The sequence below is a fragment of the Coenobita brevimanus genome, chromosome 108 (genome assembly GCF_032717465.1).
Source record: "Coenobita brevimanus isolate Jiangsu-jjx chromosome 108, ASM3271746v2, whole genome shotgun sequence".
In the NCBI taxonomy this organism is placed as follows: Eukaryota; Metazoa; Arthropoda; class Malacostraca; order Decapoda; family Coenobitidae; genus Coenobita; species Coenobita brevimanus.
In genome coordinates this window covers 5,185,778-5,257,866 of record NC_137061.1, presented here as the reverse complement: position 1 = coordinate 5,257,866, position 72,089 = coordinate 5,185,778, and the positions used below count along the sequence as shown (strand labels likewise).

At 46.1% G+C, this 72,089-nt stretch overlaps 1 protein-coding gene across 1 annotated transcript; it reads left to right on the top strand.

Annotated features, from left to right (window-relative positions):
• Positions 1 to 41,539: 41,539 nt before the first annotated feature.
• On the top strand, positions 41,540 to 54,038 carry LOC145416940 (uncharacterized). Its single transcript, XM_080285795.1, has 4 exons — positions 41,540 to 41,782; positions 43,099 to 43,692; positions 53,241 to 53,390; positions 54,027 to 54,038. Exons 1-4 carry the CDS (start codon positions 41,540 to 41,542, stop codon positions 54,036 to 54,038), a joined length of 999 nt encoding a protein of 332 aa, XP_080141921.1.
• Positions 54,039 to 72,089: the final 18,051 nt, after the last annotated feature.

Below are 72,089 nucleotides of genomic sequence, written 5' to 3'. Positions count from 1 at the left end.
TCACAGTATACAATATGAATATAAGTATCACACAGTACACTATTCAGTCTCAAAAACACTAGGCAGACTAGAGGGCTCCGACTGGATTGTTATATGCAGCATATAAAATGATTATAAATATCACACAGTATACTATTCAGTCCCAAGTACACAATATGAACACCAGTATCACATAGTATACTATGCAGTTAAGGGCACTAGACAGACACAGTACACAATATGAATGTAACACACAGTATACAGTATGAACACCAGTATCACACGAAACATTATTCAGTCACAGATACACTAGGCAGACTGGAGGGTTTTGACTGGGCTGCTGGAGTCTGGTGCCCTACAGGTGTTGGCCAGGTGTTGTAGGGGTCCTCTCAGGTGTTCCCTCTCGCAAAGGACACGGGACAACCCTCAGGGATGACGTCGTCTTTTGTGGGCTGCTGCTGGGCAGTGTGGTGAGAGACCCTCTGCTCGTGGGACCTTGCTGAGTGGTCTGGTCCTCGGGGCTCGGGCCAAACAGAGAGTAGGCACACTTGTCTGCGTCCACCTTGGGAAGGAGGTTGCTGTCATCTGGAGCTGGGGAGGTTGCACCCCGGGGTCACAGGGGCACCTCTAGGAGTCCGGCGTCTGTGGTCTCCCTACCGTCGGGGTTGAACTGTGGCGTCGCTGTTGGCAGGAGTCCGTCAGATGGTCATCTCGCCCAGGCACTGGCTGTACCGCGCACACTCCCGGGGTCACCACAGGGCACCGCCAAACCTCCTCCATACAGGAAAGTTCCTCCTGGGGGCTGCCTCTGTGGGGAGAAATGGAGAGGTGTCCCGCTCGGCTACAAGAGGGGTGTGCCAAGCAAGGGTTGTCTTCCACAGGGGAAGTCTCAGGGGATGAGAGTCATTTGGTGGGGTGTCTTTCCCTGGTGCAGCTGATGGCCGTCACCGAGGTCCCGTGGGCAACAGGAGGGAGGTGGCTGATGGCCATCCCTTCTCTGTCAGTGCAGCTGAAAGCTGTCACCAGGACCCGACTTCATGAGGTGCGGCTGAAGGCAGTCCCCTGTCCACAGGTGTGGCTGAAGGCCATCACCGGTGTCCTGTGTGGGGAGTGGAAAGCAGTTGAGGTGTGGCTGATGGCTGTCACCTGCCTGCAGGTGCAGCTGAAGGCCGTCACCAAGGTCCGACTTCCGGAGGCAGCTGCAGAAGGAGAGGGGGCATTAACGTCTCTCCCTGAGTGTGGCTGATGGTTGTCACCAGTTTTTGCAGGGAGGGGGGGATTGCAGTGGTTGACTGGCTGATGGCCGTCTCTGTGTTTGTGCAGCTGAAGGTTGTCACTTGCTTTGTGCAGCTGAAGGCCGTCACAGCTTCTCTGTGGCTGATGGCCATTACTTGGGTACTGCTTGGGACTGAGTATCCAGCCCCACCCCAAACATGGCGAGGGCTGGTCCAGCTGGAGGGTAGTGCACCCAGACTGCAATGTTCCTGCTGGGTCTTTTCCAAGGAATAAGGGCGCAAGGTAGTCGAGGACATAGGCCCGTGCTGCCTGACCAACGTGTGCCTCAGAACCCTTCTGTGGTCTCCTCCTGGGGGGGTGTCGCCATGTCCTGGTGGTGCTTGGTTGCCACGGTGGGTATTTCAATATATATGGCAATATTTGTTGTAAAAAATAGCATACACCCTTGATTATGCCCATAGGAAAAACATACATTTGGGGAAGTTACTGTGGCCAGAGAAAGAGGGAGTGGGTGGAGTGGGTATTCCCCTGAATGGGCATGGTAAATACCCGTTGGTGAAATAGGTGCAGTATCTCTCTCTCATTTATGTATATATATATATATATATATATATATTGAAATACAGCATAGTGTCCCTTGGAACGCCCAACCACCTCCACCAGGGATTCAGCATAGTGCCCCTGTAAACTCCCAGACACCCCCACAAGGACCCCACGGAGAAGCAGCAGCAGCGCACCGAGACTCAGCGCGACAACGCCACAAGTAAGCCCGGGCAGTACGCCCCTATGACTCGGAGCCCTCCCACTGTTGCCATAGCAGGAATCCTGCACTACCTTCCGTGCGAGTGCGAGTTTCCACCAACCCATCTCGGGGTGGAGCTGTCTGTCCAGCTCCTACCAGCACCCCTAAGGAGTTGGCCTGTAGCCACTCCTGCCTTCTTCAGGAGTCGGCCAGTAGCCTCTCCGAAGGTGTCTTCCTTTTTGGGATGGCCGGTAGCCGCCCGCCCCTCACTAAGGAATCAGCCAATAGCCGACCTGAGGGTAACAAGGAGACGGCCTGTAGTCGCTCCCGCCTTCATCAGAAAGTGTCCTTCCAGAGATGGCCTGTAATCGGTCCACACCCCGTCCTGAAGGAGTCTGCCTGTAGCCGCTCCCACCTTTGTCAGACGGCCGTTAGACGCTCCAAAGACATTGCCTCTGAGTCGTCCTGTAGCTGCTCCACACCCCTCTTGCAGGAGTCGGACTATAGCCGCTCCCCCCTTCATCAGATGGCTGGTAGCCGCTCTGAAGGCATTGCCCCTGAGTTGACCTGTAGCTACTCCTCGTTCCTGCTGAAAGAGTTGGCCTGCAGCCACTCCCAACTTCGTCAGAGGGCTGGTAGCCACTCCGAAGGTGTTGTCCTTGAGGCAGCCTGTAGCCGCTCCACACCCCTCCTGCAGGAGTCGGCCTGTAGCCGCTCCACACCCCTCCTGCAGGAGATGGCCGGTAGCCGCTCCGAAGGTGTGCCTGGGTTCGCTGGTAGTCATTCACCCTCTCGGGCTACAGCCAGTAGCCGGGCCTTGGCGCCTTGTGGTTGCACCCTTGGGAAGCCACGGCCAGTAGCTGGGCCCCATGGCTGGAAGCAGCAGAGAGCAGCCCCGCCACCCCAGCGTGAGACAAGTTTCCTGACCCCCAACACAGAGGACGTGGAGGAGTACTGGAGAGGCCCTATAGCCTCCCCTGGTCTCTGCTCCCTACGACTGGCCCTGAAGAAGACCCACCTGACGGACCCTGACGCAGACCAGTGCTGCAGCCCCTCCCTGACGGCGCCACCTAGCTCCGGGGGCCGCAGCCCTCGGGAACCCCAGGCCCTCCCCGGAACTCCCGGGCGGGACTTCTCCATGCCCCGACAGTGGAGGACCTCTACCTCCGCCAGGAACCTGAATGAGAGGTTCAGGCAATTGTTCAGCCCCAGTCCTGAGGGCCACATTCCTGTCCCCAGCCCAGAAAGTAAGGGTCCCACCGCCACCTGTAGCCCCAGACGAGAGAAGACGCCCCTGCGCATGATCCCGTGTCCTCTCGACACGGCCTGCCCTGGTGGTGCCCCTGCCCCGGCAGAGCTGTAGCTGGCTTGTCTCCCCGCTGCACCCACCGCCCAGTGACCCATGAGACTGACTGTGCCCCTTGTGTAGTATAACAGTGGCGAGGCGATAAAGTGCATTCGTAGTACCAGACCAAATGTTTAAGTGAAATTGGAATAATAATGGTCTAATATACGACAGGGCAGAACGGTGAATAACCCATGCAGAATCAAAGTGATAATGAATAAGATCCATGTGCAATACCCTTCATATTACAGTAAGAGAAACACCCAAGACGTGGAGTTTGTATTAATAATTAACTAAAAGTCCCTTGCCCTCAGAAAATAGTAAAGTGAACACGCTATCAACAAACTCCGCCTCATACTACCATAACATAAACGGCCTCCTATGCTAGTCATATGCATCTGTGTGACACAGACGATACCCTAGCTATCCTTATGCTACATGCACGTGACATGGGACGGGAGAATATAGTACAGTACTTACGATCTATTTGCGCAACAGGGCTGGGGGGGAGGGAGAGAGAGAGAGAATACTGTGGTGACAGACTTCCTTACGGGGCTGATTGCTGGGAGTATACCTTATATGACACCTCGATTTACCATGACATGGACAAGGGAGAGGGGTGCAGCACTGGTGCTGTCTGTTGAGTATAACACTGGGGAAGGATAGTCACACTTGGGGGCAACCCGTGGTCTGGCGCCACACACTCCACACGTGAGTTTCTCTGCGGGGAGTTCACTGTTCCACACGGGGAAGGTAACACGGGGGGGGAGGAGCACTGGGGAAGGAGGGGGGGGGGACTGGTGCACTGGGGTAGGGGCTCACAGACGCTAGTAGACAAATAACCTCAGAGTATTTAACTCACGGGGCAGGTGGGGAGGGGTGCTTGAGTCACTGGAGGCAGGAGGCTCTTACACTGGGAACCGCAGGTGATGTCTGGAGGTTGAGGGCGGGCCATCTGGAGTGTAGTCCAGAGATAGGTCACCTGTGGGGTCACCACAAGTTCTGTAGGAGTTGGTGGGTGGTGTGGTAGGTGGCCCTCTTTCTATAGAGGCCCTGGGTGATGCAGGGCTCTCTGGGCTAGGGCCGAAGAGGGCCAGGGGGCGCGCTGCATGGTGCTGGCCCTTAGACATAGTTGGGGTCCTGGGGGCAGACCTGGGGAGGCCCGGGCTGAGGGTCGGCTGCAGAGAGGGCGGCGCCCTGGCTGGGCCACGGCAGGAGAGGACTGCAGCCGCCTATACCGGGGGAGGTTTGGCAGCTGCAGCAGGCGTCGGGGGTGGCCCGCTGGCTCTGGGGGCTGCGGCCTCGCCTGCGGGGGGAGGCTGTCAGGGGTGGACTGCAGCCTCTCACTCCAGTGGAGTTTGACAGCATCTGGGGGTGGGGAAGAAGGGTTGCAGCAACAGGACACCTGGCCTTGGGGACGTCTCGCCCTGTCTTGTCTCTGGCGGGGTATCTGCGGGGGAGCAGATCCCACCCTCTTGGGGAGAGAGGCGGAGAGAGTGGCACCTTGCTCTGCCACAGGAAGGGCGAGCTGAGCAAGAGGCACTACCCCCAGTAGGAGCTCTGGGACTCACGGAGGGAGAGCGGCCAGAGGCCTGCTCCCCAGCTTGGCGGGTCTGACAAACACTGCCGAAACTCCCGTTCAGGGCATGAGCAGGAGGCCCAAGGGACACACCTTCGGCCAGGCAGTCCCGCTGGGCACTGCCTGAGCTCCTACGCAGGACAGGAGGAGGGGTCTGAGGGGACTCCTCCAGGTGCCACAGAGCCTGGTGACAGCAGAAAGAAAAGGCCCAGTGGGCACTCCTCACAACAGCTGCAGTTCTGGTGGAGCCTGCACTTCTGCCGTCGGGACTGGGGCGCCTGTCCCAGGGACGTCGGGAGGGGGAGGCCCAGTGGGCACTCCTGGGCAAAGCCACAGCTCCTGTGGAGTCTGTCCTCCATCCATCGGAGTTGGGGCAGCCTTGGAGGACGGTCGGTGGCCTGTCCCGAGTGGTATCTCTGGTGGAGTCTACCTCTGCACCCGCCTCTCTCTTGGGGAGCAATGGCGAAGGTCGTCCGTGGGACGTGCTGACTTGCTGGCTCCTGAAGGTGGGTGGCAGAGGATGGAGAACCGGTGGTCACTCCGTCCACAGTAGACCCGATGGGTGCTACTGTGCTGCTGCTTCTCTGGGGCGTAGCAAGTCTCAAGGCTCCTCCTGAGTCCTCTCTTTTTATGGAGGCCGATCCGGTGGATACAGCATCCGAGGGCTTGCTTGGGACCTTGCTTCTGCAAGTCCCACCCCGATTTTGGCGAGTGCTTCCTCCGTCAGACTGTAGTGCACTCGGACTGCGTACTGCCTGGTGGTCTGGCTGTGAGAAAGAAGGGCGTCGGGTCACGGGGGAGATGTGTCATTTACGCTCGGAAGGCTCGGCAGGTGAAAAAAAAGCCTCCCTGTCATCTTGTGGGTTGGGGGTCGCCTCCCTGTACCATCCTCCTAGGGTGGTGGTGTCTGGCTCGCTCCGCTTAGCAGGTGTTTCACTATATATATATATATATATATATATATATATATATATATATATATATATATATATATATATATATTGTCGTGTGTGTGTGTCCACGGTGGGTGGGTGCGTGGAGTGAATGGATATACTGACGTGGTGGGTCAGTGGGGAAGTGGGTGTGGTAGCTGAGCACTGTCTCTAAAGCAGGGTAAGTCTGGTGGTTAGTGAATGGACGGGCAGGGTGGGTAAAAAGCCTGTAAGTGTTATGCTAGGTGTTCAAGGGGCGGCTTCCCGTCCCTGGAACGCCTGAAATGTAGCAGAGTTCCCTTTCTAGACTGGAGCTTAGACACAATAAGAGAGGAACAGGGCATAAAAACACAGGGCGACAACCTTACATGTGTATTGACATATTCTCTACTGTGAAACAAGAAGACTCGTACACAATATACTGATCAAAATTAATATGTAGGCTGGTAGGTGGGTTTGGAGTACCACGCAGGATACTAGATAGACAGGAGTCTTAATTCGGGTCTAGGCAATACACAACTTTTACAGTCTTTGCACAAGAGGCTTTTTTCCACAAAGGAGACAAAACACAGGTGTTATGAATTCAGGGGAATTTGTTCTAGCACTGACTCTGGTTCTGGTTTTTACGATAGTAATGAGAGTTATGTTGCTGTTTTCTGTTTCTGGACTTACACAGGATGGCTTTTTTTTTTTTTTTTCCTATCGACCAGTGGGGCCCAAACCTTTGGTCATTAAGGCCTTTTGTATATATATATATATATATATATATATATATATATATATATATATATATATATATATATATATTGTTATTTAGTCCGACTCCTCGTCCTAAAAACGTCCGCGACTGAGCGGGGTCCTCTTTCCGGACCGGAAATAAAGCACCGACACAGGAACAGGGCTTAAAAGCTAGGCAGTACACCTTAACACATCTATTGTCTTAATTCAATACACTGTTACAATATAAAAAAGAGTTACAGGATAGGATGGAGACAGGTTTATAGAGTTAGCTTCTCAATACAATGTATCACACACAGCACAGGCAGAGAGTGGAGATCTTCAATTATACATCGATGGTGAGTTACAATTTCTCTATACCCGTATTATGTCCATAGGCAGAACTAGCATTTAATAGTCTAAACCAGATGCACTAGGGGTAAAGAGGGCCAGGGGTCGAGAGAGTGAATATTACTATAACTTGTTAGGGTGCGAGTCGCGACACTTGGGATAGTTACTTAGTCGTGGAGACACTGTTCACAGGTTTTTGGTTTTTCCTCACGCCCTACTGTTTCCGTATGTCTCTGTGCCCGTGTTTACTAGTCTTTTCTGTTCTGCCTGGGTATTTGTCTCACTGTGTGTCCCTTATATTATTCTGGCCTTACTCTTTCACTCTCACTGTTCACTCCCGTCTCTGTGGTTTTTCAAGACACATGAGATGCATTAAAGTCACTACTTGCCCTTGTTTCCTGGGCTTAACAGAGGAGGGTTGGGCGTGGGAGGGGGCTCTACTGGGGAGCCCTCCTGCAGGAGACAGTGGACCACCCACAGGGGTGTCACTCCCCGGGCCTTCTTTGTCAGGGGGGTGCAGGGAGGCTCTCCCATCTGGGGGCCTCGACCTGAGAGGCCCTCGTGCTGGAGCCTCGTCGGTGGGGTGCAGGGAGGCCCTCCTACCTGGGGGCCTCAACCTGAAGGGTGGCCCTCGGGGCTGGGGTCGAACAGCTGCAGGAGGCGGGCCTGTTGCCTCTTACTCCGGGCAGAGGGCCGTGGGGGAGTGGAGCCCAAGCAGCCTGGCTCTGGGGCCTGCCGGTCCAGTCTGGGAGCCCGGATACTGTGGCTGCCTGTATGGTGGGAAGCCGTCAGAGGCAGACTGCGGCCCCTCTTCCATCTGGCGTCCATCAGGGACCGAGACCGACCAGGGGTAGGTGGCAGGACCGACACAGGGCCACGCCACCACTCCGGCAGCACCTCTGGGGAACCACACCTGGAGGGAGTAAGTAAAGGGCGTCCCACGCAGCTGAGAGGTGAATGGCTGGCCGCACAAGGAACCTCCTTCTCCGGGAAGACCCCAGGAATCACGGATGAAGGGCGTACAGTGGCCACTCCTTCCCCCACATGTACAGTGGCCGTCGTGGCGGTTCTGCAGTTCCTAAGGTCCACAGCTGAAGGGTGTACAGTGGCCGCTCCTTCCCCCACACGTACAGTGGCCGTTGTGGCGGTGCTGCTCCTGAAGGAGGAAGAGGCAGATGAGAGGCTTACAGTGGCCGCTCCCTCCCTGGCACATACAGTGGCCGTTACTGTGGGTCTGCCTGCCCAACAGGAAGTAATTGAAGGGCGTACAGTGGCTGCTTCTTCCCTGGCACGTACAGTGGCCGTTACCGTGGTGTTACTCCTGTAGGAGGAGGAGGTAGTGGATGAGGGGCGTACAGTGGCCACTTCCTCCCCAACACGTACAGTGGCCATTATCGCAGTTCCACTCCTCCTTCCTTTGCCAGTCGGAGTGCGCTCAATAGCTAACACTCCGAGGCCGTCTGCAGATGTGGCTGTAGCTGAAGGCCGTACAGTGGCCGCTCCTTCCCCCACACGTACAGTGGCCGTTGTGGCGGCGCTACAGGGGGAAACAGCTGAAGGGCGTACAGTGGCCGGTCCCTCCCCAGCACGTACAGTGGCCATTACTGTGGTGTTGTCTAGGACTGACTCTGGCTCAGCCCCACCCCGAACCTGGTGAAGGCTGCCCCACCCACAGGGTCGTGTCTTTTTCCAGCGTAGCTTCTGTCGGACTGGTTGGGTGACAGAGGGCCTTAGGACAGAGGAGCACCGGCGCCCTTCTTGCCCCGGGTCGACCTCTCGGTGATCCGGCCCTCCGTGGTGTTCTCCTGGGGTGGTGGTGAGGTGGTGGCTCAGTGGTAGGGTGGGGGGTGGCTGGGTGGTTGATCCGGCAGCGGCAGGTAAAACGCCCGCGACTGAGCGGGGTCCTCTTTCTAGACCGGAAGTAGAACACTCACAAAGGAAGAGGGCATAAAAACTCGGCAGTATATCTTAACACATCTATTGTCTTAATCCAAACTCCTTACAATACATGAACAAAGATACACTGAATATGGAAGGGACAAGGTGACAGAGTTGTTACTATTGGTATAATGTGCCCACAAGCACAGTAATGATGTCGGGGGCAATATACAACTTGCTTTAATACACATAGATATGACAGGTCACTAGGGCACAATGTAGGTGTTAGAGTTAAGGCACAATTTCCATTTAATATACTCGTCAGGATACGCTACATATGGATGAAGTGAAGCTTCAGGTTAATCAGGGCTACCAGGCGCAATGTCTGTACCCAATTCGCGGCGCGCAGGAATCCGCGGCAACACTGTTTACAGGTTCTGTCTTTATGGACTGTTCTTAGTTAGTCTTGGGCCGCCACTGATACATTTCCCTGGTTCCGTAGGGCTTGGGTATAGGCACAGTACCTTGGGTCAGTTGGGATAGGAATCTTGGTATATCACTTTTGTCTGTCTATTCACGTTTCACTGACCATTATTTCCTGGTGTATAGTTTCTGTCTTACTGTTCATATTCACTGACCGTCCTTTCTAGTGCATTGTTTCTGCCTTACTGGTCGCATTCACCACTGTCACGTTTACTAAGTCTCTGACACGACTCGAGAGGTGGAAGGTGTTGTCACTGGACTGCTAATTCCTGGGGGGCGGGAGTGTGAGGGGGCTCTTCTGGAGAGCTCTCCTGTAGGAGGCAATGGACAGCTCTCGGGGACATCACTGCCCGGGCGTGTTTTGTAGCTGGGGTGCAGGGAGGCCCTTTCGTCTGGGGGCCTCGACCTGATAGGTGGCCCTCGGGACTGGGGCCAAACAGCGTCAGGAGTCGGGCCTGCCGCCTCTTACTCCGGGCAGAGGGCCGACGGGGAGTGGGGCCTGAGCGGTCCCACCTTGGGGTCCACAGGTTGGCCCTGGGAGGGCTGGTGCTGCAGTCGCCTACACAGTGGGGCGCCATCAGGGGCTGGCTGTGGCACCTCTTCTGCGGGGTGTCCGTCAGGGGCCGGCGTCATCCAGGGACCAGCTGCAGGGCAGGAACATGACCTCGCCACCACTCCTGGAATGGCAGCACCTCCAGGGAACCACACTTGGAGGGAAAGAGACAAGGGCATCCCGCGCAGCCGAGAAGAAGTGAGCCGGCCGCACAAGGGGCCTTGCCCTCCAGGAGAATCCTCAAGACTGCAACAAAGGGCGTACGGTAGCCGTCCCTTCCCCAACACGTATGGTGGCCGTTGTTGCGGTTCCACAGTCTCTAAGGGCAGCAGCAGAAGGACATACGGTGGCTGTTACCACAGAGCTGCTCCCGAAGGAGGAAGAGGCAGATGAGGGACGTACAGTGGCCATTCCCTCCCCAGCATGTATGGTGGCCGTTGCCGCAGGTCTGCCTGCCCAATGGGAAGTAGCTGAGGGACGTACGGTGGCCATTCCCTCCCTGACACGTACGGTGGCCGTTGTCGCGGTTCCACTCCTCCTGCCTTTGCCTGTCAGTGTGTGCTCAATAGCTAGCACACCGAGGCAGTCTCCAGATGTGGCTGTAGCCGAGGGGCATACGGTGGCCGCTCCCTCCCTGGTACATACGGTGGCTGTTACCGCGGAGCTACAGGGGGAAGCAACTGAGGGGTGTACGGTGGCCACTCCTTCCCCGGTATGTACGGTGGCTGTTACCGCGGTGTCGCTTGGGACTGTATCTGGAGCAGTCCCACCCCGATCCTGGTGAGGTCTGCTCCATCTGTGAAATAGTGTCGCATTCCTGCGACGTTGCAGTTGGGTAGGTTGAGGGGAAGAGGGACTCAAGGTAGGGGTGCCCCAGAGCCTGTCCTGCTCTGGGCCAGTCCAGCACTCACCTGGCCCGCCGTGGTGTCCTCCTGGAGTGGTGATAGGGCTGCGGCTCCGTAGCGGGGTGAGGGCTCCGGCGGTGGAGGCGCTATTTTATATATATATATATATAATTTTTATTTTACTTATTTTTTTGTATTTTTATTTTTTAAATTTTTTCTTGGTTTTATATTTTTTAGTCCTTATATGACTTATAAAGAAAAACCTAATCTAAAGACCCTGAAACTAATCACCTAACGGACAAATCACTAACCTATACTAAATCCTACAGAGACAAATAGCTAGACCTACACTAATGGTAAAAAAGGATGGCTGGACACTGACACTGAGTTATAGTAGTAACACTGAGTGTTCGCCTCTCGTCTCATACAAAATAGTTATGCACGGTTTCTGGTGTTTTCCTTATTTCACTGATTTACACTTTTCACTTATATCACAGTATTGGCCTCTCATTGTCACTCTGTAAGAGCTATATATCACTGTCACTATTGGGGAATGTCACTGATTGGGTGAGGGGGAAGGGGACGGCCTGGGGACTCACAGTCATCTGCCTGGGGTAGGAGGAGTCCCGTCAGGAGCCCCTCCATCCCGTGGCCACGGGACCACTCTCAGGCGCATCGTCTCTCATCGAGGTTTTGGGCTGGGCGAGGTGAAGGGCCCCTCACTGTCGGGGCTAGGGACTGAATGAATCTGGCCCTTGGGACTTGGGCCAAATAAGTCTTGGAAGCACTCCCTCAGGCACCTGGTGGAGGAAGGGGGTCGCCTTCATCGGGGAGGGGTGAGATCTCACCCTGGGGTCCTGGGGGTGCCCTCAGGGGCCAGTAGACTGTGGTCTCCTTCTCTTGGTGGCGCCATCGGGTTGGGGCTGCGGCATCACTTCCGGCTGGAGTCCGTCAGACGGTGGTCCCCCTCGGGGGCCAACTGGATGGAAAAAGAGTCCCAAGGATAACACCGGGCCTCTCCACCAGTCCTCGGAGCAGAAGCCCACCTCCCGGAGGTTGCCTCAGTTTGGGAGAACAGAGGGGAGGCCTGCACTCCTGCCGGTAGGCAGGGCTGACCACAGGTCACCCTCGTGTCAGTGAGTCACAGGGGGCGAGGGGCTTTGGTGTCCCTCCCTGGTGCAGCTATGGGCTGTTGCTGGGTTCCCTTGGGCAACAGACAGAGGGCGGCTATGGGCCATCCCTTCACTCTCGGTGCGGCTTTGGGCCATCACTGGGGCCCGACCCCCTGACGGGAATGCAGACGAAGTGCAGCTATGGGCTGTCACTTGCCTATCGGCGCAGCAGTGGGCCATTGCTGAAGTCCCGTTTTGATGGAGACGTGCAGGCGAGGAGCAGTTATGGGCCGTCTCCTGCCTATGGGTGCAGCTATGGGCTGTTGCCTGTGTTGTGCCCTCCAAGGCAACTGCAGAAGGAGAGGGGCATATCTGTCTCTACCCAGCGTGGCTATGGGCCGTCTCCTTGTTGGCGGCCTGGCTATAGGTCATGGCCTTTTTTTTGTGTGCAGCTTTTGGCCATCACTGGGGCCCGGGTATAGGCCATGGCCCTTTGGTCAGAGCAGCTATGGGCCTTCTCCTTATTTGCAGAGAGGCTATGAGCCGTCTCTTTATTTGCGCGGCTTTGTGTCGTTGCTGGGGTGCTGCCTGGAGCTGTAGGGTCAGCTCCACCCTGATCCTAGCAAGGGCTAGCTCGCCCGAGAGGTAGTGCACTTGGACAGGGTTGGTCTCGTTGAGCACCTTCCTGGGAATAGGGGCGCGCGGCCCAGGTGCACTTATGTCCGTATAGACTGGACATGCCATGCGCTCTGTCTACTCCTCCATTGTCTCCTCCAGGGGGTGTGGTTGCGACCTGGGTTGCCACGGCCAGTATTTCTGTAAGGATGGGTAGGGTGAGCGAGGTGGTGGGTTAGTGGGTAGAAAGGGTGGGTACGGTGTGCAGGGCTGTGGGTAGAGAGGGTGCGTAGGGTGAGCAGAGCCACGGGTGGCTGCGGTGGGTAGATAGGGTGATTTGAGTGTGCAGGGCCGTGCGTGGATGGGATGAATGGGTAGAGACGATGGGTGTTGTGAGCAGGGCGGCAGGTGAGTGGGTTGGCAAAAAGGTGAGTGTGTCAGGAGGGTGGGTATGTGGGTGAGGGCTTGGGAAGGCTGATTGGACAGGCTGGCCTGTGGGTGGGTGGGTGTGTCTGTGGGTGGGAAAGTGGGAGTGGTGGAGTGGGGATGGTTTAGGTTGGTAGGGTGCGTGGGTGGATATGGAGAGTGGAAGGGCAGCCAGGGTGGATGGGGGAACGGGTTGTGGGAAAATAAGTCAATGGGATGAGGAGGTCCGTGATAGGATGAGGTTTATGTGGCAAATAGGGCTATGGAGATTGGTCCGTTGGAGAAAACAGGTCCATTTGAACATTTAGTGTTGCCACATGGGGAGAACATTGGTCCATAAGGGAAAGTAGGTGTATGAGTTAAAAAGGTCCATGGGATAATAGATTCAGGATGGAAACCATAGCTTCATAGTGAAACATCCAACTGGGAAAAAGATGCATTTAGAGAAAAGAGGTAAAATATGTATGTAGAGGAAGATTGGTGCATACAGGAAATATGCCCATGATGAAAAGAAGTCCATTAATAAAACAGGTCTATGGTGAAAGTCGGTCTGTAGGAAAGCTAGGTTCATGTGGAAACTGTTTACAAATGAAAGTACGTCCATACGGATATTGGGTCCATGCGGGGAAAAATAAAATGTGAATCGATCTCTGGTGGAAATAAGTGGGTGGGAATTGACACATAGGGGTTTTTGCCAAAGACGGTTTTATGTGCTAGCTATTATGAAGCAATCGTCTCCCATGACCATTCTTTTCAAACAGTTATATAATCTACTCCACCAAAACAGTGTTGTCACATGGCACGCATATACAGATCCCATAGTGTCATCATGGTGAAGTAAAGTAATGGTCATAGGGAATGATATATATAAATGGTATATTGCAAACATTAAGATCAAGAAGACTGGATACTAGATTCACCTGGTGCGAAAACTTAATACACACCTCCGCTGCCGCCGGATCAACCACCCCGCACTGCCGAGCCGCAGCCCCACCACCACCCCAGGAGGACACCACGGCAGGCCAGGTCAGTTTGAAACTGACCCAGAGCGAGAAGGGCACCGGGGCACCCCTACCTTGAGTCCCTCTTCCTCTCAACTGACCTGACAACAACCACGCAGGAGTGAGAGACAACCTTACGAACGGAGCAGCCTTCACCAGGTTCGGGGTGGGACTACTCCAGATACAGTCCCAAACAACACCGCGGTCACAGCCACAGTATGTACCGGGGAGGGAGTGGCCACAGTACGCCCCTCAGTTGTTCCCCCTTGTAGCACCCCCACAACGGCCACAGTACGTGTGGGGGGAAGGAGCTGCCACAGTACGCTCTTCAGCTACAGCCACATCCGGGGACAGCCTCGGAGCATTAGCTGTTGAGCACGCACCGAGTGGCAAAGGCAGGAGGAGTGGAGCCACGACAATGGCCACAGTACATGTCGGGGGAGGGAGCGGCCACAGTACGTCCCTCATCCACCTCCTCCTCCCCCTACGGGAGTAACACCGAGGTCACAGCCACAGTACGTACCGGGGAGGGAGTGGCCACAGTATGCCCCTCAGTTACTTCCCGTTGGGCAGGCAGAGCCGCGACAGCGGCAACAGTACGTGTCAGGGAGGGAACGGTCACAGAATGCCCCTCATCTGCCTCTTCCTCCTTCGGGAGCAGCACCACGGTCATGGCAACAGTACGTACCAGGGAAGGAGCGGCCACAGTACGTCCTTCAGCTGCTATCCTTAGGGACTGCAGAACCACCACAACGGCCACAGTATGTGTGGGGGAAGGAGCGGCCACATTATGCCCTTCATCCTTAGTCTCTAGGGTTCTCCCGGAGGAGAAGGTCCCTTGCTCAGCTGGCTCACTACCTCTCAGCTGCATGGGACGCCCTTCCCTCTGTCCCTCCAGGTGTGGTTCCCCTGAGGTGCTGCCATTCCAAGAGTGGTGACGAGGTCCTGTCCCGGTCCTGCAGCCGACCCCTGGACGACACCGGCCCCTGACGGATGCCCGACAGAAGAGGTGCCGTAGTCTACTCCTGACGGCGCCCCGCTCTGTAGGCAACCGCAGCACCTGGTCTCCCAGGGCCAGCTAGCAGGCCCCAGAGCAGAGCCGCTCGAGCCCCACTCTCCGCCAGCCCTCTGCCCAGAGTAAGAGGCGGCAGGCCCGCCTCCTGAAGCTGTTTGGCCCCAGCCCCGAGGGCCACCTATCAGGTCGAGGCCTCCAGACAGGAGAGCCTCCCTGCACCCCACCGACGAGGCCCCAGAACGAGGGCCACCTATCAGGTTGAGGCCCCCAGACGGGAGGGCCTCCCTGCACTCCACTGACGAAGCAGGCCCAGACAATGATGCCCCTGCGGGTCGTGCATTGCCTCCTGCAGGAGGGCTCTCCAGAGGGGCCCCCTCCCACACCCGGCCATCACCTCACCCAGGAACCAGGGGCATAGTGGCGACTTCAACGCACCTCCTGAGTCGCACCTAAGTCTAAGCAGAAGAGACGAAAGTAAAAGTGACAGTGGAACCATGAGAACATAATATAAAATGACGAACAGTGTATACCAATACAAGGGGAGAAATCAAGGGTCAGTGAGCACGAATCGTAAGGCAATGGTGGTATATAGAAATGCCGTGTCTACCTGTATACTAGTGGCGTCCCGAAAAGACTGAGACCAGCCAGCAGAGACAAAACCAGTGAAATAGTGTCGCCACGGCTCAGTGACAATTCTGTGTGCCGCGGCTCACGCCATATCGAGTGTATAGTAATATCGACCAACCTGACCCTTTATTCCATTCATATATAGTGCATCCAGTTGAGTATATTAAATGACAGTTATGCCTAACAGCTGACACCTATGCCATGCCGTAGTGACTGACAATATCTGTATATGTTACTATCATTATATTCTGCCCTCGACATCACTGTTGTGTCTGTGTACACTTTGTATATGAAAACCAACTCTGTCACCCTATCCACTCTGTATCCAGTGTCTCTTTGTTTTTGTATTGTAAGGTGTGTTGAATTAAGACAATAGATGTGTTAAGGTATACTGCTGAGTTTTCATGTCCTGTTCCTTTGTTGGTGCTTTACTTCCAGTCCGGAAAGAGGACCCCGCTCAGTCGCGGGCGTTTTTAGGACGAGAGGTCGGACTAAAAACACCCCGCATAACACTTACCTAACTGTATCTTTACAGAAATGAGTCAAGCTTGAACTGTCCCGTGTTTTGAACAATTATTGTTATGCTAGGTGTTTTAAGGCCGACTTCTTGTCCCAAAAGCACGTGTCAAATGACATGGAGTCCTCTTTCCGAGACCGAAGCTAGAATATACAACGAGAAGAGCAGGACACAAAAACTCTAGGCAACAACCTTACTCATATATTAACCAAATCACAACCTCTACACAATACAATGTGGATTGCACACAGTACACTATTTATGATCACTTGGGCTGGATGGACTATAGGGTCCTGACTGGTAATGAGTATCACACAGGATACTGGACGGACACTGTATGGTACAGAATAGTAACACGCCAGTCTGAGTGCCTTATTAGTTATTACACAGTGATACAGGCACTAACACAACACTGTTTTACATCTGGACACAAGAATATGTTGGATGGTCTGTTAGGGTACAAGTACTGCACCACGTGTGAGTTCTATAGGCACGGTAATCACTTTTACCTGAGCAGTCACTATTGCACTTGGTTGGGTGAGGGGCTCCGGTTATATTATGGGGACCGGGTGAGCCCTAAGTGTCGGCCAGGTGTAGTAGGGTTCCTGTCAGGTGTCCCTTCTCTCAAGGGACACGGGACAACCCTCAGAGGTGATGTCGTCGGATGGGGGCTGTGGTCAGGTGTGGAAAGGGGCCCTTTGCTCGTGGGGCCTGCCTGGTTGGTCGGGTCCTCCGGGCTGGAACCAAACGGGCTGAGCAGGCGCTCTTGCTTGTGCCTACTCTAGGGAGAGGGTTGCCTGGAGCTGGAGATGGTGCACCCCGGGGGAGCACTGGTGCCTCAGGGAGTCTGGCATCTGCGGTCTCCCTCCCGCTGGGCTGCTGTTAGGGTAGGGCTGCGGCATTGCCTCGGGCAGGAGTCCGTCAGGTGGTTGCCTTCCACAGGCGCTGGCTGGATAACACACACTTACAGGGGTAGCACAGGGTCGTGCCACATTGTCTTCAGACTGAGGGTATCCTCTTGGAGGCTGCCTCGGGGAAGAAGAGCAGGGGGAGAGTGGCTGGAGCCATCCCTCTTCTGCAGGCGTGGCTGGGGGCCATAGCCGGTGCCCTGCAGGGGTAGTGGTGTGCGGTCGAGGTGTGGGCGGAGGCCATCACCTGTCTGCTGGCGTGGCTGGAGGCCGTCACCAATGTCACACTCCCGTGGGCAGCTACAGGAGGAGAGGGGACCTACCCTTCTCTCCCCAGATGCGGTTGGAGGCCGTCACTGGTTCCTGTAGGAGGGGAGGGGGAAGGAGCAGCACCTGAGTGGCTGGAGGCCATCTCTGTTTGGGAGCGGCTGAGGCCTTCACCGTTTATGAGCAGCTGCGGCTGTCTCTTTTTTTTGGTGAGTGGCGGAAGCCGTCTCCCTTCTGTGAGCAACTGAGGCCGTCTTCTTTTGTGTGTGGCTGGAGGCCTTCACAAGGGTGCTGCGTGGGACTAGAGCTTTAGTCCCATCCCGAATCTGTCGAGAGCTAGTCTGGTTGAGAGCTAATGCCCTCGGACTGAAATCTTCCTGCTGGGTCTGTTGCGGGCAATACGGGCGCGAGACTGTAGGGGACGTACGTCCCTCTAGCCGGGACGACCCGCGCTCCTTACCAACCCCTCCGTGGTTTCCTTCTGGGGTGGGGATCGCGACGTCTTGGTGGTGGTTCGCCACGGCGGGTATTTCATTCTCCCACCATGCTAAGCGATCTTTGTATGCGGCATGTGTCTGGGGCGTAAGGCTATATGGTAAATTTGATAATGAGACCTGGGCAGTAAAGGAAGAGGATATGCACAGGCTCAAACCTTCAGAAATGACAATGATTAGGTGGATGTGTAGTGTTTTCTTGAGTGCGAGGCCAGGGAAGGCTAGGTTGACGATAGAAGAGGTGAGAGATGGGATGGGACTGAAGTGTATTGGTGTTGTGATGGGAAGAGAGAAACTGAGATGGTTTGTGGGGGTGCAGAAAGTAAGAAGTGTTAACGTTAGGGGTAGGGTTGAGAGGTAGACCGAAAAAGACCCAGGACGAGGTCATCGGATGTGACCTCAGGAACAAGGGACTGAATAGGGAAGCTGCCAGAGGGCGAGCAGCATGGAAAGCCGTGATCAAAGCCGACGCATGCAAACATGAGTAACCTAACTGTTAAACTGGGGGGATTCGCCCCTCACAACCCATATTATATAACCACCTAGAATTGCCATTAACCTTAACGTTGGAAACCCCCTAATTCCTATCAGACCAAAACTTCTATCTTCATTAACCCGTGAAAGACCCATTTGTACAGAAAAACTGGAAATTTGGAAGACCTGTGCCTGTGTGATAAATATTTTTTCCGGGCTGTCTTTAGTATGTGATACGCAAATGCTGGATTGGATTTTCTTACATGAAGATTTCTTCTATAAGGCTGTACCTACAGTTGTGATACCTTGTGTGGACCCGTTCACATTAACTGGGCGTTCATGAACCTATTTCAGTTTACAAAGGGATTGATGTAGAGGATCTCCACATTTATCCAGCTCCAGTATCAGGTAGGCGTCAAGGTAGCTTCCAGGCGATGAGCATAACATGCCAGTAACGTTATTCTTTTAAATTGGAATTAGAATTAGACAGTGTGATACCAAAAACTATATTCTTGGATGTGACTCTGGTGGTGGCAGAATCGTTTTTACTCTTTTGTCACGGTTATTACAGTTGACGAAATGGAAGGGAAGAAACATAACTTACTGTACCAATAGGACTGAAAAGTTTCTGTATATTTATTGTTCATTTGATCTCAGCATATAGCATTGGTGAGACATCTTGAATATGCTAACCGGATCTGGAATCCATTCAGTGCAAGGCTACAAAACTATTACCAGGGATGAGAGAGATGCCATACAGGGAGGTTTAAGTTAGGATGCGAAATCTACTGGTACCATCGTTAGTGTAGAGGAGATCACTTGGGGATTTAATTGAACAATACAAATTTTATGTGGAAGATATAAATGATGCAGACTGTTGTGAGGGAGCCTTTAGCTGTAGCAAGATACCCCAGCAAGAGGCCATTCAGTGAAAATATATACTGGTAGCCTAAGACAAGAACAAGGTTGAATGTAAGAAAATACTCATTCCCATGCGGAGTTGTATACATGGGGAATTATCATAGAGTCTAGTGATATCAAGAACAATGAAAGAATTTGAGAGAGGGGTTGATCAATTTGGGGGAAAGTCAAGAACAAAAATTTAGTTATAAAGCACAAGTACTATCCACCTCACTTAGCCACTGCCAAAAAGTTGCCAACATATAGAGCTGGAATCACAGGCTCAGTAACAAGCCTCTTCTAGTAACACGGCTGCAAGAAACTGTAATGAATAAATTTCAGACCATTTTTGGTAATAACCAACCCAAACCTAGTTTTGTGTCATACCAGCCTAACTGAGAACAATTTCCAACTTTTCTGTAGTCGTCGACGGTGTCCATCTTGGCTGAATTCAAACATGAAAACATACGGCAGACCCACTTCCAGCCGTCTGGTTGACTGAATGAGGACCATAATGCACCAGTGAAAAACAAAAACATTTCCACGTAAGACCATAATGCATCACCTTTAATTGTCAAAGCATGAATGGACTGCAAGCACAGGCACACACTTAAGACCCCCACAATGTCTTGCATATTTTTAATTTGTGGAAAAGCATCACAGAATAAAGTTACGTTTGAATTGTGCAGAGTGTCGATTGCTGTTATTACTTCTTAGGAATTGAGTGTTGTGTTTTTGTAAAGTATCCGCATGGGGGGCTGGAGCTATGCTGCACAGTCCTGACATTGAAGCTAGGGTGACCAGTCGTGTTCACCTCTGAGTGGCATTACGTGAGAAGCAAATCTCAACAACCTTCAGCTGTAAACCTTTGTGGGTCCAGTTTTTATACGGTATATATAATTGTAATTATATATATATAGTATATCTATATCTATCTATCTATCTATCTATACATATATATATATATATATATATATATATATATATATATATATATATATGGAAGGATGTTAATTGAGATGGATGCAGTAAGGAAGAGATGGGCAGAGTATTTTGAAAGATTGTTAAATGTAGAGGAGGAGAGGGTGGCTGAGATTGTGGCGGATGGAAGGGTGCAAGGAATAAATGTGTTGGGAGAGTTGAATGATTCTTTGATCACGAAGGAGGAAGTGGAGAAGGCAGTAAAGGAGATGAAAGCAGGGAAAGCTGCAGGTATGGATGGGTGTGCTGTGGAATGCCTGAAGGGTGGTGGAGTGACTATTGTTGACTGGTTAGTAAGATTGTTGAATGTTTGCTTTGAGAAAGGTATGGTGCCAATTGACTGGGCAAGTGCTTGTGTGGTCCCGTTGTATAAAGGCAAGGGTGATAAGTATGAATGTACTAGCTTTAGGGGTATAAGTCTGTTGAGTGTTGTAGGTAAGGTGTATGGTAGAGTGTTAATTATGAGAGTTAGAGAGGGTACAGAGGGAGTGATTAGTGATGAGCAGTGTGGCTTTAGGAGAGGGAGAGGATGCATTGATCAGGTGTTTGCTGTGAGACAGGTGTGTGAAAAGTATTTAGCGAAAGGCAAGGATGTGTTTTGGGCATTTATGGATTTAGAGAAAGCGTATGATAGAATTGATAGGGAGGCTTTGTGGACTGTTTTAAGAATTGTATGGACTTGATGGTAGGTTACTAAAAGGGGTGAAAAGTTTTTATGTAAATAGTAGAGCATGTGTAAGAGTGGGAAATGCTGTGAGTGATTGGTTTCCCGTGAGAGTGGGGCTGCGACAGGGATGTGTGATGTCGCCTTGGCTGTTTAATATTTACATGGATGGTGTTGTAAGGGAGGTGAATGCAAGAGTTTTAGGTGGTCTGAGTCTGGTAAATGTTGATGGTGGAGATTGGAATCTGAAGCAGCTGCTGTTTGCAGATGATACTGCACTGGTGACTGACTCAGAGGAGAGATTGAGACAGTTGGTAGAGGAGTTTGGAAGGGTGTGTGAAAGGAGGAATTTGAAAGTAAATGAGAATAAGAGTAAAGTGATGAAGTGTACGAGGTTGATAGATGGTAGGGGGATGAATATAGTTTTGAATGGTGAGTTGCTTGAGGAGGTAGATTGTTTTAAATATCTAGGGTCACATGTTGCTGTGGATGGAAGAATAGATGCAGAAGTGAAGTTTAGAATAAATGAAGTAGGAAAGGTGCTGGGAGGAATGAAAAAAGTGTTTAAATGTCGTTCGCTTAGAATGGATGTAAAGAGAAGGCTGTATGAGGGTGTTGTGGTACCGACTGCATTATATGGGGCTGAAACATGGAATATGGGTGTAGCAGAGAGGAAAAGTTTGAATGTAATGGAGATGAGGTGTCTGAGGAGTATGTGTGGAGTGACGCGTATGGATCGGGTGCGAAATGATGAAGTGCGAAGGAGAACTGGAGTTGTTCGGGAGATGGCTGGTAGAGTTGAGCAGAGGGTGTTGCGATGGTTTGGGCATATGGAGAGAATGGATAATGAGCGATTGGTGAAAAAGATAACTAGATCTGATGTGAGAGGTGTAAGGCTGAGAGGAAGACCACGAATAGGATGGATGGACAGTGTGAAGAGAGCGCTGGATGCGAGAGGGATGTCTGTTGAGCAAGGAAGAGTGGCTGTGCGTGACAGAAATAAATGGAGAGAAATTGTGAATGAATAAGTGATGACACAGCCCTTAGGGGATATTCTCTCGCATTTGTTCTGATCAGCTAGTCAGGTCAGGTGCGGGTAAGGGGATGGGTCTGTTATGATGTGGCAGGGGTAAACCAGTTCTGCTACCGGGCCCTGCTGCGGATGTCACTGATTGCATTGCGCAGTTGACCCTTGTGCGGTGTGGTGCGGTGAGGATCTGTCCGTTCTCCCCTTTGGGGCTAAGATGTGAATGAATGTGTTTGAATGGATGAGTAAATGGAGAGTGTGTCATCCTGTCTCGGCTACCTCCCTTTCCTTGGGGGAAGCAGCCTAGGTATATATATATATATTTCTCCCATTGGATCCCAAAGTTGCTGGGCGAGGCACCGTTCCAGGAGGGTCCTATGCGTACTGCCCTCCGTCTATTGGCTCATAGTCGCGAAGTTTATAGGTCCCTACCCGGGGGTTCCCTGCTTTATCAAGATTTGAAAATTCCCAGTTCTGTCCAGTACTGGGGACACTGGGCTCCAATGGGTTAACCCCTAAAGCTCGGGTCGTCGCATTTGCAACGCTCGCCAAAAAGGACATAATGGCGGATTGTCATGTTTGCGATTCAAGTTAATTTTGAATAAACGCGGGCAAGGATGTTCCAGCTGGTATTGTCTATCAGTACCACCACCCTTTAGCTACAATTAGCATACTTTACCTTTGTACTACTGACCTCTGTTGTTGCCAAGTATCGCATTTTTTCCCCCCTCCCCCCCCCCACCACGGCCCGGCCAGCCTGGCTGTGATCCATGGCAGCGCTCTGACTGCTCAGAACTGTAAATCTGCGCTCTCCTCTCACAAGCAGTTTATGCTAATAGGAAACGCTTGTTTCCCCAGTTGTGACACTAGCTTTTTTTTTGTACTGTTTGCCCCTGTTTAGCGTCAGTTTACCGCAGGCTTTCAAAGTGACATTATGGCGAGTTCTAGCTCTTCCGAGTCAGTGTGAGCGGCCGACAGTAACGAGAATAAAGTGATGGGGGTAAGGCAGAATAAAAAGCACGCCGCGGTGATCTTTTGGGAAGTAATATGATTGAAAATAATGTAGTATACATGTTTTTAGGTGTGAAAATGGAAATGTTTGTTGAGTGACGGGAAGACCGCCGCCGCGCTGCATGTCGGCCATACGCTTCGTTGATTTTAGCCTTATTTTCAGTGCTTATTGTACAAATACGGATTCCAAACTACCTGTACGTTGTAGTATAAAGTTTACTGTGACAGAATGAGGCTGTGGTAGAGGGGAAACCGGGTTGCTGGAGGTGTGAAAGTGAAGATTTGGTTACCCAACTTTGCATGTCTCCACAAGTCCTTGGGTGTTCCACGAAGGCTCAACACCTGTCTCTGGAGAAAGCTGAATGTAAGTACTGTACTATCTGCCATACCAAGCATAATGTTCTAGGGTTAATCTCTGATTTTTGGCTAATATTTTCCTACAGGTACTCAGACCGCGATTGAACCCCACTACCCGGGGGGGGGGGTCGGCTGTCCATTGGCCGCGCTTTAGGGGTTAAAGAAACTAATAGATTTGCCATCCATTAACCCATTGGATCCCAGAGTTGCTGGGCGAGTCATTGTTCCAGGAGGGTCCTAAGCTTACCACCCTCCGCCTATCGGCTCATAGTTGCAAAGCTCATAGGTCCCTACCCGGGGGTTCCCTACTTTATCAAGATTTGAAAATTCCCAGTTCTGTCCAATACTGGGGACACTGGGCTCCAATGGGATGTATATAGACTGTATATATATATATATATATATATATACAATATACCTCTGGGGGTAGGGGGGTTTCAAGAATACTCCCCCAGTATCCCTGCTTGTCGTACGAGGCGACTAAAAGGGTTGGTGGTGGGTTAGTGCCCCACCCCGTAAAAAGAATTAACTAAAAAAGCGAACAAAGCGCCTCGGACCCGGACGGACCATACGTTGACGACTAAGGAACGGACGAAGGACTTTCTTAGGGTGGGAACGTGGAATGTGAGAGGAGTGAATGATGAAGTGAAAGAGAGAGAGATTGTTCAGGTGCTTGAGGATGCAAAAATGGATATATGTGGATTGACTGAAACTAAATGGAAAGGTGAAAGGGTGAGAGAATGGGAATATGGTTTAGGTATATGTGCGGGAGTCAATGAAAATGAGAGGGCAAGAGAGGGAGTATGTCTGATGATAAGCAAGAAGTGGAAGGAGAATATAAGAGTATGGAACAGTGGGTGCAAGGATTGTATGGGTGAGGATGAAAGTAGGTATACAAGCGTGGGCGATTGTATGTGTGTATGCCCCGACAGAGGATCGAGTGGCAAGAGTGAAAGATGAGTTTTGGGCGAGTGTAGAAGCGTGTATGGACAAGTTTGAGAGGAGCGAGAGAGTGCTGTTGATTGGAGACATGAATGGCAAAGTTGGGAATGTACGAGTGGATGGAGTGGTTGGTCAGTGGGGTGTGCCAGCTGACGTAGATGGGAATGGAAGTGCTTTGGTGGACATCTGTGCTTGTAAGGGGTTGGCAATAGCCAACACCTACTTTTGGCATAAGATGATCCACCGGTATACATGGAGAGTAATGAGGAGGATGGATGGTGAACTTGTAGAACAAAAGGCAATGATAGACTACGTGTGTGTGGATGAGTGAATGAGAAGACAAGTGTTGGATGCAAGAGTGTGGAGAGGGTGGGGGAATGGAGTCTTGGACCATCACTTAGTGATGGCCAAGGTAGAGCTGCAAAGAAAGTGGTTGAGGAGACGAAGGGGAAGACAGGAGGAAGCAACTCCGGTGAGAAGAATGGAGAAATTGCAAAATAGTGAGAAAATGACAGAGTATAAGAGCATAGTGGAAGAAAGACTGGGAAGGTATGAGCTAGAGCAGATGGAAGGGGTGGAAGACGTATGTAAGATATTCACGGAAGAGATAGGCACAGCGTGTGAGGCGGTTTGTGGAGTGAGGAGGAGATGCAAGGGTGTGCAAGGGACAGCATGGTGGAATGATGAGGTGAAACGAGCTGTGGAACAAAAGAAGAAGGCATATAGTAAATGGTTAGCGAGTAGAAGTAGGGGAGAAGATGAGAGAGAGAAGAGAGAGGTATATGTGAGCAGGGGAAGGGAGGTTAAGAGACTGGTGAAGGAGAGTAAAAAGAAAGTGGATGAGGAGTTTGGGAGGAATCTGAGTGTGAAATGGAGGGAGAGTAAGAAATTGTTTTGGAAGGAGGTAAAGAAAGTAAGGCAGTGTGAAAGGGGAAATAATAGGGGAGTGAAAGATAGGAATAATAGATTGTTGGTGGAGAAGAGAGAGAAACTGAGGAGATGGAAGGAGCACTTTGAGGATTTGTTGAATGTGGAGAGTGAGAGCAGTGCGAGTATAAGTGGTTGAGGAATGGCTGGGAGAAGAAGAGATGAGTGGAGGGAGGAAGAGATCTGTAGGGCGGAGGTAGTGGAAGCGATGAAGAATATTAGGTTGGAAAAGGCCCCAGGAATTGATGGAGTGTGTGGTGAAATGCTTAGGTATGGGGGTGAGATTGTTGTTGAGTGGATATGGAAGTTGTGTAGATTGGCTTGGGAAGAGGGAAGGGTTCCAGAGGACTGGAAATCAGGTATAATTGTTCCTTTATACAAAGGAAAAGGAGAGAGAGAAATATGTGGTAACCATAGGGGTATTTGCCTACTTAGTGTGACTGGTAAAATATATGGTAGAATACTCATTGATAGGGTTAGGCATATGACAGAGGAGCTAGTTGGAGAAGAACAAGGGGGATTTAGGAAGGGAAAAGGGTGTGTAGATCAGATATTTGTTCTAAGATGTTTAGTGGAGAAGTATCTAGAGAAGGGAAGGAAAGTGTATGCTGCCTTCATGGACTTGGAGAAAGCTTATGACAGAATGGATAGGCAAAGTATGTGGAAGGTATTAAGAATATATGGAGTGGAGGGGAAATTGTTGAGTGCTGTGAAGAGTATGTACGAGGGAGCTAGGGTTACGGTGCGAGTGGATGGTGAGCTGAGTGAGTTCTTTGATCTCAATGTGGGACTGAAACACGGTTGTGTGATGTCTCCATGGCTGTTTAATATATACATGGATGGGGTTGTAAAGGAGGTGCAGGGTAAGGCAGTGGATGTGGGGGTGGCTCTAATGAATGAGGGTGAGATTTGGAAGCTTCTGGTGTTGCTGTTTGCTGATGATACGGTACTGTTGAGTGAAGATGAATGAGAGTTGCAAGGTTTGGTGAATGAATTTGGGACAGTGTGTAGGAGGAGGAATCTGAAAGTCAATGTAAACAAAAGTAAAGTTATGGTGTTTAAGAAGAATGAAGTCACAGAGTGTGCAGTGAGGTTGGATGGTGAGGATATGGAGAATGTGAGTGCATTCAAGTACTTGGGTAGTGTGATGAGTAAGGATGGAACTTTGGGGGATGAAGTGCGTGAAAGGGTACAGCAGGGAAGGAAGGTTGTTGGTACACTGAAAGCAGTAATGAGAAATAGGGAGGTGAGTATGGAAGTTAAGAAGTCACTGCATGATAGTATTGTGATCCCTACTCTGACGTATGGAAGTGAGGCATGGACCTTGCAAGAGGGGAGCAAGTCATGAGTGAGAGCAGTGGAAATGAGTTACTTGAGAGGAGCATGTGGAGTGACGTGGAAGGACAGGTTGACGAATGAAGAATTGAAGGAACGCTGTGGGGTGGATGTGGATGTGGTTGAGAAGATTAGGAGAAATACACTGAGGTGGTTCGGACATGTGAAGAGAATGGAGAATGAAAGACTGACTAAGAGGGTGTATGTAGGTGAGGTGGAGGGAGGGAGAGGGAGAGGTAGACCGAGGATGAGGTGGAGGGATGGAGTTGAGAGGTATATGAGGGAGGGGGGGGTGAGTTGGGGGGAGGGCAGTCAAATGGTGGGTGACAGAGTGACTTGGAGGCGTTTTGTCTGCGGCCACCCTTTGCGGGATTAGGGCGTCGGGCTATATATATATATATATATCTATATATATATATATATATATATATATATATATATATATACATATATATATATATATATATATACACACACACACACACACTCGGAGCCTCTGTGGTACAGTGGTAGAGTGTGCGTTTCGTACGCAGGTGGTCCAGGGTTCGCGCCCCGCCAGGGCAATAAGTTTTGGGAGTGTTCACCCGGCCACTTACTCCATTGGTGGACATAAGGGGTGCTGTGGTTGAACCAGTGTTGCTTACTATAAAGTATGCTTGCCCCCAGTCGGTTTGCGCGGGCCGATTACACTTGGTTCACAGACTACACACACATCCAAAGCCACTACAACACTACAATTACACTTACAAGCACTTGTCACCCTACATACAATTTCTACCAGACAGCCTAAGCCACTTGGTAAAGATACATTGGCTGTATTGTCCCGATTTCGGTCGGGATAGGCTGGTCCCGCAGTGGATACTCAAACGGCTGATGATGATGATGATGATATATATATATATATATATATATATATATATATACACTCATCTTAAATGTCAGGACCAAATTGCCTAGCCCCGGGTTTCTACGCTCCTCATGGGGCAACGTAGTATTGGATGATGGATGGATGGATGGATGGATATATATATATGCAGAGACTTCACTTCACCATGAAGATATATACGCAAAATACATACATCCCAGAGTTGCTGGGCGAGGCACTGTTCCAGGAGGGTGTGCATAAAAGACCTCCACCCTTTACATTTCTGTCTCACTCTGTCTGAAGATGTAATATACGAAAGTACTCACTGTTGCTCCTTTCATTTCTTCTGTGGTTGTTTTGTATATATATATATATTTATATATACTAGAGATGTACCAAATGGAAAGGTGAAGGGTGGAGTCATCAGCGTATGAGTGGATAGGGTTAGATGTACAACTTAGAAGGTCATTGATGAATAAAAGGAAGAGAGTTGGTGACAGGACAGAGCCCTGAGGAACACCACTGTTGGTAGATCTAGGAGAAGAACGATGGCTGTCTACAACAGCGGCTATAGAACGACCAGAAAGGAAGCCAGCGATGAAGGCACAGATAGAAGGATAGAAACCGTAAGAGGGCAGTTTGGAAATTCAAGATTTATGCCAGACTCGATTGAAAGCCTTTGAGATGTCAAGTGCAATGGCAAAGCTTTCGCCAAAGTCCCGAAAGGAGGATGACCAGGAGTCTGAAATGTAGGTGAGAAATCGCCAGTGGAGCATCCCTGACGGAACCTGTACTGACGATCAGAAAGAAGGTTGTGATAGGAAAGATGTCTTAAAATTTTTCTATTGAGAATTGACTCGAAAACTTTTGAAATACAGGACTTTAAAGCAATTGGCCGATAGTTGGAGGGTTGGGAGTGGTCACCCTTCTTTGGGACTGGCTGAATGAGAGCAAACTTCCAGCAAGAAGGAAAGGTACAAGTTGACAGACAAAGGCGAAAGAGTTTGGCTAGGCAGGGTGTAAGCACAGAAGCACAGTTATTGAGAACAACAGGAGGGAATCCATCAGGCCCATTTCCCTTGTTAGTATTGAGGCCAGTGATGGCAGAAAATACATCAGCTGAAGAAATTTTAATGTCAGCCATGAGGAAGTCAGAGGGGGAGAAGTGGTGGAGGAACAGCACCGGAATCGTCTAAGGTGGAATTGGAGGAGAAAGTCTGTGCAAAGAGATCTGCTTTATCAGTAGAAGAAATAGCTACAGAACCATCAGAGTAGAAAATAGGAGGGAAGGATGATGAGGTAAAGTTGTTAGAAGGGTTTTTGGCAAGGTGCCAGAAGGAGCGGGAAGAATTCGAGTTGGGGAGTTGAGAGCATTTAGTACGGATGAAATTATTTTTAGCAGAGCAAAGAACAGACTTAGCACGATTCCGGGCAGAAATGTAAAGATGATGTGATTCAGGGGTGGGTTGGCTCTGGTACCTGTTGTAGGCCCTCTCCTTGTTGCAGACAGCATTAGAACAAGCATGAATAAACCAAGGTATTCTTGCGTTAGACAAAGGATACTAGAAAGGAATGTATGCTTCCATGCCCGAGAGAATAACCTCTGTAATGCTCAAGGCACACTCAGATGGCTCCCGGCCATGGAAGCAATAATCATTCCAGGGAGAATCAAAGAAGTACTGCCTGAGGGCCTCCCAATCCGCGGCTCCAAAATGCCACTGACGGCGTTTCCCTGGAGGGTCCACAGGCCGTACCGGAGTGATAGGACAGGTTAACCCCTAAAGCGCAGGGTTGTTTTGGCTCGACTTGCGTGTCCCGCGGCGATATTTGCGCTCCAGCAGGCTTTGTAAAAATATTTGCCAAAAATCAGTTATTAGTCCTAGAATATTATAATTACATATGCATATGGCACATACATTTAGCTTTCTCCTGGGATGTTTGTTGAGCCTTCGTTGAGTACCGTAGGACTTGTGGAGACTTCTGAAGTTGGGTAACGAAGTCTCCACTGTACACTTCCTGACACCCCATAATATGATTGCCACAGCCTGATATTATCACTAGAAACACTATTCTATGATTTTCTAATAGTTTGGGATCCATACTCCAAAAAAAAAAACACTGTGAAAGCAATGATAATTACAAGCAAATACCAGCTTTCTACTTGTGTTTGTTCGCCGCTGGTATTCTGTCATTTATTATTCATAAAAACACTCACACTTTATATTTCTATTACTATATAACACTTATCTATATCTGCAGTCTTTATCCATGAGTTTCCTTCAGTTATAGTAGTTTATTGTCACTGTAGGCATTCAATATCTCTTTCAGTAAAATACGTAGCATTCACTTTCTCGTCCTGTATACTAGCGTTGAGAGCGAATCTGTCGCTTTCACTTCCACTTTCATAACTCATAGTATTCATACATGCTAGAGTGAAATTTTCACTTTCATTGCTCCCAGTATATATACTGTACTCGTATTCTTATATTACTACTCATTTACATTCTCTATTTCATTTACATTATTTACATTTCTATTTAATATACACAGTGTTATGCACTGTTATTTGCAGTAACTTATGAAACTATTTTCCACTGTTCACATATATTTACATTCATTGTTTTCACTTGCTGTTTACACATTATCTACATTTCCACTTGCTCTGTTTTAGTCACCAGAAAGATCGTAGTCACTGTCCATCATTTTCATTGATAAATTAGCCAGTTCACATTCCACAGCAATCACTTAGCCCTTTTCCCCTTTCTACATGAGGTTTAGTAGGGGTAGAGGTCACAGGGCCCTTTTCATGGGGTTAAAAAGCGGCAAAATTGGACAGGCGCGAATCTGACGTGGTTTCACCTTGAAAGACGACAGTAAACTGAATGCTGTGGTGGCCTAGGAGGAGTGCAACGCTGCCAATGTCAGCGTGGTGACAGCTGCTAATATATACGCTATGAAATGATTGGCAGGAAATCTAGACAATACATAAAAAATTAGGTAGTTCCAGGTGAATGTAAATATCACTTAGGCTTCTCCCTTCCTTTCTTATATATATTTTTATTATGAGAATAGATTATAAGGCATATTTCAAGGGGAAATAAACAGGGAAAATTAGCGAACGAGTGCACATCAGGTGTTGTCAGATGATAATTAACCAATTCCAGGTGTATGGCACTGTTGCTTACCTTATTTGTTTTTTTGTATATATTATTTTGTATAAGAATAGGGCACAGGGCTTATTTCAATGGATGAAATCAGTGGAAAATTCCGGGGAAAATTTACTTAGCACAGTGTGGCCGGGCAGGCGAGAGGAGAGGGTAATGGAGGGAAGGTAGGGAGGGGAGTCAAGAACGGGGAGAAATGGCTAAATTGTCAACAATGGATGGGAGTACAGATGAGATTAGGAGTGCTGACCAGTGTTGGACATTGGCAGTACTGATAGATGATCCAAGCCACCATTTGAAAGCCCGGGCGAATTCAAAATAACACAGAATAAAAAGTGACGCCCTGCAGTATGATCCCTTGCTCCCAATAGTCACGAAAGTGACACCCCGCAGTTAAGGGGTTTGGTGATAAGGTTGTGATCGGAGGAGCCCAACGGAGAGAAAAGATTAAGTGTAAGCAGAAGGATTAGTTGTAAGGAAGAGGTCAAGTATGTTGGAGCTCTCTCCAAGGTTGTCTGGGATACGGGTAGGGTGCTGTACAAGCTGCTGTAGGTCATTAAGGATAGAAAAGTTGTAGGCTTGTTCACCAGGTGGATCAGTGAAAGGAGAGGAGAGCCAAAGATGGTGGTGAACATTGAAATCTCACAAAATGGAGATTTCAGAGAAAGGAGAAATGGATAGAATGTGTTCCATCGTAGAAGTAAGATAGTTGAAGAATTTTTGATAGTCAGTAGAATTAGGGGATAAGTAAACAATGCAGATATACTTAGTCAGAGAATGACAGGAAAGCCAAAGCCAGAGTGTAGAGAATTCAGAAGAATCGAGTTCAGGAAAACGAGAACAAGATGTCATTGCGTATATATATACACAACAGCCACCTTTGGCTTTGAAATGAGTATAGAGAAAGTAGGAGGATACTGAAAGGGGTTTGCTGTCAGTTGCGTCAGACAGCTGAGTGTCAGTTAGAAAGAGAATGTGAGGTTTAGAGGAGGAGAGGTGGTGCTCAACAGAGCGAAAGTTAGAGGAAAGGATGCGAATGTTGCAGAAATGAAGAAGTGAGTCAGACCGTGGTTCCAGGCAGCTCAAGTAGTCACTGGGAGAGGGGCGGAAGGTGGGGGCATTTATGGTCCTCCCCCCCCCCCCCGGGACTCCGAGGCTGAGTGTTGAGATGCCATGATTTTTTTAATTTTGGAAAAGGAAGTGTAGTGTGTACTGTGCATGTAGTTTGGTGTAGATAGTTAGAGAAATTTGTATTGGAGAGCATGCTGGCCTACTCTCTGTGTAACTTGAGACACTGAAAATGTTCAGCAAAGGGGGATGGTCAGGAACTAGTCCTGAGGGCTGATGAAACGGGAGCTCCAGCACTCCCTGTCATCGGCTTTCCATCCACCTTGGGAGTACTGCCCTGCTTGACTGGTGCTACAGTCTGCTCACCAAAGGATGGGGATGGCCTCCTGGCACCCGAGGCAAGCATAAGTCAGTCGTCTCTGTGACTTTGCCAGGTGTAGGACAGTGTTTTCTTAAGTCTCCTGTCTGATTCCGTTCCTGCCTAACGTGGACCCTTGTCTCATCCACCGGTCCCAAGCCTCTTTCCAAGGATACAAGGGAAGGGCTAAGTGATAGTGCCATAGGGCGTGTCTTGGATGCAACTGTGTCTAGTTAATCTAGTATTGTACTGGAGAAGTTATCACATGGACAGCAAAGCAAAAGTTGGTGCCACTCGCATATGCACGAATACTGCCTGCTTCGGAGCCAAAAATTACATACCTATATATTTTTCAAGTCCTTACTCATCAATGCGACCCTCTACAGACCTGGGGATGGTTTTATTCATAAGAAGAAGAGTTGGTGAGTAATATGTTTTTTTAATTTTCCTCAACTGCTATACTTTCCGAGATATTGTGGTTTAAAAACAAGCAGCTTTGGGAAAACTGCCTGTACTGGGAGGACGACGGTGTATGGTATGTAGGCCTACTGGGCCCTGGGAGCAGGCTGTGAAGCCTATGCCCAGAGTTGGGGAAAAAAAAAAAAAAAAAAAAAAAAAAAACGGGTCAGAGGGGCTAAATGTGCACTTCCCCTTTGACGCCATGTATACGTTTGTAATCAAACTAAGCCTGCAGAAGTGCTTCCCTCTGTGGTGTACACGCCATTATGCAAGTGACAACGACTGCTGCTGTGCTGCACCTCACCCTGAGGCTGCTAGTCAAACACTATTATCTCTAACCAACTGTGAACATACCATCCGAAACGGTGAATGGGCTGACCAGAGTTACCAGTTAGTGAGAATTACAGGTTTTATATTAACAATTCTTTATTTCATTTGGTTTGGATTATACATGATTTTACTCATTCATCATAATTTCATATAGAAGGTCATGCTATATCTAATGTAGTAGTACATATATACATCATATAATCTTGTGTTGCTCCATGAGGAGCATAGCAGTCCAGGGTTAGGCAGGTTGGTCCTGACATTTAAGATGAGAGTGACCAGCCTCACACATCCGTGAGTAGCATTACATGAGCAATAAACCCCAAGCACCCCTTGGATATAAACCTACACAGGCTCAATCCAGTTGGAGTGCCTTAATTACCCACTAAACTACCAGGCACATAATATGGTTACCACGCAGCATAGTAAATGGTTTCCTGGTGTACAAGAAACCATTTGGCTTGTCACTCAGTGTTGAGTCACCCATAGACAAAAGGAAGGAGAAAGAAAGAAGGAGGGAAGAGAGGAAACAGCAGTAACCCGAGGGCAACACTACATCGAGTGAGTAGATGGTGAGCGTCTCCACCTACAGTACCACTAAAGTCCCGTCCAGACGATCGAGCAATGCCTGCGGGCACAAGCAAGCAGTTTGCCTGTTGACGGGCTCACCGCTTGTGCCCGCGGGCAAATGCGTAAATTGCCCGTGGCAATTTACACATTTGCCCGCGGGCACAAGCGGTGAGCCCGTCAACAGGCAAACTGCTTGCTTGTGCCCGCGGGCATTGCTCGATCGTCTGGACGGGCCTTAATGTAACAGTAATTTCTAAAAGCGGGACATTTAAGATAATTTGCTCAAAAAGCAGGACAGACTTTAAAAAAACGGGACTCTGGTCACCTTAGCTAAGCCACACTATGGCAAACTCGACCAGGTCTGTCTGAAGTGGTTCAGACAACAGTGTGGCAGTGGCATGATTGTGCGTTCCATCGAGCTGAAGGCTGCAGCCACCAGGTTCACTAAGCAACTGGACATCGTGGATTTCAAGGCCTCTGAAGGTTGGATGACTCAGTTCAAATTTCGACATGGGCTCTCTAATAAAAGTACTTATGGTAAAACTGGATCCAGACACAGAAGGAGTAGATGCATTTTAGACAAAGCTTTGAAACCTGATTGATGCTGAGGCTCAGTCTCAGTCAGGTTTGTCTTGTTTAATGAAACTTGTTTGTGGTGGGTGGGGCCACTGACCATCCACTCACTCAAAGTAGTGCTGCTCTTGGGTGGCTGTGCTTTTTACTTTCCTCTTCCTTCTGTCTGTGGGTGACTCTACACTTAGTGACAAGCCAAATGGTTTCCTGTGTACCAGGAAACCATTCACTACATTGGGTAGTAACCATATAACCATATTATGGCGCCTGGTGGTTTAGTGGGTAATTAAGGTGCTCCAGTTGGATTGAGCCGGCGTACGTTTATATCCAAGGGTGGTTGGGGTTTATCGCTCACGTAATGCCACTCAGGGATGAGTGAGGCTGGTCACTCTCATTTTAAATTTCAGGACCAACTTGCCTAGCCCTGGGCTTTTATGCTCCTCATGGGGTAACACAGGATTAGATGATGTATGTATGTATGTAGGTATGAGACTTGTCTCTTCTTCAGGTCTGTCCCAAATAATACCTTGGTCAAGGAGAAGAATAGTCGATATCTGGTCATAAGGTGAGCAAACAGCGTGTCTTTGCTTTGTGTTATGTCATTGCAACAGGTTTGCATCGTCTGAAACCTGTTATAGTGAGGTGTACAAAACAGCCATGTTGTCTCCAAGGGTTGATGGATAGTCTCCCTGTGATTTATTTCCACTTGCTGAAGGCTTGGTTCACAGCAAAGATTTTCAAAGAATGGTTCTTCAGTCATCCTGTGAAGGAGATTATCTGTTATCAAATAGAGCCTTGCTCTTGCCCACAACCAAGTGAAGGCTCTGCTACTTCCTGACAATGCTCCTACTCATCCATCTAAGGAGTTGATTGGAGATGGAGGTCATATTAGGGTCATGCTCTTGCCCCCTAATTCGACCTCCATCTTGCAACTGATGGACCGAGGTATTATTGTGGCAAAGGAACGAGCTGTACTAGATGAGGTTTATGGAAGATGTGATGGTCATGCTCGAGGACGAGAAGGAGGGAGCCTGAGGCAAGGACAGTAGGGGAGAGAAGACCTTGGCCAACCTCAAATGGTATACCCACAAGTCTGCCATCTACAGCTGGGCCCAGGCATGGCAGGAACTCTTTGTGCCTACCCTTGAGCACACTTGGAACAAGCTCCTCAAAGATAAAGAGACCATTGCCAACTTCACCAGATTCGAAGCTCAGGACTTCATCTGGCAGGTGGAAGCTGCAGGAGAACAGGTAACGGAGGACACCATCCACGATTGACTGGAAGTGGACAAGGGAGACCTCGGGTACTAGACTACATAATTGGTTGATATCCCAAGGCTCCAACAAGTCCGTGATGTGGTGAACATCCTTCTTGACTACTGCGAGCACCCCAGTCACCAGGCCATCTTTACCAATGCTATGGCCACCTACCTGTGAGAGAGCTGTAATAATATTGTCAAGCTGTAGTCAAGAAGGATCACTAGGCAGTCCTCCATTATGATTGTTTTTCTGTCCAGTGATACCTGCCACTCAATCGCCACAGCCTTCTACCTCCCTGCATTGGCCTCTGTCACCCCAGTTTTCGACCTTCTTGCATCGGCCTCTGTCACCCTTGCCTTCAGCCTCCTTACATTGGCCTTGGTCACCCTACCCAGACACCTCGGCCAGCCACCTCTACCACAGCACCATCTGTGTCACAACCAGGCACCTCTGCCATGGCACCACCATCTCAGCCTTCGGCATCTTCATGGATGGTGTCTCCACCAGAGTTGTCTCCCCTGCCAGAGGCATCTTTGGATCTTCACCTCTGCCATTCCTTCTCCAGTGCCAACTCCAGCACCCTTGGATGAAATAGAGGTTGAGGTGGTGGAGCTGGAGCAATCTTTGTGGGAGCCATTCGCCACAAGACTGCATGGAATTAAGTGCACTGCACAGTACTACTTAGTATACTACTCTACCCTCCATCGATGCCAACACTAGGTGAGTACAGAGTGATTATCGTTTTCGTTTTTGTGTTCCTTTTTAAAGGCTCCAACATGCTTGCATGTGTCGGCCTTGGTCACCTAATGGCGGCTCTCCACGCTGCACGATCCATTGCAGCCTCCCTGTTCAGTCCCTTAACCCTAAGGTCACACTTAATGACCTCGTCCCATGTCTTTCTCGGTCTACCCCTCATAACCCCACCCCCAATATTAACACTTCTCACCCTCCTCACCCAATTTATCATCCCCCATCCTCTCCACATGTCTAAACCACCTCAATCTACCTCTCCCCATCACAACACCAATACACTCCAGTCCCATCCTACCTCTCAACTCTTCCATTGTAAACTCAACCCCTCCAGGCCTTGGACGCAGGGACGCACTGCACATCCACCTAATCATTGTCATTTCTGTACGTCTGAGCCGGCGAATGTCTTCCTCCTTCACTGCCCAGGTCTCACTGCCATACAGCATTACACTCCTAACACATGCTGCATACAAAGACCCCTTAGCACGTAGGGAGAGCCCTCTCAATGTCAGGAGAGACAAGAGCTCCCTGAACTTCTTCCAACCACTTCTCACCTTAGCCACAGAGCTAGCTCCAGCCCCACCTCCAGCACACAACATGTCTCCCAAATAACAAAACTCTTCCACACACTCAAGAGATTCACCAGCAAGTTCAATCCTTTCATGTCTGACGATCTCCACCTGCTCACCCCGGCACGCCGTACACATAAAATCAGCATTATCTCGCAGTCTACCTCTGATACCACTACATCTCTTATGCACCCATTTATCACACACACTGCACAAGATGGAATTACTTCCCACGCCCTTGTGGCAAACTGCACATGGCCACTCTCCCTCGTCTTTGACAGTACCGCCACTAACCCTAGATATCATCACTTTTGTTTTATCTGCATTTACCCTTAAACCCTTTTGCCCCATACCATCTCTCCACTTCCTAAACCTTTCCTCCGCCTCCCTTTCATTCTCTGCAATCAACACCAAATCATCAGCATACAACAACTCCCACGGGAGTCCGTTTCTAAAGTCACGTGAAAGGGCTTCAAGTACCATGATAAACAACATGGGACTCAAGACTGACCCCTGATGCACACCAACATTCACGGAAAACTCATCACTCAAATTTCCATTCACTCTTACCTGGGTGTGAGCACCCACATACATGGCCATAACCACCCTAACCAGCCACTCCTCCAAGCCAAGCTTTCTCATTACCCACTTCACCACCTCTCTAGGGACTCTGTCAAAGGCCTTTTCCAAATCAACAAAAACAAAATAAAATCCCTTCTCCTACCAAGATATTTTTCCTGAAGCTGTCGAACAATGAATATGGCATCAGTGGTCCCCCTACCTGGCATAAACCCAAACTGCATCTCATCAATATTCACTCTTTCTCTAATCATACCTTCTAAAACTCTCTCCATTACCTTCATTATCTGATCTAAAAGCTTTATACCTCTATAATTTCCTCTTTCCAGGGCATCACCCTTCCCTTTATACACATTTACAATTACACTCTTCAGCCAATCATCTGGGACAACACACTCATAAATAATCCTATTTATCAGGTCAGTGACTAAACTCACCCCTATATCGCCTGAGGCCTTCAACATTTCGGCAGTCAACCCAGCCACACCTGCTGCCTTCCCCACCCTCATCCTGCCTATTGCCTCACTCACAGTAGCAGTATCAATCAAAGGCCAAGGGCCAGACACTGGATCTGCTGGCTCCAAACCTTCCCTGTCCCAGTCAAACTCCTTATATTATGTACTGTATTACTGTACTACAGGCGGCCCTCCACATTCGCGGGGGTTAGGGACACAGACCCCTGTGAATGTGGAATTTCCGCGAATGTTTGGCTCCCATAAATGTCTCTACAGCCACACAGACACATGTGGGACAAAGTTATCACAAGTAAATCTCACAATTGGGTGCTAATTCACTCACCTAATAGCACAGCATTGCACTTGTTACTTTTGAACATGTGAGAGCACAATTGTTAGGCACAGTAATGAAATTACAGGAGGTTTGGCATGGCAGCGTAGAGGCGGTGAAGCGACCTCGACAGTGGCAGGATACAGACTGGGGGAGAGACAAAGGAGCGCAGGAGCACGGTGGTTTGGTGTGGGCCTGGTTTTGCATGAAATGACCCATGAGCGTCCGCACTGCTACACTTTGTGGCCGCAAACAGAATCTTGGCTCCACAGAGGGGTAATCCACGAATCTGTGAGACCAACGAAAGTTGAATCCGCGAATGTGGAGGGCCGCCTGTATACCGGCATGTGCTTTATCAATACTGTACCATATTCCCCCAACAACCACGGGGGTTAGGTTCCTGAAAATTACCGTGGTTGGGAAAACTGGTTGGTGAAGTTAACTTTATATTGGGAAAATAGAATTAAGGAAACCTTGGTCGAAGGTAAAAAGGGTATGAAATGAAAGAAGTGTACTATTTTTCTAGTTTTTATCGCACAGTATTGCATTGTACCAAATGTTATCATAAATAAACAAAAGTATGGTAGAAAGTGATGTACTGTACAACTTTAGAATTACCAACGTTATTAGCTGGCTAGAGTGCCATGCTGGTAGAAGGCTGGAGATCACTATCAGCTGAATTGGATGATGGCTTGAAGTAGTGCAGGATGGATGGTTGCTTCATTTTATTCTGGAGATCTTTCTGTACCATTTCGTTTGGAGCCAGTAACATGTCCAATCCATGCTTGAATTTCAGACTCCATGTCATGAAAGGATCTGTGTCAGGGAAGTAGTCGGCAAGACTGTTGGCAATGAGTACCCCTTTGCTAAGGTTAGCAGGAGCCATTTTCAGTAAATGTACACTTTACTTAAAGCAGCAGAAAGACCTTACCAATTCAATTCATATTCCTTCATATTTTTCTGGCTATTTTCAGGATGATAAATTACATTTTTCTGCTGAATAATTACTCCCCTGTTATTATCATTATGTTCCCTAAGCTGTACCCTATGATTATTTGTTTCAGGTGTAATGGAAGAAACTCAACTTACTCAAAGGTGGATTTCATTTCCTAATATTCCAGCTGGAGGTTAGGTTAGGTTAGGATAGGTTAAATTATTAGGTACAGTTAAGCTAGGTTAGATTAGGTTTAGGTAAACACATAGGTTAGGACAGTTTCTTTCATCATTATGCTGATGAATCAAATGAATTGTCACTGCAGAACAGCTAAGAACAAAGGGGAAACAAATTTAACAAGAAACATTTATTTACCACCTGATATAATCAGAAAAATATACCGGCAACAGACTGTCAGGAAGAAGAACTGATTTGGTTTTAACAGACTGTCAGGAAGAAGAACTGATTTGGTTTGGTGCTTTTACTGCCTAAAGCATGTGTTTACCTCATTTTGTTACTCTCTTCGCTGTTGTCCTCGTCATCATCCTTGTCCTCACTAAGCTTAAAATTTTGGGTCCATGATGACAACGGGACAAGTGATAAACTGATTGAGAGAGAGACAGTACTTTAATGGTGCACCTGCTCAGTCAGCTCCTAATAAAAACACAGAATGGAGTGGAAGGTGGGAAAGCAGCTAGCATGGGAGAATGTTGCTGCCACCTGGTGGCAGCCACTGCAAACCAAGTGTATGTTAACCAGGGCCTCATGGTAGGTGATCTGGTGTACAAATACTGTATATTACCATGTATAAGTGAATTCCGCGATTAGTAAACCCTGTGGTTGGCTGGGGATTACTGTAGTGTGTTTTATGCTTAATTCTAATCTTATGGGCAAAATAGTAAGAATGTTTTTAGGACAGAGGGTTGAGATGGATAGCGTAGGGTAGTGACACATTATCTGGCACAATGCCTAATGCAGAGCTGATTGGGGGGTGCTGATGCAATATCCATTGTTTTGCATTGTTTGGCATTAGAGTTGGCTGAATTACCCTGGATAATTGAGAGATTACTATACTTATAACTACAGATATACCTTGGTTTAACAATGCAGTTGGTTAGGAAAAACCCTATCATTAGGTGGGGTATAGATTTAACATGTAAATTAATGGGGTACGTTATTCTGCCTCCTGGTCTAAAACCCACCCAAATGAGCCCCAAAACAAGTTTAAAGTCAATCTAAATGGCTTAGCAGCTGTAGGTGAAGCTAACCTAAGCCTGACACCTGTAAACAACTAACTAAAACCAACAAATAAAATCTGAAAATCGTCAGATATACTGTAAGTCAGGAAAAAAATCAAGCTTAGTAAACTGTACCCCAAAATGACAATGTTCACCCCACCAGTAGCTAAAACATATTAATCTAAGTCTAAAAGCAGTTTATAAATCAACCTAAACACAATTTTAGCCTAAAATATCATCAAAATCGGTAAAAAAAATAAATAAAACCCATTGTTAAACCGGAGTTTGGCCATTGTTAGGCGGGGTATGGTGGTATTTCTACTATCGTTAAGGTGGAGTATCACATCTACGGGTACTGTTTATTGAGGTATGCCTATACTGTACAGGTGGTCCCTATTTTACGAATATTCGACCTACAAATACTGTATTCAACTTTTCGATCTTTTACTTTCAGTACAGTCTATCTGTCTGTTGCCAGATGCCACAATCCTGTAAGGGGTGGCCAATTGACTTTGAGTTATTTGTTTTGCAGGGAGGGGCACTAACCCTCCACCAACCCATTTGTTGACACGTAGGGAGCACTTATGGTTTGGTTATATGGTTACCACCCAGCGTTGTAAATGGTTTCTCGGCTTACAGGAAACCATTTGGCTTGTCTGTCAATGTAAAGCCACCTGTAGAGGAAAGAAAAGCAATAAGAAGTGACAGGGAAGATGGGAAAAATATGAAGAGGGAAGGGCAGGCACAGAAAAAGAATGATAAAAGCTAAGGAAGAAGAAGGCAGCACTACATCAAGTGAGTGGATGATGGTTGCCACCACCTACCACTTTTCAGTACAGAATTCAATAAATTACATGAGATATTCAACACTTTATTATGAACTTTGTTATGAAATAAGCTTTGTTAATGATTTTGCCCAAATGTAGGCTATTGTAAGTCTTCTAAGCATGTTTAAAAGGCTTGGAAGGCTTGGCTAGGCTATGATGTTCAGTTGGTTAGGTGTATCAAATGATTTTTCGACCTACAAAAAATTCAGCGTACGATTAGTTTCTCGGAACGTAACCTGATCATAAGTCTGGGACCACCAGTACTGTAGATTATCATTAATTTCCCCCCATTTTTCTTCTCTCAGGTGGTGTACCAGTACCAGTGTGTGACAGCATCATGGTGCTAATTCTGAGTTAAGTAACCATAAATTGAAAACAAACACTGTTTAGAAAAAGGTTTTGTAGTACTCATGAAGTAAGAAAATGCAGTGCAGTATATGGATGCTGAAACAGATTTTTCACATAAGCTCGATAACTGTCAGGGAATTGGAATATCCAGTATGAAGTAAATTGAGCAAATAATACAGAGAACATTAAGAAGTATTATAATACTGTAAACATATTGCAAAGAAGAAATGTCTTGAATAGGCTTGAGTAGCCCTCTGCCAGTTTAATTATTCAATTGCTTAAATAATGTAGAAAATGAAATACAGCATAATAATATTAACCATTCAGTGCAAGTAGTCTTTCTTAAGTTGACTTAGATCATTTGGAGGTGAGAATAAAGAAAAAAAAATTGACACTCAAAGACTCAGGTACTGAAGATTGTTGCTAATCCTTTGAGTGTGAGAGATCTTTCCCAAGCTGAATAAAATAATCTGGAAATAGCAAGAATAAAAGGCAAAAGTCACCATCATGTGGGAAGCTATTTCATACCCACTCACAGTGATGAGGATCTCTGAAGCTGAATAAACTCCTGTGGTTAGAGCAGGAATATAATAAAAAATTTGTCACTGTGCTAAGGGAACCAAGATGGTATCGTGCAGTGCATTCCGAGACTTCTCTTTGGAATCCCTCCGAGGGGAAGGAGAGGAGAACCTGATGTCTGTAGATCAGCTTAAGGACTTGGACTCATCCATAGAGGAGTGGCCAGTGGTGTTAGTCTCTCAGCTCAGCCTACGTGATGAAATCATTAACAAACTCAGCACTGCCATAGAGGAGCTGGTGGCAAAGGCACAGAAGCTGGAGCAGGACATGGATTATCTTGAACTGAAGGTAAATCTGTAGATCGTAAAATGTTTTCACATTATGAATATGGAGAAGCAGCGTATGACAGTGAACAGGGAGGGATTATGGTGAAAAGGGTATCCATCATTTTAGTGAATTTAAAGATGAGAGGAGGTGTGGAAGGCCAAGAAGATGATGGCTGGATATAGTCAGTGAGTATGTGAGAGAGTGATTAGCTATGGAAGAAAAGAAAGTAAAGATTTGACAACAGATATGAAATTATAGATAAAGTGTTGGTATGTATTAAGGTGCAATTGACAAGGGTTGCAACCCCCTAATTTTGTAGTTAATGGAATTATTTCAACCCCACAAACTGTATGAAAACATTTTTGTGTTGATGGTTTACCCTTGAGAAAGAGCAGATCATTTTCAGGGTTTGATTATGAGTAAATAAATATCAGTTCAGCCAATCAGTAATTCAAATGATGCATAAATTGAAAGAAGTTCAGTCAGTTTAATAATTCAAATGATCTATCTATCTATCTATCTATCTATAGCCCGACGCCCTAATCCCGCAAAGGGTGGCCGCAGACAAAACTCCTCCAAGTCACTCTGTCACCCACCATTTGACTCCCCTCCCCCCAACTCACCCCCCCCCTCCCTCATATACCTCTCAACTCCATCCCTCCACCTCATCCTCCTCGGTCTACCCCTCCCTCTCCCCCCCTCCACCCCACCCACATACACATTGTAATAGTATAATTCAAATGATGCCATGCATCTACTTAAAAATCCCCATACAGAAGTTAACCTTGGTACAGCTGATGCTTTCTATGGATTGGAAGCAAAACCAAGTGCAAAAACTAGCTGTATTAGTGTACTGTAATTTTTTGAACATTTGCAATAAAATGTACAGAAAAAAAAATCTAGTAATTGTAACAGTGTGTGAGTTCCAGTTATCTGTTTCCTGCATGAGTGATGATTGTGTCGCAGGTTTCTAAGCTTGTAATCACGTTTCAATTTCATGGTAGTGCCTCACAGAGTTTATGGTAGCCAGCCATCTACTTCCTAATATAGCCTGTTTGGCCCATAATAGTTGGCATGTTGGTAGTTCAGATTTTATGTTCTCGTGTTCCTGTAACATGGGGGATATTGTATTAATCAGCCCATGTAGTAAAAGTTAATTAAGATGATGATGGTGATAATTTTTGGTATGATAGACATATGCAGTAGCTACTGCGTACATATACCCTGTACTGTGCAGAGTTTCTCCATACAGAGTAAATGGTTTGATACACAGTAAATAATATTGCAGCATTTGCATTTATTTTATGTACTACATTTTATGTGTTTAATATTTGCAGAATCTGGAGCTCATGCAGGAAAAAGAAATAGAAATTGAGAACAGAAAAGTGGGAAGCAGCCAGACAGTTGAAGAAGACTTTGCAGAAGCTTGGAGGAGGTGGTATAGTGGCTCCTATCACAGTGTTGGAGACCCTGATATCACTGACAAAGGTCTCAAGTATTCAGAAAATTGTGAGCTTGGTGTGGATAATGGCACTGAAAGTCGTAAGAAGAGTAGACAGGAAAAAATTCAAATGTCAGATTATTCTAAGCTAAGGGATAAGAGAAAAAAGTCTTCAAAGAAGAAAAATAAACATGAAAATAATTCGTCTTCTACAAGAGTGTTGGATAAACAAAGTGAACATGATAGTAAGTTGAATAACTCCAAAAAGCAAAAAAATCCAGTAGAATGTAAAGAAGCAGTAGGAAGTACGTTTGGGCACGATGAAGTTGAAGACAAGAGTGCAGCTCGTGAGTGGGATCTGTCAGGAGCAAAAACCATTGCAGAGCAAGTGGAATCAGTAGCAGCCCATGCCATGAAGGGCAGTGGATATGTCTATGATAAGAAATTGGGCCTGTATTATGATTATTCCTCAGGATACTATTACAATGCGGTAAGTCCTTCAAACTGTTTATAGTAATACTACAGTATAGCTGGAGTGGGACACCTCCACTTGTTATAAAAATGCCTCTCACCTCTCTCTCACATCCCCAGAAGCAGCATGGTTGACTGCAGGAGGAGGGCAACATTAACTTGGTGTCACAACTACAGCGTTCGTTTTTGTTTTCGTTTTTGAAGGCTCCAGTGTGCTTGCATGCATCGGCGTTGGTCACCTGATGGCAGCTATCCATGCTGCTTGATCTCTGGCAGCTTCCCTATTTAGTCCCTTAACCCAGAGGTCACATTCAGTGACCGCATCCCAGGTCTTTTTGAGTCTGCCTCTCACTACCCTACCCCCAACATTAACACTTCTCAATTTCTGCACCCAATTATCATCCCCCATCCTCTCCGCATGCCCAAACCATCTCAATCTGCCTCTCCTTACAACACCAATACACTCCAGTCCCATCCTACCTCTCATCTCTTCCATCATAAACCAAGCCCCCCCAGACCTTGCACTCAAGGACGCACAGCACATCAACCTGATCATTTCCATTTCTGTACATTTGAGCCCTCAAATATCCTTTTCCTTTACTGCCAGGTTTCAGTACCATACAGCATTACTGTACACTCCTAACACATTTTGCATACAAAGGTCCCTTAGCACTGAGGGAGAGCCCTTTCAGCATCAGGAGAGCCAACAGCTCCCTGAACTTCTTCCAATTCTTTCCTCACTCCAGCCACAGAGCTAGCTCCTGCCCCACCTCCAGCGCATAACATGTCTCCCAAATAACAAAACTCTTCCACACACTCAAGAAACACACCAGCAAGTTCAATCCTTTCTCTCCTGGCAATCTCCATTAGCTCTCCCTGACACACCACACACATGAAATCATCATTGTTTCGCTGTCTACCTCGAATACCATTACATCTCTTATGCCCCCACTTATCTTAAACACTGCACAAGATGAAATTACTTCCCGCACCCTTGTGACAAATTGCACATGGCCACTCTCCCTTTTCTCTGACAGTACAACCCCTGGCCCTAGATACCATCATTTTTGTTTTCTCTGCATTTACTCTTAAACCCTTGTGCCCCATACCATCTCTCCACCAGCTATAGCTTTATTCCACCTCCCTCTCATTCTCTGCAACCAATACCAAATTGTCAGCATATAGTATCTCCCACAGGAGTCCATTTCCGAAGTCACGTGAGAGGGCTTCAGGTACCATGATAAACAACAAGGGGCTCAAGACTGACCCCTGGTGCACACCAACATTCACGGAAAACTCATAATTCAAATCTCCATTCACCCTTACCTAGGAGTGAGCACCCATGTACATGGCTACAACAACCCTAACCAGTCACTCCTCGATCCCAAACTTTCTCATTGCCCACTTTTCTATGGACTCCGTCAAAGGCCTTTTCCAAATCGACAAAAACAAATTACAGTTCCCTTTTCTTTCCTGTTTATTTTTCCTGAAGCTTCTGAACAATGATTATGTCATCAGTGGTCCCTTTGCCTGGCATAAACCCAAACTGCATCTCATCAATATTCACTCTTTCTCTAATCATACCTTCTAGAACTCTCTCCATTACCTCCATTATTTGGTCTAAAGTTTTATGCCTCTATAATTTCCTCTTTCCAGGGCATCACCCTTCCCCTTGTATGCAATTACAGTTGCACTCAGTAATGAATATTTAGTGCAGCTTCCATAGTTAATTTGTTTGTATCTCAGGTAAAAGAATCTTCAGTATTGTGTGCTTCTTTGAGAAGGTATGGAGATTATTAAGGATTCCATGGCAAATGTTGCAGTATTGCTCTTGTCAGTGGGTCCTGAATTCACAAGCATCTCTGCCAAAGGTTACAGTGGAAGTGGAAAACAGGCGTGAAGGTTTATTTGTTTGGCATCTTAAAAACAACAACAACAACTGTGGAAGTATCAGTTAGTTAGATGAGAAAAAGAGCCTGTGTGTAGCAGTCATTAACCTCTAAATAGCTAATGCCATTTTCTTCTGTTTCTGTCCCTCTAAATGCAATATAAGGTTCATATTTGGGGATGGTAAAAGAAAGCATTTCCATCTTTAAAAGTTTAATGAAGCCAGCCAGTTTGTTATAATTTAGTTCTTAGGTTGGGTAAAATATGCATTATGGTAATGCGTGTGTTTCGATAGTGGTGGGGTTCACCACACTATCTTAGTATGGTACAGGTACGGTTCTTCAGAGAACATCACCCTCTCAAAACATGCCCCCTCTCTCCTTTGGTTGTTTTGATATGGTCTGTCTATCTATCTGTCTATAGCTAGATTCCTTAATCCCATAAGGGCTGGCCACAAACAAATCTCCTCCATGTTGCCCTGTCCCCCGCTATTACACTGCCCTCTCCCCAGCCCACACACCCCTCTCTCATAAACCCTTCCATTCCATCCCTCAGTCTCATCCTCAGTCTCCCCCTCCCTCTCCCCCCTTCCACCTCCTTCACATATACCGTACTCATTAGTCTCTCACACTCAATCCTTTCCACATGGTCAAACCACCTCAGTAGTATTTCTCCTGACACCTTCCATCACATCCACATCCACACCACAATGCTCCTTCACATCCTGATTGGCAGTCTGTCTCCCTATGTAACTCCACTGAAATACTGTAATTCATTTCCACTGCTCTCCCGTTTGATTTGTGACCTTCCAGCTAGGTCCAAGCTTTACTTCCATGCTCTCTTCCCAGTTTCTTATCACTGCTTTTGAAGAACCAACAGCCTTTCTTCCCTGCTGTATTCCTTCAAGAACTTCATCCTCTAAACTTCCACCCTTACTCATCACACTACCCAAGTACTTAAATGCACTCACATATTCCATTTCCTCACCATCCAACCTTACTGTGTATTCAGTGACTTCATTTCTCTCGAAGACCACGACTTTACTCTTCCCTACATTCACCTTTAGATTTCATTTCGTACACTATCTATCTATCTATCTATTGCCAGATGCCTCAATCCCGTTTGGGGTGGCCACAAACGAATCGCCTCCACGTCGCTCTGTCCCCCGCCATTTCACTGCCCTGCTCCCAACTCACACCCCCCTCTCTCATATACCTCTCCACCCCATCCCTCCATCTCATCCTCGGCCTCCCCCTCCCTCTTCCCCCCTCCATCTCACTCACATACACTCTCTTCGTCAGTCTTTCACCTTCCTTCCTCTCCACATGGCCAAACCACCTCAGTGTGTTCCTCCTAATGCTTCCTATCACATCCACATCCACACCACAACGCTCCTTTATATCCTCAGTCGTCAGCCTGTCTCTCCATGTGACTCCACAGGCTGCTCTTAAATAACTCATTTCCACTGCTCTCACTCTTGACTTGTGTCCTTCCTGCAACGTCCAAGCTTCACTTCCATACGTTAGAGTTGGTATCACAATACTGTCATGTAGTAACTTTTTCACTTCCATGTTCACTTCCCTGTTTCTTATCACTGCTTTCAAAGAACCAGCAACCTTTCTTCCCTGCTGTACCCTTTCAAGCACTTCACCCTCCAAACCTCCATCCTTACTCATCACACTACCCAAGTACTTAAACATACTCACATTTTCCAATTCCTCACCATCCAACCTCGCTGTACATTCACTGACTTCACCTCTCTCAAAGACCATCACTTTACTCTTCCCTACATTCACCTTTAGATTTCGTACACACTCTCCCAAATTCATTCACCAATCATTGCAGTTCCCCATTGTCTTCACTTAACAGTATGAGGTGCTATCTATAATCTTGCGGATTAATTCTATATAAAACTGAAAACTCACCATAGCTTCTATTAGCCACCATCACCCTCAAAGTAGTCCCTTTGTGCATTGATACACTCATCCCAGCGCTTCCTCCATTGCTGGAACGCTTTCTGGAAGTTCTTTTCGATGAGAATGTCGAACACTGCTGGCTGTTCCTTCTGGATGTTCTCAAAGATATCAAAGTGATGCCCTTTCAGCCTGATTTTCATTTTTGGGAACAGAAAGAAGTCACAGGACCAAATCCGTCGACTAAGGAGGGTTGGGGACAAGAGCCTTGTTGTTCTTGGCCAAAAACTGCTGGGTGTTGAGCTGCTATTTGTTGTCTTGCCAAAGGTTGGGGTGTTGGAGTCTCTTATCTTCTTGCAGTCTCTGCAAAACATCACAGTAGAAGTTGGAATTGACAGTTTGGCCAGCTGGGATGAATTCTTTGTGCACAATCCCCTTGATGTCAAAGAAAATTGATCAGCTTGCTCATGACACTGCTTTTCACCTGTCTGGCCTTTTTGGGTCCTGGTGAGGCTGTCTGACCAAGAGATTGCTCATCAGTCACTTATTGAATCATTGCCAGCGTCTCAGTTGCATTTTCCCCGAGATTTGCAGAAAATTTGATGCAAATTTGCTGTTTCTTTTTTCTGTCTATCTCAAAAATCGCCGGACAACACATGGTTGACAGCAAACAAATGAACGTCACTAATCCCCAAGTCTGCCTAGCTCCACTCCATGTGGCACACCGACTCACAGTGCATGTTAGTTCTGCCACCCAGAGGTCTTGATTGTGATTTATTATCTTCAAAGAAAGTCTGAGTTGAGCAGTGTATATATAACACAGGAACGTAATTTACTAGCTAAGTCTTGTCGGACCCCCTCTTCTATCTTCCTCTCTCCACAACCTTTCGGGTCTATGGTTAGCCCCTTTCTGCTGTCTAACTCTCTCATCCTGCCCTAGGAGGGCTAGTGTCATGTGTGTAAAACATAGATGTGGGTTCTAGAAGCTTGTGTATGTCTGTGTGTATGTAGTGCTTCCAGTGTCCACTGGCATTCTTTTGGTTACATCTTGCTGAACTCCTGCTGACATATTTCCTGTTCCCACACCTAGCCTTACCTGGTGTTCCTATGCTATCTCTTACAGTGTCTGTCTATCTATCTATTTATCTATCATACTATGAGTTGTATTATTATAATATGAGTCCTGACATCCATACCTTCCCAGAATGAAGATGAAAATACATGGAGGTGCTGTCATCAGAGAACATCACCTTTTTCCAGTCTTTTGAGGTCCAATCATTGTCTTTTCTTGCAAAGGAAAGCCATTTCAGGTGCATTTGTTTGGTCAGAAGTGGTTTCTTAGTTGTCAAGTGTGCTGGTAGCCAGTGTTGGATAGTGCAGATAGACATGTTGTAAGAGCATGGGATAATTAAATTTGAGTTGTGCAGCTGTAATATCAGGAGTTTTAAGTACATGATGCCTTAGGAGGGTGTCTGTAAACTTTGTTGTCTTTACATTTCGTTCTGGACGAGGTTTTCTTGGTGGGAATGCATTTGTTGGACGGCAGTGGGCACTGGTGGTCACTGTACATACTGACCATTCTGACCATCCAGTTTGTTGTGCTGTTTCTTTGGTAGGGATGTTCTACTTCCAGGCAAGAATATGAGCCTTAGTTTGGTAACACCCTCATCTAATCTCTAAAGTGCCACAGCAACATCAGATACAGCAGGAAGCAATATCCAAGGGTTCTAGGAAGGAGTGAAATCTGCAACACTACCCCATAAATCAGCTAGTGGGAAATTGAGTTAGTGTAAGCACAGCATTCACTTGAAGTAAGCCAAGAGAGATGCCAGATGTCTATCTATCTATCTATAGCCCGATGCCCTAATCCCGCAAAGGGTGGCCGCAAACAAAACGCCTCCAAGTCGCTCTGTCACCCACCATTTGCCTACCCTCCCCCCAGCTCACCCCCCCCCTCTCCCTCATATACCTCTCAACTCCATCCCTCCACCTCATCCTCTGTCTACCCCTCCCTCTCCCTCCCTCCACCTCACCTACATACACCCTCTTAGTCAGTCTTTCATTCTCTCCACATGTCCAAACCACCTCAATGTATTTCTCCTAACCTTCTCAGCCACATCCACATCCACCCCACTATGTTCCTTCACTTCTTCATTTGTCAACCTGTCCCTCCATGTCACTCCACATTCTCCTCTTAAGTAACTCATTTCCACTGCTTTCACTCTTGACTTGTTCCCCTCTTGCAAGGTCCACGCCTCGCTTCCATACGTCAGGGTAGGGATCACAATACTATCATGCAGTGACTTCATAATTTCCATACTCACCTCCCTATTTCTTATCACTGCTTTCAGTGAACCAACAACCTTCCTTCTCTGCTGTACCCTGTCACGCACTTCATCCTCCAAAGTTCCATCCTTACTCATCACACTGGCCAGGTACTTGAATGCACTCACACTCTCCATATCCTCACCATCCAACCTCACTGAACATTGTGACTTCATTCCTCTCAAACACCATAACATTACTCTTGTTTACATTAATTTTCAGATACCTTTTCCTACACACTGTCCCAAACTCATTCACTAAACCTTGCAACTCCCATTCATCTTCAACAATACTCTATCATCAGCAAACAGCAACACCGGAATCTTCCAAATCCCACCCTCATTCATTAGAGCCACGCCTACATCCACTGCCCTGCCCTGCACCTCCTTTACAACCCCATCCATGTATATATTAAACAGCCATGGAGACATCACACAACCCTGTTTCAGTCCCATATTGAAATCACAGAACTCACTCAGCTCACCATCCACTCGCACCGTAGACCTAGCTCCTTCGTACATACTCTTCACAGCATTTAACAATTTCCCCTCCACTCCATATATTCTTAATACCTTCCACATACAGTACCTTGCCTATCTATTCTGTCATAAGCGCTCTCCAAGTCCATGAAGGCAGCATACACTTTCTTTCCCTTCTCTAGATACTTCTGCACTAAACATCTTAGAACAAATATCTGATCTACACATCAGATGTCACCAGACAAAAATTGAGCTGATAGTATGGTGTGAATCACAAATGAAACAGGCCACTCTTGGCTGTTGTATTTTAGGCAGAGTGGCCTGCTTCTTTTACGAGGTCTATACATAAATTCTCTTCCTGTGATCATACCATTGAAGCACACTTTCTTTTGCCCTATTGTCAGGAAGCTTCCTTACATTACATCTTTCACAAATGACATTGTTTCGTATTCAGTCCACTTTATACATTCCAAAAACATTCCATAATAATCCAGTTTTCACTGCATGTACCTCCTGTTTTTTGTTCTTATGCCATATCATAATTGCACTCCTAGTTGTATTTGAATATGGACACTAACAGATCTCCATGCAGTCTTAAAATGCATTAAAGAAAAAAAAAAAAATGTGCAGATAGCTTTTGCTAGTGAGGTGGTGCCAAAATTTTTAGGGTATGAATGGTTGTATGAGCCTCTTCAGTGGGTTCTGTGTTGATAGTTCTTTTATGCTTTTTTTTTTTTTTTTCACCCCATTTTTGTAATGGAAAATAGGATTAGGATGATGATGATATACAGCACTCATTATTACATTATATATTCATGATTACAAGAGGTATGATAGGCCAAGGTTCTCGGTGGCTAGATATGTGAGAAAGGGAGATATAGATGGTGATGAGGGAAGGGCTGTCAGTGAATTGAGATGGTTGGAAGAATTTTGTGCCGTGGAGTGTATGACAAGAGTTTGGAATCCATGTTTATCTTCCTGGTGGCATGATACTATAGTTGCGGCGCACGACTCTGAGGTTGTCATTATTGTACCCTGGCAACCTATCATTCAAAAGTGCGTCCGATTTCGTATCTTACTATACAGCAAGCTCGCCCCCAACGCGTGGGATTCGTTCCTAACGTGGCGCGTTTGGCGCGAAACCGCGTAAGTTTTAACTACTCCTTATTTTGCTCCCTAGATCCCCTAAATGTGGTCTTTTGTTGTTATCTGCCACTGGTAATCAATATGAAGCACTTTAAGTGGTTAGAAGGTTTATTTAGTGTTATGACTTACAAATACAGTACTGCACAGCAAAACTTCAACATACAAATACGTAAACACAAGGCAACATTCCGATGCCAAAACCAATCGGCGTCGGAATGTTGCCTTGTGTTTACGTATTTGTATGTTGAAGTTTTGCTGTGCAGTACTGTATTTATAAGTCATAACATTAAATAAACCTTCTAACCACTTAAAGTGCTTCATATTGATTACCAATGGCAGATAACAGCAAAATACCACGTTTAGGGGACCTAGAGAGCAAAGTGGTTTCAGGACTATTCGCTCTCAAGCCAATTCGCTGTCACAACAATAACAAGACAACTTAGACTTTGATGGATCCTCCTAAAATATAGTTATTAAAGAATTGATTAATTAATAAGTATATTTATAAAAGTATTGATTAATTAATATAAGTATATTTATAGAATGACGAGGAATCATCCAGGGTGCGAATTGTCCTGACGGGGAATCGTCCATGTTTTGACGGGGAATTAACATGACGGCGAATTGTCTCGGAACCCACCGATTGTGGGTAACCATATAAATCAGGTTAACTGGTTACAAGGCTTTATTTAATGCTTTAAGTTTCTTTAAGTGCTTTAATTTACAAGTGCACACCAGAATAGTAAATATTTAACTTACAAATACAGTACTGTGGGAAAGCAGTACAGCAAATATTTAACAAACAAATAAAAAAGGTAATATTCCGACACCTGTCAGATAAACTGGTTATAAGAATATTTCATGCTTGAACAATATTTAATATACTTTAATTTGCACATAAACTTACCAGAACAGTACTGTAAATATTTAGCTTACAAATACAGTACTGTGGAAAAGCAGTACAGCAAATCACAGCACGTGATCAAAACAAACCGTGCGTGCTGAGCTGATGTTTGAGGATTTGGCCTTTCAAAGGCCTCTCTTGCGTAAATTTATAGTTTTCGTAATGGTTCTTTAATCTTACGTTGTCTTATACGTATCCCAGCACTAACCACGGATAATTGCAAGCGCGTTCGGCGAGAACGTGTTCGGGGCAAGTTTACTATACACGAATCGTATTATTATGCATGAATATATTATACACGAACAATGTTATACATGAAACATATTATACAAGAATCAATGCTTCTTATATTATACATGAAATCAGATGCACTTTTGAATGCTAGGTTGCCAAGACATGATAATAACAACCTCAGTGTCGTGCGCCGCGACTACAGTAGTCATCAGATTGATTTCAGATAAGTCGTTTCAGGCATATAACTGTAGATGGTTTTGCAAAAAAGAAGAATAATGGTGTTGGAGGCTTGAATGTTGCATAAATGAGAGTGTGATTCATTTGATTGAGCAGACATTTGTTAGTTCACCCTATTTATCATATTTTTTCTTGCTGTCTGGACCCAGCCTCGTTCCATCTACAGGTGGGAAAAGAGGTCTGGATCGTGATGATGAGAATACAGTATGTTATTGTGTACTGTACAGTAATTGGTAGAAGGCAGGCATGGGTTAATTGTATTCAAGTTTATGGTAACTGATAGCATTTTTTCTTGTAATCTGTGAGTTTGTTTTCAACCATCTCCACCTGAAGAGTCTTTTCTGATGTGAATAAAGTTATCTAATGGTAGCAAAAATATAATGAAGAGACATTTGGAATTTTTAACTTTAAATTTACACTAATCATTTTACACTCTCCCCAGGAGAATGGTCTTTACTATGATGGTAGAACTGGCACATATTTTTACTATGACCACTCCAGCCAGTCATACCAGTTCCACTCTCAGGTCTCAGTAGAACACTCTAGTGAAGAACAACAGCAGAGCAACAAAGAAGATGACAGCAGTTTGCAGGTAAAATTATGTTTCAGTATCTAATTACTTTTCATGTGTTTATATACCATCTGAAAAATATGTTCTTTAACCCCTGTTTTAATCTCTTCAGTTCAAGAACATCTTTTCAGTGCACTGTGGCTACTTTATTTAGCTTAGGGACACCTCTGTTGGTTATTGTTGCTTAACCCTGGTTCACCTGACCAAGGAAAATCATCAACCACAAGTAAGCAATCACCCCTATGAGGTTGTCACAAAGGTTCCCTGCACCCTTGATTTGTGTGTGTTAGTGTGGCATGTGTTGTGCACTGCACCATTATGTAGGTTATGGTGTGTGGACCTTTTCTTCAAGTAGGGCATGTATCATCGGCAATTCAGCGTAACCCATATCTAAGCTGATAACAAAGGAGGGTTGGATGATATCTTGATCTAAGCCTAGCTAGGTGGACTTGATCATCTCCATTTAAGGATACATCTGAGCTCTGATAAGTAGATGTCAGAAAGCTGGTTTTTAGTACAGCAAACCCTCATTATACAATGGACTGTGTGTGATAAATCACTAATAAGATGATGAAAACGCTAAGCCTGTTTTCTGATGTATGGTAGAATTTTCACTTCCACCGTACTACGATTATGATCCCGTGTGACGCCACACAGGTTGATGTGTGATTGCTGTTTTTGCTTAAACAGTCACCCTCACCTAAGTTTAGTCAGTTGTTTGTTCCACGATGGTATTTTCACCATTGCTATCTGGTGTGTTAGTGTCAGTGATGGAACAGTAGTATGGTGTTCAAGCAGCAAATGAAGTGCAGTGAAGTGAAATTTTAACCAGTTTAGATGGGTTGGAAGCTTGTTCTTAGGTTTTATTCGGTGGATGGCTCTTGGTCAAAAATGTACCCCCATTGAGGCCACATTATAAGTGATGAGATATGATAAATGGTTATGCATTGGATTTTTTCAGATGCATCCTCATTTTAAAGTGAGGACATACTGTATAGGGTTCTAACTGAAGTGTTGTATTGCCATTGTGTGAAATGGGTATGTAGATATTTCTTCGTATTTGGTTTAGAAATGTCTGGAGGTGGGATGTTGTTGAAGAGGGTCTGGTAATGTTTGTGTGGTGATGGTTTTGTGTGTCATGTTGTAATGTGTAGCTCTGTCATATAATGACAGGGGTGTTGTGTGGTAGGAAAGACTGATGTGGAGAATTGTGTACCTCTTATCTTGAGATACTTACTAGCAGGGAGGACTTTAGGTTTACAGTGTACGTGGGCTATGGGAGTAGTATTGTTGCAACCAATGGTGATCCATGAAACATTGTTCTATATGGTCTGCAAGGTTTTGTAGTGGATGCTAGACAGGATGGGAGCCCATGCTGGGGAAGCTTAGGACACCACTGATCTGATATATTGCTTGTAGTGTAGGGAGATTGTTTCCTTCTGTTTTTCAGTGTCTGTCTCTGAAAATACCCAAAATGCATTTAGTTTGTTGGTCATTGCTTCTTTGAGTCATGTGTGTAGTCCTTGAAAGTTTACCACAAATTGCTCCAAGGATCTTAGTGCAGAGTTTGTGGCTCAAGTATATATATATATTTTTTTTTATGCTAGGGAGAAGGAACCAAAGGTCACCCATGTTATGGATGTATTTGTACTCGTGATTGTCACTGGTGTTGAATGTGGTGGTGAATTTGGCTGGAGCAGTCATCATACATGAAGAAGTGTATTGAGGTAATGTTGTTGCTTTGAGCAAGCTCTGTCAACATTGTGATATATAGTTGTTATGGTAATGTCATCTGCATAAGTGAGGAGTGGTTGGAAGAAGTTCAGGGAGCTGTTGCCTCTCCTGACATTGAGGGGGCTCTCCCTCCATGCTAAGGGATCCTTGTTTGCAGCTTGTGTTAGGAGTGTAATGCTGTATGATAGTGAGACCTGGGCATTAAAGGTAGAGGATATTCGCAGGTTCATATGTCAATGTGTCCCTGAATATGAGGCTGGGGGAGATAGGTTTATGATGGAAGAGTTAAGAGGAAGGCTGGGACTGGGGTGTATTGGTGTCGTGATGAGAAGCAGTAGTAGTAGTTGTTCCCTAGGCAGTCTGGCTGAACAGCCCCAAGTGCCTAAGGAAGGCCACGGCTGAGACCGGGCATTCCCAGAGCTCTCTAGGAGTGTATGTTGCATTGTTTGTGTAGGTGATTGTGTGCAATGCAGTCTTCCATAATGTGCTTAATAGTATGGGGTGTTGTGTTACATCTTGGACAGGCATCAGCGACAGTCATCCATCCTCTTCTGGTAACTTAAAAGGGCTGGATGATGCCCACATCTCAGCCTGGCCAGGGGGACCCTGTCCTCGTGAGGGAGATAGGATTCAGAAGGGTGGGTATCAGGAGGCTGTGCATGCAGCTGTGTGTTGTCTTAGAGTGACTGAATGGAGCGGCGAGTGATTTGAGTATGGATATGCTTCTGGAAGCTGGTCTGAGGCGGGCGAGGGTGGAGGGACGACAGTATTTGTGTATGATATCGTGTGCTGGGTGTTGTTTTGATGTTCCTTGGTGTGCGAGGATGTGCTGCCATGTAGTGTAGTGGATGTTGTGGGTTTGTGGAGGCTGCAGCGAGAATTTGCGTGCCTCTCATGTCTGGATGATCCTTGACACTGAGGACTTTGGTTTCTTGATGTTGGTGGTCTGTGCAGCTTGTGATTATTTTTAGGGCCTTGTTCTGTATGGTCTGTAGAGTATTGTAGTGTGTTTTAACCCCTCCGTGGCCACCAGCGTCAAATGGCGTTTAACCAATAAATGGCTGCAGGCGTCATTTGAGCGCGGCCTATAAAAAGCTGCAAAAATTTTTGGGAAGTGAACGAACGTTCTGAACATCTTCAGACTGACCTACACTACACTCCCATGCACGTCATCAAGCAGTTCAGAGCCTGCTGCTGTGATGAGTGGATTTTCGATTTTTTCGCTCCTGGCCATGCCTAAACAAGCACAACTACACCCATTATCTCGACCCAGGCAGAACATATCATCTTTGTCCTCTCTTGCAAAACACACACAACCACCTCTTTATGATTATGAAGTAATACAGGCACATACAAAAAAGACATGCTAATAAGTGAAAAACATTTTTGTCTTGGTATCTTTACTTATTTGCTCAGGTTTGCTGTAATGGTTTGGATCATTAGATGCAGTGCAACTTGTAGAAAACTGTGAAAACTTTCAGGACGTGAACGAACATCTGGGACATGAGACTGACCTTGACTTCACCCTCTCATATATCATCTGTCAGTTCACCACCTGCTGTCGTGACGAGTGGATGTATGATTTTTTCGCTTGTGGCCATGCCTAAAAACACATAGTTACACCCATTATCTTGACCCAGACAGAAAATACAATCTTTTTCCTCCCTTGCAAAACACACACAACCACTCTGTTTACGAGACAGTAATATGTATTGCGAAAATAACAAGGTAAAATGATAAAGATGAGCGTAAAATGATAGAGAAAGATGAACATGTTATTACGGAAAAAAATACGTTTTCCCCTGTCTGTAAACGTATTTATTTCTGCTTTGTATCTGTATTCGTAATAATTAGACTTATTCTTAGTTCTCAAACTGCATTATGATTCATTTTTAGCCATGCTCGTGGTGTGGGAGCTCGAAGTTACGACTCAACTTTTGTATTGCTAATCGGATCTGGCCCTCCCCTTTATTCTCCTGTGGCAGAGTCTAGCCTTAGAGGACGTGCAGTTTTCTCATTTAGGACTGGAAATTCAATTCTTTTGCTCCCTTTTCCAAGCATTGGCACAACAATAACATAAAAAATAACTCGAAACTACTATAAACATACTTTATATCAAAAAGGTGAAAATGTATTCATAACAATTCTTTTCCCAGCAATTCCTAACAGATTATGTACTGAAATAATTCGATATCATCATATTTCATATATGCACAACATTTCAGCTCCATTCGCATTGTTTTGGGAGGTAAAAAAAAAAATAACAACACCTGCCCAGTTGTGTTGCGGCAGTGCCCCTGGGCGGTGATATTGGTTGCCGATATTTCTGCAACTTTTTCGCTCCATTGCAAGCCACAAAATGCATCTAGGAAGCTGGGATTTGCACTGGTAGGTGCATCTGAACTTTCTCTTCAATGTGGCAAGAATAAAAGATCAATTTTCGAAACTTCAAAATATGGCCCGGCGTTGGCCTGGAATGCACGGAAAATTCCGGGCCTTCAGCCATGGAGGGGTTAATGAAGTTAGGAGCCCAGGCAGAGCTTGCATAATTCGTCACTGAACATATGTATTGTTTGTATACTGTGGTGGTGGTTTCACTGTTGTGTCCAAATGTGGGCAAGTGACCTCAAGGCATTGAGTCTTGGTGTTAAATTATTTTTAATGTTTGTGATATGTTGTTTAAATGACATTGATGTATTGTATGTTACACCAAGGATTTTGGGGGGGGGTAGGGGAGTGTTGTTTATGGTGAGGTATGGAGTGTGACTGTGTTCTGCTGTCCAGTTTGTGAGAAGGGTCACTGTAGATTTGGCTGGGACTATTTTGAGCTTGTTTTTGGTGAACCATCCATGTAGTGTGTTGAGGTAAGGTTGGAGGATGTGTGCAGCTGTGTTTGCATTTTGGTGTGTACTTGTATTATATCGTCTGCATAGGAAGCTATGAGTATCTATGGTGTGTGGGGTGTGGGTATATCGTGCATGTATAGGTTAAAGAGTGTAGTGGGCAAAACAAAACCTTGGGGGACTCCATTTGTGAAGTTTCTGATGTTCAAAGACTGAATGGCAGATGTTACATGTGCACATCTCCCTGCTAAGTAGTTTGCCAGCCATCTCTCTGAGTTATTATGCATGTTTGTGTTGAATATTTTGTTTGTAAGGTTGTGGCGGGGGATGGCATCAAAAGCTTTGCTAATGTCTAGTGTGACTAGGAGTAGTCTGTGTGGTGGCCTAGCAGAATTCATGCCATCAAAAACTCTCTGTGTAAGGTCTGTAAGAAGAGTGTGGAGTGTAGTGGCCTAAAACCAATGTTGTGATGGGGGTAGGGGGGCGTGAGGTGTAACTAGTTGTAGTACCAGTCATTCAATGACTTTGGAGGGGGTGCAGAGGAGTTTGATGGTGCGGTGTGAGGATGCTAATGTGGGGTCTTTGTTGGGTTTGGGGATAGTGATGATAATGCAGTGTTGTGTGAGTAGCTTTATTGATATGTTGGTGAGTGCTTGTATGCCTTATGGTCCAAGGTGTTTAAGGTGTTTGTTGCTTATGTTGTCTGGTCCACAGGCAGATGAGTGCTTAAGTTTGCTAATGATGTGCTTCGTATGGTTTTAAGTGAAAGGTGCGAAGTCTGAGTCTGTCGGGAACTGTCTCTTATGTCAGATGATATGTCGGTCGTCACGATGGGGGTTTAGATGGCTGACATCTGAAAAGTGATTGATGAGAGTGTTTGCTTGTTGTTTGTTTGAAGGTATGGTGTCTGTTGTTATGGTGGCAGTGTGTGAGTGTGTAGTGTTGCTGTTGGAGAGTATAATGTTGTTTAGTGTTTTGTAGAGTTTGCTGGTGTTTGTTTTGTGGTCATGTGTTTGGAGATACTTATTCCAGTTTAGTGTTTGCTGTTCTGATATTTTATTGTTTATTTGAGTGTTGAGTTCTTGTATTTGTTGTACGGTGTCTTGTGTATGGGATGTTGGGGAGTGTCGTAGTGTGTCCCATTGACTAATGAGGCCTTGAATTTCTGGTGTGAAATTGGGGTTGTCTATCTTTCTGTTGCCTCTTGGGATGTGTCTTTTGTCTGTGTTTTGTGTAATTGTATTGAAAGTGTGCACAGCATTGTTAATGTTTGTGATGGATGCACTGTTTGATGTTCTTTGATGAAAAGTAGATTGAGGTGATTTGGGCATGTGGAGAGGATGAGGGATGACTGTTGGGTGCAGAAAGTGAGAAATGTGAACACTTGGGGTTAGGTTTTCAAGAGGCAGGCCAAAAAAGACCTGGGTCGAGGTCATAGAGTGTGACCTTAGAGATAAGGGATTGAATAGGGAGGCTACTAGAGATGGGGCAGCAAGACTAAGCCCAGCGCATTCAAACATGTTGGAGACTTCATGAACGAAACAGTGTGAGACATGTTGGTGAGCAGCTGCAGTGTGGGAGTATCATACAAGTATAAGTTGAAGAGTATAGTTAAGAGAATGGAGTCCTTGGGAACCTATTAGGGAAGTTTTGTGTTTGTGATGACTTACCCAGGAATATAATGCATGCTTGTCAAACAGAAAGTAAGTTGGCAAGCCTGTGTTTGTTCAGCTTCATGTTTGTGTTGTAGATTTTGGTGATAAGTTTACATTGAGGGATGATGTCAAAGTTTTAGTAATGTCTGTTGTTTTAGGAAGTACAGTACATGTTGTGCACATCTTGCGGAGTTGATGTAGTCAGATGCCGTTGTGTGAGGGTAGTAAGGTGTTAATGGAGTGGAGTGCTCCAAATCCCTTTTGTGATGGAGTATAGGGAATATGAGTCTGACTTTGTTAAGAATTAGGGATTCAGTTATCTTGGATGATGTGCTGAGGATTGTTATGGATCTCTATGAAAAAGATCGTGTGCAATTTTTTTTTTTTTTTTTTTTTTTTTTTTTTTTTGTGAGTATAGTGATGATTATTCCATGTTCCCAAATCTTGGGATGACTACAGTGCCTTTATGAGTGTGTTGCTAATGTTTTTGGAGGCCTGGATGCTGTGGGATCCTAAATGTTTCAGGTGTAGATTGCTAATGCCATCAGGTCATGTTGTGTAGAGTTCTTCAATATTTATTTTTATAATGTTGCATGTCTTCTGGAGTGACAGGAGTTAAATTGTGGTCAAGTGGAAAGGATTGTTAGTACAGAGAGGATTGTTTTTCAGATGTAGTGCATCTTGGTGTAAGGTGACTTATTCTAGCATAGTGGTTTGCTATCATGTTTGCCTGTTCTCTGAATGAGGGGATATGTTGATTGTTGGAGATGATGGCAACTTGAATCTTAGAGGTACTTGTTTGTGATTCAATTACAGTATACTGTTAAGTGTTTTTAGAGCCGAGCAGGATCTGTGGAGTGACTGAGTTTCGTTACAGCGGCCCTACAGGTTTCTAATTTTTTTGTTTTAATTTTGTGATAAATTTTGTTTTTAGTAGTTGGATTCTCGTGATGGTGTCTTGTATCTGTGAGAGAGGGGAGTTGTGTTCAAGTGTGTCGCATTGTTTTATAGGGCAAGTAGTCTCTGGTGTAACGATTGGATTGTTATGTCGTCTATTGCCGCTTGGAATGTGATGTTTGTCTGTGTTAAGTCTATCTGTCTATCTATTGCCAGATGCTTTAATCCCATATGGGGTGGCCACAAACAGATCACCTCCGTGTCACCCTGTGTTAAGTGTGATGTTAAATTTCTTAATGTGTCTGCTAGTGTTAGTGATTGGTTTGTTGCTTAGTGTGCTGAAGTGTTTGTTGTTCCATTTGTTCGGTGAATTTATTCCAGTGTGCTTTCTTGTAGATTGTGTAAATGATGTGTTCCTGCTCTGGTTTAAAGCACATTCCTGTGATGATAATAATGGTAGAGGGGGAAGGTGATCTGAAGGGAGTTCGGGTTCCATTCCCCAGGTGGTAGGAAGTGAAATTACAGGTGAACATATTGTGATGTATGTGGATGAGTGGGGAGCAGTGTACTTAGTATGGGATGTAAATGTATTATGTCATGAAAGTGTACACTGTTGTTGAGCTGTGATGGTATGGCAAGACCTTGTCAGTTGTTTTGGTTGTGTTCATAACCATTCCAATGTTTTCATTAACATAGAGAGTAGGGCAGCATGCCTTCATAAATCTCTACCTCCAACTCTACCACATTACTTGCACATTAGATATCACACGTATTTCTATTCCTCCTTATTTTTATGAATGGAGAGCACTGGTAATCTGGTGTATGAGTTATTTTTTTACTTAATTTGTTTTTCCTTCCTCTGTTCATCTTAAAAAGAAAGAAAGAAAAAAAAAATACTGTACCAGTGTTTAGCACTGAAGTCCCCAGCAGTGATAGAGGTAGGTCTCTATGTTAGGGAGATAGCTGAGGTGTGTTGGGGAGTGAAAGATAAAAATGGTAGATTACTAGTGGAGAAGGGAGAAAAAGTGAGTAGATGGAGAGAACACTTTAACGAATTGTTGAACATAGAGAATGAAAGTAATGCGAGTATAAGTGGCTGGGGAATGGCTGGGAGACGGAGGAATATGAGAAGAGAGGAAGAAATCAGTAGGATAGAAGTTGTGGAAGCGATAAAGAAAGTTAAAATGGGGAAAGCCCCAGGAATTGATGGAGTGTGTGGTGAAATGCTGAAGCACGGGGGAGAGATAGTAGTAGAATGGATGTGGAAGATGTGCAGATTGGCCTGGGAGGAAGGTAGAACCCCAGAGGATTGGAAGTCAGGTATAATTATTCCCCTGTACAAAGGGAAAGGGGAAAAAGAAGTACATGGTAATCATAGGGGCATTTGTCTTCATAGTTTAATAGGAAAAGTATATGGTAGGATACTTACTGACAGAGTTAGGGAAATAACCGAGGAATTAGTTGGAGAAGAACAGGGAGGTTTTATAAAGGGAAGAGGTTGTGTAGATTAGATATTCATTCTTAGGTCTTTAGTGGAAAAGTTTCCAGAGAAGGGAAAGAAGTTGTATGTGGTCTTCATTGATTTGGAGAAAGCATATGACAGGGTGGATAGACAAGGATTGTGGAAAGTATCAAGAATATATGGAGTAGATGGAAAGTTCTTGAATGCCGTGAAGAGTATGCATGAGGGTGCTAAGGCTGCAGTGCGTGTGGATGGTGAACTAAGCAAAGTTTTCTTTTTGAAGGTTGGGTTGAAACAGGGATGTGTCATGTCTCCATGGTTGTTCAATCTGCACATGGATGGGGTAATAAAAGAGGTACAAGGTAAGGTAGTGGATGTTGGAGTGGCCCTGGTGAGAGAGGATAGTGTTTGGAAACTCCCTGTACTGTTGTTTGCAGATGATACTGTGTGTTGAGTGAAGACGAAGGGGAGCTGCAAGGCTTAGTGGATGAGTTTGAAAGAGTGTGTAAGAAACGGAATCTAAAGGTGAATGTAGGGAAGAGTAAAGTGATGGTCTTTGAGAGAGGTGAAGTCAGTGAATGTACAGCGAGGTTGGATCGTGAGGAATTGGAAAATGTGAGTGCAGTAATCCCGCATTTTTTGCGGATTTTTTGTCTACGGTTTTGCCCTCTCGCGGATTTTCTTAGCATTAATAAGTTCAATTAAAATATCCTTGAATATACAGAAAACAAAAAATTTGAAATTCCCGCAGCTTCCAATTGTAGCGCGGTAAACTCAGGCCACCCTCTGTCCCTTTCCTGCGGCCCCTCTGCCAGTGTTACCATATCTAGCATAATTTTATTCTTTTAGCATAATTTTGATCAAATTTTCGAGTCTGGAATATTTTTTAGCATATTAGAAGTTTTACAATCATTCTAGCATAATTTAGAATGGAATGGAATATTTTTGGAATAATTTTATAAAAGCTACAAATCAGTGAGAGAGAGAGAGAGAGAGAGAGAGAGAGAGAGAGACAAATAAGGTAAGAAGATGTTTGAATAGTTGGTTACTTTCAGTTTGGGCTTGGTTGGGTTGTATTAGGTTAGGTTAGGTTAGGTTAGGTTAGGTTAGGTTGGATTAGGTTAGGTTAGGTTAGGTTTTAGGTTAGGTTCGGTTAGGTTACGTTAGGATAAGTTTGAGCTTTGTATTTTACCCATGAAACGTAGGTTTTTCCGATGGATTTTGGTATGATTCATTCGATTTTCAGCTTCATTTCAGTCGGAAATGACCATTTTCTGTGTTTCCCCCCCTCCCTATAACCCCCGATTCCCCAAAGATCCCCCATTGTTGCAGGGGAATGGGGGGGGTCATATCTCAAAATCTGGTTATTTCCAACGGAAATGATGCCCAAAATTGAATGAATCACATCAAAATCCATCAGAAAAACGTAAGTTTCGTGGGAAAAAGCAGTATGGGCAGAAAACCGATATTTACCCTCTTACTGTATGTAGGTTCATTTTAATATTTTCATAGTAAACAGTACATAATTAATATGTAGCATGAATATGTATAGAATTTTATCATTTAGCTTCAAGTTAGCATAATTCATTTTTTACTTGGAACAAATTTGCTCAATCTAGCATAATTTTTTCATTGCCCTAGCATAATTTCGTTGTTTGGATATGGCAACACTGCTCTGTGCCCCGCATTCCTCAGTCCACGCCTGACTGCCTCACGTGTCTGGGATACTTGTAACCGCCTATGATATGAGCCTCTTGCCTCCCACTTGCTTTCCACATGGCCCCAGGATGTAAGCCAGCCTCACCAAAGGCTAATAATACAATTAGTAAGAACTCCAAAGTGACAAAACGATCAAGAAAAGTTATGACCTTAGCAGAGAAAATTGTGTTACTGGACAAGCTAAGAAACGACCGTGCGAGTGTTTGCTATCACCAGTTAATGCATCTTTTTATTTTGTAATGTTTTGTGAATAAATGTGTAGATAATTGTGTATTACAGTACGGTGTTTACGTTTTTCCTTCATAATGGAGTATGTGCTTTCAATCTTGTAAGAAGGTTTTGGGATGAGTATGGAGGTTTCGGGACAATTCGCAGTCACAACAAACACAAGACAGTTCGCCTTCATTATTGAAGATAGCTATGGGTGACGCTATAATATAATTCAAAGGCGACTACAGCGAGGAAGAAACAAGTTAATTATTGACTAAAGGTGCAACTGATAAATAATATCCAGAACCTACGCTACTGAACATAGACTTTGCTGGATCCCCCTGAAATATGGTTATTAAAGTATTGATTAATTAATAATAAGTATATTTATAAAAGTATTGATTAGTATATGTATAGAATGGCGGGGAATCGTCCAGAGTGCGAATTGTTCTGAAGGGGAATCGTCCATGTTTTGACGGGGAATTGTCTGACGGCGAATTGTCTCGCAACCAGTATGGACATGGACTGTGTGATGGGCAGCATGGTGGACACAAGTGCAAGATTCAATTGTTAATAGAGTATTCGCGAAATTGACTTTTCGCGGGGGTTACAAGAACGTAACTACCGCGAAATATGCGGGATTACTGTACGTTTAAGTACTTGGGTAGTGTCATGAGTAAGGATGGAGGTTTGGAGGGTGAAGTGCATGAAAGGGTACAGCAGGGAAGAAAGGTTGCTGGTTCCTTGAAAGCAGTGATAAGAAACAGGGAAGTGAGCATGGAAGTGAAAAAGTTACTACATGACAGTATTGTGATACCAACTCTAACGTACGGAAGTGAAGCTTGGATATTGTTGGAAGGACACAAGTCAAGAGTGAGAGCAGTGGAAATGAGTTATTTAAGAGAAGCTTGTGGAGTCACATGGAGAGACAGGCTGACGAATGAGGATATAAAGGAGCGTTGTGGTGTTGATGTGAATGTGATAGGAAGCATTATGAGGAACACACTGAGGTGGTTTGGCCATGTGGAGAGGATGGAGGGTGAAAGACTGACGAAGAGAGTGTATGTGAGTGAGGTGGAGGGGGAAAGAGGGAGGGGGAGGCCGAGGATGAGATGGAGGGATGGGGTGGAGAGGTATATGAGAGAGAGGGGTGTGAGTTGGGAGCAGGGCAGTGAAATGGCGGGGGACAGGGCGACGTGGAGGCGATTTGTTTGTGGCCACCCGAAACGGGATTGAGGCGTCTGGCAATAGATAGATAGATAGATAGACTAAAATGTTGATTTCTTGTGCCGGTATATGACCGGATTTGACACTGAGTAATTTTATATCTAGTTGTGTGCCATTATGAAAAAATGATTGTCTTGTGCTTTTGTAGAGGGTAGATGTTTTGATGTAAGTCATGAGGCCTCCATCATGGCCACCTGTTTTGTCTGTATGGATGTGTGAGTAGCTTTTAATTTTTTCAGTCATTTGCATGCATGTAGGCTTTGTTTATTGAAGGGGTGCAGTCCCTGTTTTGTGGCTGATAAGAAAGTCTTTGAATTCTTTTACTGTGGAGTCGAAACCTTCAGCATTTAATTGTACTGGTAATGTCTTTTTGTGGTAGGTAGAGGCACTTACCATCCACTCACTCAATGTAGTGCTGCCCTCGGGTGACTGCCCTTTCCTCTCCTTCATCCTTCTTTCCTTCCATCCTCTCCTGTCTTTCTTTCCTTCATTCTTTCCTTGTCCTTCTGTCTATGGGTGACTTTACATCCCCTCTTATGTCTTTCTTTCCTTCATTCTTCCCTCTTCCTTCTGCCTGTGGGTGACTACAATGAGTGACAATCCAAGTGGTTTCCTGTACACCAGGAAACCATTTACTACGCTGGGTGGTAACCATATAACCAAATATTGGCGCCTGGTGGTTTAGTGGGTAATTACAGTGCTCCAATCGGATTGATCCGGTGAAGGTTTGTATCTAAGGGGTGGTTGGGGTTTATTGCTCACGTAATGCCGCTCGGATGAGTGAGGTTGGTCACTCTCATCTTAAATGACAGTACCAACTTGCCTAGCCCTGAGCTCCTACACTCCTTATGGGGCAGCGTAGGATTGGATGATGATGATGATGTGTGTTGGAAATGGTGTGTTTCCGGTGTGGATATTATGTTGTGGCTGTTGTGTTTGTGCACTGGGGCTTAGGTTGTATGAGTAGGGGGTTTGTTGGGAGGAGTGGAGGAACTTGTGTTTGGCATGACAAAGTGTTTGTGTTTTGTTGTACCTATCACGTACCTGTGTGATGTAGCATTGTCTTGTATTTGTAAGTTTAGTGCATGTGGTGTGAATTCATTCCTTGCAATAAATACACTGAACAGATATATGGGTTCATCTTTTGCTTGTGATGAGTAGGGAGCAAACTAATTTGTTTTCATATAATTTATAAAGGCACCAACATGCTTGCATGCATCGGAATTGGTCACCTAATGGTGGCTCTTTGCACTTCTCAGTATCTAGCAGTCCTTGTGGTTAGTTTCTTAACCCTGAGGTCACACTGGCTTCGTCCCAAGTCTTTTTTGGTCTATCTATTTACCTCTGGCAACTCTGCTCTCAGCATTCATACCTCTCTCCCTCTGCTCCTAGTTGCCATCCTTCATTCTTTCCACATGCCAAAACTATCTCATTGTACCTGGTAGATGTATTGTTTTGGGGACCTAGGATTGCTCTCAGCATCTCAATATCGGTAAAAATACCTGTAAATAGGAAAGAAAGGGAGCTGTACTTTGTGTATTTGGAGAAGGCCTTTGACAGAGTCCCTAGAGGAGGGGTGAAGTGGGCAATGAGAAAGTGTGAGATTGAGTGACTGGTTAGAATGGCTATGGCTATGTATATATTGGTAGGTGCTCACACCCTGGTGAGAGTGAATGGAGTTTTGAGTGATGAGTTTTCTGTGAATGTTGTGCATCAGGGGTCAGTCTTGAGCCCCGTATTGTTTGTCATGATGCTTGAAACTCTCTCACGTGACTTTAGAAATGGACTCCCAAGGGAGATGTTGTATGCTGATGACTTGGTGTTAGTTACAGAGAATGAAAGGGAGGCGAAGGAAAGATTTAGGAAGTGATGAGATGAAATGGGGCACAAAAGCTTGAGAGAAAGTGTTGATATTTAGGGCTGATGCTGTTACTGTCACAGCAGAAGGAGAGTGGCTATGTGTGGTTTGCCACAAGGTTATGGGAAGTAATTATATCTTGTGCAGTGTTTGTGAAAAGTGGATGCATAAGAGATGTAGTGGTATTAGAGATGGACTGTGGGATAATGCTGATTATGTGTGTGCAGTGTCTCAGGGAGAGCATGTAGAGATTGTCATGGGAAGTAATTCCGTCTTGTGCAGTATTTGTGATAAGTGGGTGCATCAGAGATGTAGTGGTATTAAGATGAACTGTGGGATAATTCTGATTATGTGTGTGCTGTGTGTCAGGGAGAGCATGTAGAGATTGTCGGGCATGAAAGAATTGATCATGCGGGTGAGTCTCGAGTGTGTGTAAGAGTTCTTTGTTTGGGGGACAAATTATTTGCCAGAGGTAGGGCTGAAGCTAGCTGTGTGACTAGGGTAAGAAGTGGTTGGAGGAAGTTCAGGGGGCTGTTGCCTCTCCTAACATTGAGAGGGCTCTCCCACCATTCTAAGGTATCTTTGTATGTGGCATGTGTCAGAAGTGTAATGCTGTATGGTAATGAGACCTGGGCAGGAAAGGAAAAAGATATGCTTAGGCTCAGATGTACAGAAATGACAGTGATTAGATGAAAGTGTAGGGCGTCCTTGAATGCGAGGCCTAGGGGGGCTAGGTTTATGATTGAAGAGTTGATAGGCAGGATGTGACTGGAGTGTAGGTGTTGTAATGAGAAGGGGCAGATTGAGATGGTTTGGGCATGTGGAGAGGATGGAGAATGACAGCTGGGTGTGGAAAGTGAGAGGTTTGAACGTCGAGGGTAGGGCTGTGAGAGGCAGACTGAGAAAGACCTAGGACAAGGTAGTGGAATGTGACCTAAGAGATAAGGGACTGATAGGGAGGCTGCCAGAGATCAATCAGCGTGGAGAGCCGCCATTAGGTGTCCAAGGCTGATTCACGCAAGCATGTTGGAACCTCTATAAATGAAACAAAATGATCTGCAGCAAGTGTGAGGAGGAGGAAGTGACTGCCAGAGAATCACTTCCCCCTGTGTAAAAAACAACATAGGGAGCAATCAGCCCCATGATAAGATGGCGTCCTGTCAGGTTGACTGATATCCTCCCCACCATATGCAGGGCAGGTGTAGATGTGTTGTCCCCCAAGCAGAAGCTGCTGTCACTCCTCACCTGGGGTACACATTGCCGCCACAGGAAGGCTTCCCCACTGTTGGTAAATGGGGTGAATAGTGGAGAGGGACACCTGCATGCAGACATTTATATAATGAGACAGCTTTGCTGCTTGGTTTTACAATCATCCCCCAGCTCCCTCAATATCCCCAAGAGGAGGATGGTGGACAGCTGGAAGAGGTTAAGTAGCATCAGCTACAGTCCATTGTGTTTAAAGCCTGATGAGCCTGGAGCTGCAGCAGCAACAGCAATTTGAAAATTTGAGGTTATGGATGGGTAAAGTTATTTGTAGAGAATAATAAATGTTGTGTTTTTCAGAATGAGAGAGAAAAACATCACAGAAGTAAGAAAGAGAAGCATGGTGCAGAAGAGGGCGAATGCTCAGACAGTGAAGGAGATTTGGAAGAAGTGGGATATAAGGAAGAAAATGAAACTGATTCCGATGAAGAGAGTAGTACAAGCGGTGGAGGTGAGTTATTGGTGAAGTTTAACCATGTACTAAGAAAAAAGGAAAAAAAATGACCCATTCTATATTAGTTAGTTTGAGGTGTAACTGTCACGGGGGGATGTGAATTTAAGAATTAAAAATGCTTTAAAAGTTGCTTGTTAATAGAGACAATGAATTGACTTGTGAAAATCAAGCAGTAAGTTTTACTTTATGCCAGCTTACTTCGCCGATTCTCTAAGGACCAGAATTTATAGACTTTTTCAACAGTACACAGAGGAGTCTAATTACTCATGAGTGCTGTTTGTAGTACTGTTAGCCTCTCGAGAAAGTTACTCTACCCCTGACAATCAATAACTAATGCTAATAATGATAAATAGGTTCTTGCCGGTGCATTAACTCCTGGTTGGCACAACGGATTTAAGCTTAATAAAAAAGGACTGGCCTAAGTACCAGTTATGAATAATATGAAGCGTTTTTGCAACTAGGAGCAGCAGCTAAAATAAGCTTAATGTGGAGAAATAAAACACGAGTTTAATTACGCTAAGCTCAGAGAAAAGAACTATAAATTTATTGATTACAATGAAATAAATTTACGTTATATGAATCACAAAAATGAATTCAAAATAACAAGGAGAATACACTCACTCGCTCATTCAAACGCTAACACTTAAACCTAGGAAAACGAAAAAAAATACTGGTCAGTGGAGGGGGCTAATGGAATGAACTGGGCGCTGGTGCAGGAACAGACGTTGCAATACACTAAACCTCTTTGCCGATTCACCGTCTAGGTGGAGATTTCAGGAACTCACTGTACAACGGCGGTGCTTCTCCACACTGGGCACAACGAACCTGCTCTCACAATGATCCAATGCTGACAAACTTCGAATTATGAAAGAGGGCCAGGGCCGGCCGCATTTGCTTCCACTGTCAATGGAAAGAAAGTGAGTGATATACGCTCAATAAATCACTCAGTGAAGGCACTAATGTCGCGCGCAAAGATGATCACTTATGAAACAGTGAAAAATGTTCTGAAAACCGTCCCAATCGAGTGAATGCTAGAACGGTTGAACTGAGTGATACACAGTGGGAATTCCACTAGAATTTGCGGTTTTCACACTGAAACAGAATGGTACGAACCCACAAATATGCTCACGCAAATTTGTGACAGTACGCCTCATCAAAATCAAATTTTTTCTTAAAAAAAAAAAAAAAAATCAATATTCATACATAAATCCTAACTCAGTCACACAAGATTCACACTGTGGTGTGTGTACTACCCTGCTACAGGAGAAAATCACAGTCGCCCATAAGCGTTAAAACCTTGTGTTTACGTTAATAGAAGCAAGCTTGAGGAAAAAACTCCGAGATGACGGTGAAAAATCCTGTACTCAGGTCAAACTGAGCGAAAAGTTCGCTACATTTACATTAACAACTAATTATTATGTAGTGTGATATATGTAATACACGGTGTAGGTGTGACACTTGTGGTGTAACTGTGCCTACGTGTAAAATTATGTAATACAATAGTAAATAATGACGACAAGGCAGAAGAGAAGAGGTGGCAGCATGTGGCAGAGACAGTCAGCTGATCTCCACGACAGTGCTGCACCCGCCAGCTGCACCTGCGAAAGCAATCAAGGTAGAGCATCAAAAGTGTCATTTCTTTCTTTCTCTGCCTAGCAATCAGTACTTATGTTACAAAAAGTACACTATTATTTTATTAATGGATACATTATTAACCAGGAACTGTAGTCTTTGGATTTCTCAAATCTCTCAGGACCCTTGTAGTTTACGGTTAACCTACATTATTAACCAGGAAACGTGCCAGTTCTTGAATTGCCCAAATCTCTGAGAACAGGCAGTTTACTGGTTAACCTAACTCTACACTTACAATTAACATTGGCAAGCTGAGAATCCCTACGCAGTCTCGGGCAGGTCACATTTTGACACCCACTGTGGGTGTGAACACTCATGTGGATAATGTGCATTCTCCGGGAATCCTCAGAGAGGCCCACAGCTCGAGACGTTCCACAAGGTAATTCAAACAAGCCTCGGATTGTCTGTACGGGGTTCTCGAACTTCCCCCTTAACCTACGGCATACATGCATGTACAGGCCCTGGACATGATGTGTCCTGTGGGGTCAACGGGCGAGACATCAGGTCTGCACCCACTTCACCACTGCCTTGTCTCTCAACTGACTTTGAGATTATGGGTGTGGATTCAAACGGCGCAGGAAGGATATGTCCCTGATTAGTGGTACGTTGACACACATTCCAGGAACGCACAAAACTATCTATTTCTTGTCCCATCCCTGGCCAGAAAAAGTCAGCACGGATACGGCCCTGGGTTTTCTTTTTGCCCATGTGACCTGCTGAGGCTGAACAATGACCCCATTCTAACACTGCTTGGCGATACTTATCGGGAACGACAAACTGCAGTCGAACCTCGCCTTGCGGTGTTTGTGATTCACGGTACAACCGTCTTTGTTTATGAAGGAACTTGGCTCGACCTCCCCATGAATACTTAATCACTCTACCCCTCTGTTTCTTCTGCACGGCAGCAAGTGTCGGGTCAGAATGTTGTTCTTGAACAACATCTTGGCTACAAATCAGATCTTGCGGCGATGCAATGGTCACCGGGGTGACACAGTTCAGAGCCTCAGCCATGGCTCGTGTTACTGTAGCCGAAGTCTGAGTAGTGTCATCTTCAGTGGAACTATACTTGGCACCGGGAATATTGCCCATAATAAGGTCAAATAAAGGTTCTGGGATGACAACTGCGACTGTCGTACCAGTGTAAAATGGAGATGCCACCTGGATACGTGCCTCAGGGAACAATCTCACTGATCCATCAATAAGGTTAGCTTGGATCTGTCGACCTCTGTACTCCTCAGGCTGAACTAGACTCTGCCTGACGGAGCAACCTGAGGAACCATTGTCTCTCAGGACCTTCACAGGAATGCCTGCCACAAACCCTGGCTGAACAAGGAAGGCACTGTCACCTGTGGGAGGGCCTGTGGAGGAAGCAGCCAGCCACTGATGAGGCTGCTGAATAAATGATGCGACAAACATGGTGCCCTGAGAACTAGATACGTGAGGGGTCGTACTCACCGTCTGGGGAGATGGAGCGTCGACCTCCAGTGGCAGAGTGTTCACTGTCGCTGGGGGCCTAGTGAACTGTGGGGAAGTACCCGTACTGCTAGGGACGACACCACCGTGCTGCTGCTGAGGAATGAAGGCTGCATTCGCCTCCTGCCTCCGATACACTGGGGCTGTTGCAGAATAGGATAGTCCCGATCTTTGATTGCGTGGCTGATACTGCTGCTGGTTAGGGTACTTGTTGTACCACTTCCACTCAGGTTTCTGAGTGTTTCGCCTCTGGTCCTTCTGCGGTTTGTTTGGACCTTGGCCAGTATTCTGAG

Bases quoted from the DNA above. Each gene is read 5' to 3' on its own strand.
- LOC145416940 (XM_080285795.1), top strand. From the start codon at position 41,540: ATGGTATCGTGCAGTGCATTCCGAGACTTCTCTTTGGAATCCCTCCGA. The intron at 41,783-43,098 runs GTAAATCTGTAG...TAATATTTGCAG, and splicing joins TGGATTATCTTGAACTGAAG to AATCTGGAGCTCATGCAGGA. The intron at 43,693-53,240 runs GTAAGTCCTTCA...CACTCTCCCCAG, and splicing joins CAGGATACTATTACAATGCG to GAGAATGGTCTTTACTATGA.